Below are 72089 nucleotides of genomic sequence, written 5' to 3'. Positions count from 1 at the left end.
GCCTACTACTAAATTCTCTTTCCTTCTGAGCATGAATATTATTGTTAGGACATAGGCTCATCTCTGTAAAATGTAATTCTTAGTAAAGTATATTTCTCTAATTAATTAAACTTTATGTTGAATTTAACAAACAATTTAGTAATCATGGTTTCCAATATTTAGTGAACAGCTGAGCAAAATGCTAGGAAAACCACAGTATGTAGAATTTCTGTTTGGTGACAAATGTCTCTCCCTGAGTAGCAAAAGTAGCTAGCTGGCTCTTTAATGCTACGCTGCAGTTAAATAATAGGTTATAAACAGTCAGGCTAATGACTTCAGTATTATAACAGCTCTAGACCTCCTTGACGTAGCTAATAATTAGCATTGAATGTCATACAGAAATATGCCATGGTCTGGCCTCTTGATTTTTGTTGCAGTCTTGGCATTTCAGAACCATGAGGTACTAAAATAAGGTTGTTAAATTAAGATCCTGAAGAACAACCAATATTAGCAAGCGTGTACATTTGTAATTTACAACTGGGAAGATATTTGATACTGAATCTGTTTCTAAAAACCCTGGGTACTTTTCAATTGTTACAATCCTATCAATCAAAACCAGAAATTAATTATGTGATGAATACTAATAAAGTTATGTAAGGTATGCATGAAGTATTGACTAACATGGAACAAGAGAGCATATTTTGTCATCAAAGCATTGCACAAAAATCTGAAGTCCACTTTTAATAACATATCTTGCCTTGACAGAAAATGGCTTTAACAATAAAGTCAGAAGTGATGGAGGGACGACAACTCTTATGGAATAGAATGTCTGTGTATGTGTGTGTGTAAATTACATATAAATTACATAAATATATAAATGCCATGTGAGATGTTTTACCATCAAGTAATCTGTTATTTACATTGATTTCTTCAGAATTCTATAGTTTTAGTTATCTTTTGCTTTTTCTGCTTGAAGATCTGCCTATTTTTGTCATTTGAAAGTACATCAGTTTTGAAATTTGAAATATAAACCTTAGCTCAGGAGCAAAAATATTGCAAAAACTAACAAACATCTATTTTTTTTATTTCTAGCATATTGATTTAAATAACCATTTAGTAGTTCCAGGACCATTTATTCTTTTCAAAGAGAAGGCTGACACGCTGGTTTAGCTACAAGGCTGGTATTCAATTTCCTGCTCCCCCATAGGCCTCTTCTGTGATTTTGCCAATTCACATAGCCACTTTGTCCTTTAATTTCCCCTCACTATAACAGAGACAGTAGTACCTTCTTATATCACAATTATGTCTTGGGAAACATTAGGACTACAAGATATGAAAACAGAGGTCATATAAAATGTTTCATAGAGTATGACAGATGCATTTTTAAAGAGGACCTTGCATAAGAAGACTCTTTTTGGAGAATATAAGGAACAATTTTATTGTTCCAATGTGCTCCCCTTTTTTATGATGAACTATCCCCTCAAAGATAGAGACAAAGAAACACTGAAGAGAACAGCATAAGGCAGGAATTTTTGAGAGTGCTATAAAAACTATGATAGCAGGAAAAATAAGATGGGGTAAATCAATTCACCTTTTTTTCACCATTCAGTAAAAACATTGGCATTTCTTCACCCAGTTGCCACAAGCACATTACTCCTTCATTATTAATTTTACCACTGGATTTTTTTTTTAAAGATTAAGAAAAAGATTAAGATTTTTCTAGTGGAAAAGACTGCTACAGAAAATCCTACTTAGTTTGTACTTGCAAAGTGATTTGATGAGTGAAGATTGCAATACTACCTCTAAGTAACAGGGTCAGCTCTGAGGATTAAATTCACTCTTCTATGTAGCAGAATATTACTTACATATCCCTTGAGCTCCGCTTGCTCTCTTCCCAGTTTACAGCGTGAAGTGGGAACCATGGAAGAACAAACTGTCCATCATTTAAGCATATTGATCCAAATCAGTCTTGTACAATTAGTAGCTCAGTCAAGAGCAGTGTTGTTTCAAAAGATGCGTATTCCATCTTCTAGAATAAAGTTATAAAAGAAGTGCTACATGCACATACGCACTGACTTTCACAACAATCTTGTCTTTGATGTCACCTATAACCGCACAATCATTTGTAATTGTAGCAGTTACTGGAGAAGTTATTTCACATCAAGTCATATCTCAAATCATGTTTCCTGACTATGCTGTTCTCTTGATTTTTTTAAGTAGCAAATAAATTAATGCAGTTTCATTTACTTTCAGGAACTTTGGCGCTGGTAAAAACTTTGCATATCAGCTTTATTTTTTTGTAGCATGATTGGTCAGATGCAGGAGCTAAATTACATATCTGTAATGAGAGCTGAAAAAAATCCAGAGGACTCCTAAAACATTTTAGAAAACAGTACTGCCTTGTTCCTATGGCGCTTAAATAGCTACCTATTAAGAGGAAGAAATCTGATTTTGAAAGAAATTACTACTACTTGGTAACAGACTACAGAATGGGAAACTGTTTTCGTTCAATGACTAGATTAAAATCTGACAAAATTTAACTATCTCATAAAAAGCTGTTTATTATTTTATAACTTTAAAAAAATTTCAAAGTGATATCACGTTTATTCACTTGCATATACTTCACTAGTATCCAGATTGTTCTTCATTTAAAAGCTTTCTCTAAAACCAAATGTTAGCTGATATCTTATTTTTTCAGGTATCATTTAGTGTCATTGAGTAAAAAGATAAACATTTATGTTACAATCACACTTCAGTAAAATAACAGTGTTTGAACCAAGTAAGAACCATTTGAAATAATTTTTTCACACCACTGTAGGGTATTAATAAGAAAAACTGAGGGAGACACCAGGTACTATGGGCAAATAGCAGGAAATATAGTAGAATGATACTAGGGAATATAATTTTTAGGCAGATATTTTATTTTCTGAGCGGGATAGCTGGCAAATTGTGTGAACAGATAGTAGCACCTGCTATTTGAGATCTCCGAGAATTATTAACTGGGAAGACAGGAGATGTGGAGAGGAGGTTCATCATGACTACTAGATTTTGAGTTGGGATTCCATCAGGAAAAGCTATTGGTTCTAGGTCCTATATTTTCACTCCCTGCAGGAACAGTACAGCCATCCAGCTGGGTCACACTAAGACAAGGAAATAGACACTGGACAAAGGGATATACTGATGTACTGAAAGGCGGATTTAATTATTTGCATTCCTATTGGTTCGTTCTTGCCTAGGTTATATCAACCTGGTGTGCACCTCAGGTGTGTAACTATCTTCACACTACATGGCATAGAAGCACACAGCTTCTCTCCTGAGTAAGCAACATTAATTTAGAGTTCCTGCATTTCTCTCTGCTGGAGCTTAAATCAGTTGTGTGCAGCTGTTTTTTCATTATTTTTAAAAGAACACTTTCCCAGAGCTGCTCCCAAATGGCACAACAAAGCATTTCTAAGGTGGGCTTGTGTTCTCTCAAAGATTTTCCAGAGAGATGGTATGCAATATCCCACTTTGCAAGTAATGAGATTGGTTCTAACCTTGTGTCTGGGGTGGGATGTCATTAAAATAGCAAACATGAGTGTGGTCGGGGTTGTTTGGTTTCTGGTGTCTTTCCTATGTGATGCTCTTCAGAATTATCTGGTGTCATCGAAGTGCTTGGCAGGCCTTTTCAAGCAAATATAATGGCATTATTTGTGCTGTGGTAGTTTAGAAAAGGAGAGTGCAGCTTACAGTGCTTGGATGTAGTAGCAAGGGATAGCATCTTTTGCTAACATCGCCAATTCAGCAGTTGCTGCCTGACATGCAAAGTGACTGACTACTGGGGAATGCATCTCAAGGGAGAAGACTGACTACTGGGGAATGCATCTCAAGGGAGAAGGGCGGGAAGCAGGCAAGGGGGAAGTTTTCTCTTTGGAGATGTGGGACATGAACAGGAAAAATGTACTATTCTGCTGTCATCCTACACTGCTTCTTGAATACTTGATCCTGCTGTTTTCTGTGTTGATACTCTACTAAGCATAAAAGAAATACTGTTCAATTCAGGCTTCATTAGGTAACATGGAAATGTACAATATCATACTATGTCATGAAATTGTTGGACTCAATGTGGATATGTAAGAAGCTGCTGGCATTATAGATAACATCAGCTGGCTCTAGATAAAGCAGCCTGCCCCAAGGGAAGGGGGTGGGAGATTAGGAAGGGGAGTGGAATAACTGTTTTGAGTATCTTCACTGAAGTGACTGCCTAGCCTAATCACATCATTTTTTTAATCTCAGAATAAAGATTTCTGTGGTAGAATTAGTCCTGCAACTGCACGATAGCTTTTATTTTTAATGTGCAGAAATGTTTTAAAACTCCCTGTGCTTTCTATTGCAGAAGCTATGAAGCTTCTGCTATGACAAATTCTGTTCCCAAAATCACAAACACTGCACATAAAGCACACAACATGTTGTACGTGTCCTGAGCCACAGTGAGAACCTCTTAATTTAAACTTATTTGCCCTATTCAAGTGATTCAGCATGTAATTAAAGTCTATCACATTATAAAAATTAGCTACAGATCACCATTTGTTACAAGTGTGACTCATAGGGGCTAACCCTGCTTAATATTCTGGTTGGCAGCAAAATGTTCAAGGGCAGAATCCAGATCAATACACACAATTTTTTTCAGTCTTCCCTATGGTAGTAGTGTTGTACATTTTGGCATCTCTGTCTTGCCAACTGTAATGAAAGAAATTGTCATTCAAAGTAAGACCAATTAAAAACTGATGCCCTTAAAAAAATAGCACTGCAGACTTTTTTTTTGCTTTTGGATCCACCATGTTCAGCAGACCACCATGGCATGAATTGCCATTAATATGTCATTTCCCTTTCCTGTTATCACAATATAAAAGACCTTAGCTCTGACCTTTCTATCAAAACATCCTTTGTTTAGAATGAAAGCTATTCACTGTTAGACCCTTATCTATAGAGCTTAGCCAGCGGATCAAATCCAAAGAGCAGAATTCGTTTACTTTGTATTAAATGAGCTCAGTTAAGAAGTTTCAATTTTGGCAGAAAGGTGCATTAATCACAAGGAAAAGAACAGATCTCACTTTTCACAGCTTCTGGTTTACTTTCAATACAGTTACACAGTAAGGCTTTTGTTCCTTAAAAGTAGCACTGTATTTAAATACAGTAAATATAACAAAATTACCTTCTTAAAATTACACTAGAGTTCCTACAGTACAGGATGTCCATAATGACCTCAGTGTTGCATGACTAACTTTACAGCTTCAAAAAGGTTCTAAATTAGTTTGGACAGATGGGTTTTATCCAGAGGAAATCAATGAGTTTTTGTGAGTCTGACTTAATTTTTATGCAGCCAGTACTTTGAGATGAAATTAAAATATGTATGAAAAACATATTAAAGTTTCCCTTGGGTTCATAGTTGTTTGTACATTTACAAGGTGTTAAAGAGATGATTTAAAAACTAACTATATAAGGGATCAATGCAAGTATACTATGATTTATGGCCTTTCATGACATTTTTGACACTTCTGGCCTAATGTCTTATGTGTTTTGAACCACTAATTATCTTTTAATTCATAAGGGTTTGGTGGGATTTTATAAGTGTAATATAATATATAGAGCTGTATCACATGGAAAGTTTTAGAAAAAACACACTTTACAAGTTGTGCTGAGTACGTAACAGTTGTAAATAAAGATGTGCTGCACCAGTTAAAAAACCACTTGATCGGAGTACCTCCAAGTGGGGAGGGGTTCCCCATCTGCCAAGAAAACTGGCAGATTTTTAACTCACTGTTCAGTACCGAGGGTCAAAATCTGTGCAGGTTTTGATCACATGCCACAGCTTTAAATGTGAATCAGAAAGCAAAAGTCAGGTTTTCCCAGATTTAGTGCTTTCACTGTGTAAGATCATATCCAACCCAAAGATTTAGCTGCCTGATCAGCTATAATCTGATCATCTCCAGGACTATACAACAGTGTTGAATAGTCTTGTACTGCAGCAGTACTTGTGGTTCAGTGATGAATAACATGGGAATGTTTTCATTATTCATCAGAAGTGATAATTTCAAAACTCATAGTCATATTCCTTAAAAAAAATATAGAAAAGTACCAACAAAACCTTTGATACACTCAAATTTGATATATGTTCCAAAAATGTTTACAAAAAAAATCATATGAATTATAAACTTCCTGAGCAGTGGACAGATACTAGAATGTTCTAAAAACTCTTAAGAAGTGAATATTTCATACTTTTCTGTTGAACAGCTGCAACTTAAACCTGCAGTTGACTCAGAGCAAGTAGAAAGGTTCCCGTGACAGGATTTTCAAATAGTCCCTGAGTTATCCAAGGCTAAAAATCTCATCAATGTTCCATTCTGTTTTAGATGCTTTCTAGTATCACCAGTGGGTACAACATAGACTAGGGACTTATGCTACTGAATCCTTTTTTAAAATACTTCTCTCTCTTTTCATTTTCTCATAATTATTCTCCGAATAAATAAAAAATGTTTACTGTTAGCTTATAAATACCTAATAATGCATAGATAGATTCCCAATTCTTTGGAATTAGTGGATTTCAATCTGTAAGTCAAGTTTTTAGTGCCACGTAACAACTGGGAAAAAATTCAGGAGAAATGAAGACAAGGAGTACAGAGCATTTAGATAATTACAGTTCTCCAGGAAGAGTAAATTTTAAGAGGCCCAGTACTGAAACTTCAATTATCAAGAATCTAAGCAAAAGTATTCTTCCTCTTCTACATTTTACCTGGTTTTGTGGTAATTACTGGTGATGATGATTGGTGTTGATCACTGTACTGTATCTTACTGAAGCATCCTCTTTTCCACAATACATAATACAACAGATAGTACCCCAAAATACCAACAATGATTTGTCTTCATTGAAGTAAAATCTATCTTAGAGCCTCCTCACTGTTCTAGATCCTCTGCAGTATCTATGCTTACAGTAGAGAATAAAATAGAGAAAAACAATCCTCTGATAACATTTTCAAAAAGCAAAAAGTTGTTGGCTTTCAATAGATTGTAAATGAAGGAGGTGTCCTGGTTTCAGCTGGGATAGAGTTAATTTTCTTTCCAGTAGCTGTTATAGTGCTGTGTTTTGGATTTAGTATGAGAATAATGTTGATAACACACTGATGTTTTAGTTGTTGCTAAGTAATGCTTACACTGGTCAAGGACTTTTCAGCTTCCCGTGCTCTGCCAGGTGCACAAGAAGCTGGGAGGGGGCACAGCCAAACTGGCCAAAGGCCTACTCCATACCATATGATGTCATACTCAGTATATAAACTGGGGGGAGTTGGCTGGGGAGCAGTGATCTCTACTCGGGGACTGGCTGGGCATCGGTCGGCAGGTGGTGAGCAGTTGCATCACTTGTTTTTTTCTTGGGTTTTGTTCCTCTCCCTCTCTCTCTTGTTGTTTTCCTTTTCATTACAATTTATTATTGTTTATTATTATTATTATTATTATTATTATTATTATTATTATTATTCAATTATTAAACTGCTCTTATCTCAACCCACAAGTTTGCTTACTTTTGCTCTTCAGATTCTCTCCCCCATCCCACCAGGGGGGAAAGGTGAGCTAGGGGCTGTGTGGTGCTTAGTTGCCGACTGGGGCTAAGCCATGACAGGAGGTAATTTTGATACTTCACTCCTATCAAGCTGTACTTTCCTTTTTAAAAGTAATTCTTTACCAGTGGTCAGCTCCTTACTTTCAGCACTTCCTCTTAAGTCATTCTGACAAAGCTAACATACACATGACAATTAGCACAACGTAAGCATGAAAAATAAGACTTTAGATATTATTGCACACTGACAGACCCTAAAAATATCCAGGAAACTGAAGGTCATATGGAATTTCTGAAAACAGACATGGAATCTACAGCAGGCCAAAGCATCCCCTGTCAGCCCCAAGTAAGAATAAATAAAAGAGAAACTCATGACATTGAGAGACTCTTTTAAATGTTGCGACCTTAAATTAGCCTACGCCAAGCTTAAATAGTGGACATACAGTCAAAAAAGCTATTGTCTCTGTAAAAAGCAGGTTTTACTCTAATAACCTGGGTCTCAGTTCTGCATCATCAAGGACACTGACAGTAGAAGACTTCTCTCTAAATGTCTATGTTTCAGAAAATTCATCTTGAAATATATTTTTTCTATTAAAGGTCACTAATTCAAGGCAAACTGAAAGCAGAGAACATGAAAAATGTCCTGCAGGAGGAAAGAGGAAATACATAAAATACCAGCCAGATGTAGACACCCAGGAACAAGAGATAAAGCAATGCGCTAAAAGATAAGAGCTCATTACCTTTTCTCTTGTTTTCAGTGTCTACTGAAGAGCTCATTGTTAAGCTCTTCCTTTTATCCAGTTTGGGGTCTGTGGTCATGATTTTGTTCTGCTAACTCCTGGTCAGGGACACAGAGGAAAAAAAAAAATCCAGACCCTTTTACCAAATATGAAGAACACAGCAGTGATGTTACAGCATGGGCAAGCAACAGAGAGCTTCAGAAAACTGAGATGTTCAGTTCTTGAAAACCCTTTATCCTCAGCATTTTGCTCTGAGGACAAAGACCATCTTACTATTATATCAGGTGAATCATACAAGTTCATGAGCTGTTTTAGGTGCTTTCTGCTTCTTTTTGTTATGAAAAAGCCTGTTCATGGAACCAGGGAAGTTCTAAAGTCTTGAGCTCTGTGCACATGACTTTCAGTTCAACATCACAGCTTCCGTTCAGTTTGACCTCCTTGCTTACACAGCTTTTGATGATGTCAGTGCTTGTGTTCTTTTGTATAGCTGCTGATAAATACTTCCCTTAATTCTCCTTCCCACCTATGGACTCTGCATATAGCAGTACCTTTTTCACTCTCAAATAGATACACATAGTCAACTTCTGTCTGAGTGGATACTAGCTGAGGAAATCAAAAGGAAAAATTACCATTATTTTAATATACAAAGTCTAATCTTTAATATTCTATATGCAATTACAGTGGAAAAATCTTTCCCTGCTTTTATTAAATAGCAGAACTGGACAGCAAGCCTTGAGAAATCTGTATATTACATATTGATATTGGGTATTTTTAACAACATATACAGAAAAAAGTTTAATATCTTTAAATGAATAACATACTTGCATGTGTAATCTGGTTACCTTCTAGTAAAATCAGTCATGCTACTGTGTATGAGAAAAGCTATGTAAAGGATGGATTTGAATTTCTGTATTCCGTAAGGATAACGTAAGCAACGTAACACTGGAAAACACTGCAATTAGATTCTAAATTACTTTTACAGTGCTTAAGCACATGAATCAAGCTGAGAAATAAACTCCCCAAAACTGATTAATCAAATCAAGTATATAACATTCCTTTACTAATGCTGTCCATTCCATGAAATGTGTATACAGAAGGCTTTCTTTTTTTCTTCTTTCGTAACTGTTTACATGCACATTCAAGAAATATACCCAGCACTGCTAGCAGTAGTTCCAGTAAAAAAGTACCATGAAAACAAACCTGTAATAAAAAGACTTAGTAGTAGTAGGGATGTGTGAAGGAGCTCACAGAAGTGAAGGTGTACAAAACTTTGTGGGTCCAACTTCTTAAGCAGTTACAAAAAAAAAATCTGGGTGCAATCCACATAGTGCATTTCACTCAACCTGAGTTTCTGTGAGTTTCAGATTTTAAAAGAAAATAAAAACTGAAAGTGAAACTCAGCTTGAAAGCACTAGATTTTATCTTGTTTTACATCAAAACCTAACAAAACTGTGAATTTTTCTTGCTTTCAGTATGAAACTATAAATCACCTCAGGTTTTCTCAAACATTTAATTAACCTTCAGGTCAGTTCCTCAGGGTTAAATGCTGTTGTCACTGGAGAAAATGGGATTTTTGCCATTGACTTCAGTGCAATCAAGCTTTGGCCCATAGTGAATCATTTAAGTGAAGCCAGTTAGTATGAGCTGGGGAATACTGTAAGATAAAACTGAATAATTACTTAGTAGGATTAAAGTAACAAACCAGGAGATATTATTTAGAATTAATTATTCATCTCCCTCTATTGATCAGATTTTCTAGGTAGTGCAAAATTTGAAATCTGGCATTTTTTTCCAGATTCCTCAACATCTTAAAAATATTCCATTACAAAAGGTTCACAAACTAGGCCAATTTTCCAAATGTCTTTGCTTGATACCAGACACAGTGGTAGGAAAAGTTATTGCAATAATTCTTCAAATTCTGGGTTGCATTCAAGATAGAAATTCTAAAATAATGGTTTTGAGGTGGAAAGGAGAGAAAGTATAATTTAGGATTTGAGTATTTCAATCACTAGTGCTAGCTTTTGCTGTAGATATGTACTTGGAAATGCAGGCAGGAACTAGAAAGATTTTAGAAAATATTTTAGATCCTACTCAAAGTCCTAGTATGTATCCAACTATCTTAGATGCTTTGAAAGTATCACTTTTAGCCCCTAATAAAACCCACAAAATAAATGTTGTAAATGAACCAGGTATGTACCAACAGACAGATATGGAAATGATTAACACAATCCAGAACTTTAATGGAAGTCTTTCCAGTGATCACTATGGGAATCTCAATTGAGCCCGGAGGCCCTGATTCAACAAAGCATTTAGGCTCCTAACTTCCCATTGATTTCCCATTTAAATTAATGGGAAGTTCAGCCCTAAATACTTCATTAAACTTGGGACTAAGTGATTAGGCTTTGGTGATATTTTCAGCACATTGCATTCTTCATCACTTACAGAATTATTGGAAAGGGTTACTTTGTATTAGGGATTTCAAGTTATCTATTGGTAAAAGCAAAAACACTTGTCACACTTGTTCCATTTTTACTGTGTGTGGGTATGCCCTAGAATGTCAAAGAATATTAGCTATATATGCCCCTCCCTGCAATTATATATATGCCTTCCTCCATCTGTATTTTCCAGATCTGTCTCACAGGCAACCATATTGTAAATCAACACATTACCAGAAGGATATGAAGTTTTATAACATGAAAAAAATTATGAAAGAGGTAAAAATCTAGTCTCTATATATTGAAATTGAATCCTGCATGTATGTTATCATAGCTCTACGTGCAAAGGACACTAGAAGGGGACTCCATGGCTGTTACAACATTCTGCCTGCTTTTCTGAGAGGAGCAGGAAGGTATCACTACATATTGAAGGGCAGCTTGCACTGTGGATGTGTCCATACTAAACAGCATATAGAGAGCTAAACTTCCCTGCTTGAAGTTTCATACAACCTGTTGTAAAAAGAACATACATTGCACAGAAATTGTATGCATACATTCAAATACATATTTCATTTGGGAATATCTCATGATGGTGTCTTTAGAGATTACTATTTTCCATATACATAGTTAAAATTATTAATTATTGTATTAATTCACTCCTAGGTCAGTTTTCATATTCATCTCTACTTCTCTTCTTCATTCATGTGCATATTTTTGTCCAAATACAAATACATTGTATTTGTATTTACCTACTAAATATGCACTATACTCTGGGAAAAAAACAGCATATCTATACTGAACAAGAAAGAAATTTCTTCAAGTAAAAATTGCAGTTTCAATTTCTAGGCTATTTTATATACACAACTATGAGGCTGTAGGAGAGCTGGTAAAGCTCCCATGTCGCTTAGGTCCAAGACACTACAAATTCTGTGAAAGCTTAATTTCATTGTTATTTTTAAATTGATAGCTGAGAGACCTTTGATATATTTAACTTTATGTGGAAGTGAATACAGTTTTGCATTCTACCTCTAGTTAAAAACCTACATTAGGATTTGTGGGACTGAAATTTAAAAAAAAAAAAAAAAATCAACAGCCTCTGTGATATAACTTTTGCTAATTAAATTCCCAATCTGGACAAGTATTAGAAGCCATTGGGAAAAGGAAAGAAGTTATTACTAGATTTTTCTGTGAAAATAGAAGGCAGTGGAACTGTTAAATGTTGACATTTAGCCTGGCATATTTAGGTAATAGAGTTGCACCTCATCAGAAGGAATCATATTACCTCTTACAATACCAAAATAAACTATGCTGATATCTTTCAGTTGATATCTCCAAAAAGCTGAGGTTCTGGAATAAAGCACGAGATATTAATATAAACATCATACATAATTATAATAGTTTTAAGACATGCTTTGCTAAATTAAAGCTCTGTGATTAACTTCTGTAAGTATGTCGTGTATTCCCATAATAAGTTGTCCTGAAGAACCATTGGCTGTTTTTTTAATGACCAAAAATAGAGTAAGTTCAGGGATGTATTTCTTTTTTTCTACCACATTTTTATCTAGAATCAATAGTTTTCTTCCTCCATCACAGGTAACTACAGTTGCTGTGGGATTTAGAAGCATGATACAGTTTAAAATGGTCTGCTGATCTAAATTTTGTGGGCAAACAAATATGCACAGAATGATAGAAGCTATCTACTGATATTAAGCTCTTAAAAAGAAAATATAAATAATGATTAATTATTTTTTTTATGCAGACTGCAGTGAAAAGACAAGTAAAAGTAGTTTAAACTCATTACCCTGTGCCCCATTTCATTTTAAAAGCACTTGGGGATGGATTCTTGATTTTTTTTTTAAATGCAATGGGCAGAATCTGTTTCACTGTAAATACACTAGCAGAGCTCACTCTTGAGAAAAACATATCTGATTTTGCCAATCCTGCATTCTTAATGGGTTATAATTCAATGTGATAGCTATGATTTTTGACATTATGGGATCTGGTTCAGATCATAAAGGGTATACAAATCAACTAATATAGATTAGATGCTATGGTGGTCCATAACTGTTAAATGGGGTCATGATTTCTAACTAGCTAATAGACTCTTATGTACTAAATTATTTCATGGAATTCAGTACCATCTATTCATCATAAGATTGACATGCATAATCTTAGGCAATTAATTTTAAAATTGTTCTCTCTTCTGGCTTCTGGTTTACATGAATTGTTACTTAGACAAGTTACTTAGCTAGTCTTCACTGCTAACACTACTAATATTTTTAATTAGCAGTGGACTCTGCATGGCAAGTTACTATTCTAAGTAGGAATGAAAAGAAAATACTAGGATTTTAATTTCCTTAACCGGTTAGAAATAACAAGTGTTCATATTGTATCACAAAAACTTGTTGATACTCAGCAATGACTTCCCACATAATCAGTCTGTTCTTTTGAGGCAGTCATGTGAGAGGAATTTGACAACCTAATACACACAGTGAATTAGCGTTCTGAGTAGCACAGAATACCTTCAATGTCAGTGGATATTTTATATGAAGCTTGGAGAACAGAGTTTTGTTCTGACACATTCAAAATTAGCAATAGACTTATTTTCAAGAATAAAGCCATTATAAACTGTTATATTATTGTCAGCAGTCCAGTTTCACAGGAAGTGAAGAAAGTGTGTAATATCTTCAAATGTGTTGAGAGGCAAAGTCACTGACCATTGCCAGGTTCCTGTTCCCTTTTCCTTACACCACGTAGAAAGAGTAGATATATAGTACTGTTCAGTGGTTTGGAAGAGAGACCCTTTTAAAAAAAAAAAAAATCATATATAGGCAAATAAAGACAAATAGCCACAGAGACTTGAATTGAAAAGTCTGAATGCTTTTCTAAATGGAAATCCAAGTCATTCTGACAGATTTATTATAAAGTCAGATAATGTTCTGTATCACATCAATAGCCTGATTTCTCATGTTAAACCTGAGATTTGGTAGGTAAATGTTGGAGCCTAGTAACACTGTTGGGGAAGGGTCCACATTACGTATGTACTTAATTGCTTTTAATGAGAATAAAATAAGGTGGTTCTAAGGTGAACTGCATATGGGCAGTAACACTGAAGAAGGTCCATCCTACATGTTGGTAATACTTAGCAAGGAAATCACCACACATTGTCACTTAATAAAAGAGATGCTAATATTTTCGAATGGAGGCTGGAGTAGAAAGATGCCCCTCTCTCAACACTCAGTTGAGAAGTTCAAAGAGTTGTTCTTTAGAACTCACCCATCAATCTATGTTTCTTAATCAAAGTAGCAGAACATTTACATTTGCATTACTCCAATAATTCCTTACTTCTTAAGAAATCAAAGGTGGTTTTTATTTTTTTTAAATCAACATGATGGCAATAATGGGTAGACCAGTAAATAAATAGAATGGATGACATCCTGATAAGTATTGTGTAAATAATGATTGTTGGAGCAGTTTATAAATGCTTTAGGAGAAGTTTATAAATGCTTTACTCTACTGGCTACTTGGCTTCTATAAACAACACACAACACTGCAGAATAACTATTGTTACTGGCAAGAAGGCCCATACAGAAAATTAATGTCATAATGAAAGGAAAAGAAAAAAAAACAACAAACCAACAGAAAATAAATGAGAAAAAACAGAGAAGTGATAAAACATGATGAGGAGACAGAGCAAGCAGAGAGGAGACTAGTTATTGTTTTATACAGTGATAAACATACTCATTGCCCACGTTACTCTGCAGTTCCATCACCAGGTTTGAAAACTATTCATGAAACACTTAGGTTTCATTTTGAAAATTTATGAGCTTCATCAGGATCTCTTGATCAAATCACAGATTTGTGTATATTGTTATCTGGCACAGATAATCAATAAAAACATGAGAGTTAACTCTCTATAGAACACTTGGGAGGTCTATAATATCCCTGATAAGACTGTACAACACCTATTAATAGTGAAGAAAATTAGGAGCGTGCCTTGACAAGAAAAACAGACTCCTCTATGCTTATATGTTTGAAAACTCTATGGAAACGCCAGAAAGTTATGTTGACAGCTAAAAGCTCAGCATTATCACATTTGATCTCTTCTGAATGACCTCAGTACCAGGTTAAATATTGCTTGCTAGTACTACTGAGAAAAATATTTACGGACTTTTGTTGGAGAAATGTTTTCCTGTTTAGAAAAAAACACTTCAAAAAAAGTTCAACAAGGCCAAATGCAAGGTCCTGCACATGGGTCAGGGCAATCCCAAGCACAAATGCAGGCTGGGCGAAGAATGGATTGAGAGCAGCCCTGAGGAGAAGGACTTGGGGGTGTTGGTTGATGTGAAGCTCAACATGACCCAGCAATGTGCACTCGCAGCCCAGAAAGCCAACCGTAGCCTGGGCTGCATCAAAAGTAGCGTGACCAGCAGGTCGAGGGAGGTGATTCTCCCCCTCTGCTCCACTCTCGTGAGACCCTACCTGGAATACTGCATTCAGCTCTGGGGCCCCCAACATAAGAAGGACATGGACCTGTTGGAGCGCAGGTCCAGAGGAGGTCCACGAAAATGATCCGAGGGCTGGAGCACCTCTCCTATGAAGACAAGCTGAGAGAGTTGGGGTTGTTCAGCCTGGAGAAGAGAAGGCTCCAGGGAGACCTTATAGCAGCCTTCCAGTACCTGAAGGAGGCCTACCAGAAACCTGGAGAGGGACTTTTTACAAGGACATGTAGTGACAGGAAAAGGGGTAATGGCTTTAAACTGAAAGAGGGTAGATTTAGATTAGATATAAGGAAGAAATTCTTCACTATGAGGGTGGTGAGGCACTGGAACAGGTTGCGCAGAGAAGTTGTGGATGCCCCATCCCTGGAAGTGTTCAAGGCCAGGTTGGATGGGGCTTTGAGCAACCTGGTCTAGCGGAAGGTGTCCCTGCCCATGGCAGGGGGGTTGGAACCAGATGATCTTTAAGGTCCCTTCCAGCCCAAACCATTCTATGATTCTATGAATGTTGCAATGACCTGGTAAGAAGGCAGGGGAAGCGGGGACTGCTGGTTATAATTAGCTGCTGCAGTTGATTGCTGCTCTGAAGCAGTAACTGAGATCAGCATCGAGTGGCAGATAGTGAGCAACTTGGGAGAAACAGTAGGAAAGGTTCACTTTTTATCTACAATTTTTGTAAAGTGAGGCAAAATAAAGAATCAAGCTAGAGGGAAGATTCTAGTTTTTTGTTGTGGCTAAATTGTCTTGCTTTTTGTTACAGCTAAATTGTCTTGTTCTTGTTGTGAGTCACTGTTGGGTTTAGGGTGGACTCAGAAGGAAAATCTGTCTCTTCAAAGTGTTGCATACCTGTCACCTAAACATAAGAGGGAATACAGTGAGGGCAAATATGGTACCCATGAGATTTGGGTTAAGCTAGTAAAACCATTATAGCTTTATAATTCAAACATGCTTTATAATGAAAGTACCTCAAACTTATTTTTGTTTTGGTTTTAGTTACGGAAAAATAAAGCTTACTCACTGGATAGGTTTTTCCGGTCCCACACATCTCTTGTTAAAATATTGATATAAATGTTGTGCTTGCTCCTTCTCTCTCCTCATACACATGCGGTACAGAGGTCAACATGCAGAAGACGTGCAGAGTTATTTCAGCTGCTCTGCACTACCTTACATGCTCTGCTAAGCATATCAACAATTTGGCCAATGCAGTAGAATATGCAAGAATGGGGAGGACCTTGCCCCCACTCCTTACCCCCCCGCCCCACCCATATTTCTGAAGTTATTCTCTCTTAAACTGTAAAACTGAAATGCCCAAGATAAATAAACTTCTTTTCAGTTCCTCATCCTGGTACTTAGAGAAGTTTAAAACTGTTCCAAGATGCAGAGGCATTTCGTCCTTGGTTCCAGCACTCACCTTACTAATATATACATTAGAAAAATCAAGACTTTAATTTGAAAACAGTGCTCTGCATTTGTATGTTTGCTTTGGTGGATGAGGGGAGAAGACTGACGGAAAATGTTATTTGCTGGGTTTTGAAGCCTTTTTTGGACTCTGATTGGATGGATTCACTTGAATTTAATAAGTTTGCCAAGAAGACCTTTAGCTGTCCTGCATATGATTCCCTGCTATTTTTAATATAAATGTAGTATTTTAAATCCATCTCTTGTGTCCTAAACCAGATTTTGTCTTAAGCAGCTGTGCTTAAATTGTAAAATCTCACCCTTGTGTCTGGTTTCACATCTGGCAACACCCAGCTAGCAGTTACAACTTACTTAGAGTAATTAAATGAGGTTTTAAAAAAGCCAAAATTATAAATAAAGAATAAATTATTAAAACAGTATTTTGTTTTCCAACCAAATTTTGCAGAAACTTTATAAGTAGCTGGGCTGTCCAGTTATTTCCAAAGGTGTTGATCAAAATAAGTACATGCTGAGGAAAGTAAAAGCAGGGTTGTAAATGGGTGGGGACTGGACAACGTTAAGCTACCATAATTACTAGTCAGCAGTATGTCTCCACTTTGATGTCAACTATATGCTTTCTTTTGTGTCTCAGGGAGGAAGAAACTTCAAAAGCTTTAATTTCAAGACAATAAAGGGCCTTGCTAATATATATACAGACTTTAAATGCAAATGGAAATTTTTAGTGTTAAAGATATAAATGTAGGTGGGTTAGGATTAAACATTCATTTCATGTGTTATTTATGTAACACTGCCACAAAAGATACAAATATATTATTTATATGAGTACTATATAAGGTATAGCTTATGAAAAGAATAATGACGGAATTTTTTACTGATAAATCTACCTATTTCTCTCTATAATTTTGTATACGTCGGATATTTTAAACATGACAGAATCTTAAAGGAATTATAAGTATGAACAATTCTATTGACTTATAAAATATATAAAGCTACATCTATAAAGAAGATGGCCATGCCGCACTGTCATTCCTAGTCAGAAACCATACCAGCTAGAATAGTTTTGAACAAGTATAGATATCAAAAGACTTTGGCAAACTAATTGTTTTTAATTAAAGAATAAAGATCTGACAATGAAAACTTGCTATGAATATAGGACTAATATTAATACAATTCTTTCTAATAACTGTATTAGGCTTAGGATCTATCCTCAAATAATAAATAAAACATATATTAATCATAAGCATCTCATAGTGCTTTCTTTTTAGATCCTGAATGTGGATAGGAGGGAGAGTTAGGAAAGAGTATGAGAGAAACCATTTGTCCACACAGCTGTACAAAGAGCCTGTTTTGGTTCAGCTGAAAATTTACTGCACACACTGAGATAATTGAAGAGAAAAAGGTGTACTTCACTCAGTATGAACGAACAGTCAGTATGAGAAAGATCTGAAATAAATATTTCATTTTCAGAAAGCTGTTATAAAACCTAGCAGAACTTCCAGGGTAACATCTAGCAGAAGATGATATAGCAGAAGATGGCACTCTTTTAGGAGACAGGAAACACAAGTTCAATCCCACCCTCTGCCAGACAGGATTCAAATGTGAATTTCCCTCTTCCCAGAAGAGAAACCTAAAAACCAGATTATATGTCATTCCAAAGTGGGAATGGCTGAATAAAAGAATTAATTAGATATTGAAAGTCTCTTGAGTGGTTGGTATAGCCAATTTTCACTTTAGTTTTTCAGTCTGACTAAAACAGATTACTCTTATGGCTCTACACATAAATGATCTGGATTCCAATCCCTTTTCCAATTAGCATTCAGTTGACTTTATCTACTGTTCATACTGTGGAGTTTTTTTGTCTACATTCATTCATGCAGTAAAAAGCAATGATGTCAGCTGATGTATTTCACATAACACTACAGAGTGCCCTTGATTCTCATCTGTGCATAGTTAACAAAGCAGTGAAATGGGTCCTATCCAGGCATCCTATTAGTAAGATGACTATTTTTCTTTAAGGACTAGTTCACAATGTGCTGATTAATCCTCATCCTGGCCATTTCATAAAAGGCTTGTTGTAGTATCTAACACATCAAATAATTTGAAACATACTTTTCAGAACCACTTCTGTTTATATATCATATCTCCTCAACTGTTGTGGTCAGTTATCCTGTCTTCTATGAAAACACGGCACTTTTAAATTCCTGCTGAAGAAATCTCCTGAAGGAACATTTTCTGAGATATGAAGGCTATTATCTTTTGTGAAGCAGATTTGCTTTTACTTTCAGAGGTTCTTTCTTCATGTAACAACTCATGTCACTCTAAGGCAAATAGCAGAAACAGCAGAATTGTTTCTGAGTAGAAAACTGTCATTTGACGGTACCTAAATTTCTCACCCATTTTTATCAAGTACTTTTGTGCTCACAGAATTATGTTAGACTCTCTAATTGCACTGTACGAAAGGGACTGAGGATCAGCGCTGTTTATGCAATACTAGAATTCAGTAAGCATTACAAAGAAATAGAATTTCAAATCAAGGTGCCATTTGACAATGGTTTTGACTGGCCCAGATACTGCCCAGCTCTACACACATCTGGAAAAGCTGCACAGCAGCTGCACAGTAAAGATGTTCAATTTTTGTCAAAATGAAAATAAGCTAAAATGAAAGCTTCAGGCTCACCAGTTTTGCTTTATATGGTGTTATGGTACCACTGAACTGCCTTCTCAGTTAGTTACTTGTGAAAGTTAAGAGCTTTGGTGGAGCTTGCTTAGGTCTGATAAAGCACTTCAAGTCCTCCAAGACAAAACACTCATTGATCCCAACATGTAACTACAGAACAAATAGAGGAGTTTTGCCTGAAGGACTAGCAGAAGTCTAATACAGAGATTTAGGTTGGAAATACTTATGAGGATTTCTTCTTTCAAATTTAATGACAAATTTTTAATAGATGCCAACAGGAAAGCTGTCCTATTGCAGGAACTAAACAGATTGCAACTTTTCAGAAGCCCTTTAACTGTGGCTGACTTTTGTGCCAGCTGTTGTGTTCATACTATAAACGGAAAAAAACAACTCTGGGGTGGACATTTAATTCTGTCTCTCTCGATAGCAAACATTAACCACTGGCCTGCTATCGGACCACCTGCAATGTGTTAGTCATTACAGAGGTCACTGTTACTGAATATTTTAAACTGTGAATAGCTTCAGTTTAAATTAGGTGTAAAAAAAGTCATTTCCTTTCAGTGATAAACTAAAACACCTGCAGCACAGCTCAAGTTTACCATGAGAGATATAAACTCTCACTCTGAAGTTGGACTGTTCAAGGACATACAAAACCACGGTTTTATAAGATAAGATCTTTCTAATCTAAATTATTACTGTGTTGCCAGATTAGGTGATTACATGCACAACTATTTCCCTAGATTGCAAGTTACTCTTTGCTTTACTAGGAACAAGTGGCATCTTCTGTTGTGGATATATTACATGACTTTTCTCCTCAAGTCACTCATAATCTAGTTTTCCTTTTTGCTACAAAAAACCCCCAAAACCAAAAACCCACCCAAAACCCAACCCAACCAACCAACCAAAACAAAACGAGAGAGTATTTGTTATGTCTCTTCCTTGTTTGTGCTGTCCCTTCTCTATCATAAAATAAGAAGTATTGTATTTCAGATCCAAAGGTGACCATACTGCAGATCTAAGGGCTAGAGACACTTATTAGTATTTACCTGTAAATTTTCAAAATGTATTTAAAAGGCTTATCTCTGTTTTATTTTACATAATGTTTTCCCTGTGAACAAACATGGGCAGAGATCTGGAATGTTTATGAAAAAAAACCCCAACCTCATCAAAGTTCTATTTTTAAAGATTTTTGTTTATATAAATTCGGCTGAGGCATCTAAAATTAGCTTGAGTGCTGGGCTCTAATGGCCAGGTGTTTGCATCAGAATTCACACACACTTGAGGTGTGCATGCATGTATCCATCTTTTCCCCAGACAGAACAGGTGCTTGAAGGTGGGTATCTTCAGAAGAGAATTTAGGCATTCCTTGCATCTCTGAACCAACATATCTCTGCATAGGATTTCTCCTCTCTCTCTACTTTTGTCCACGTACTTTCTTCTAGTTATGCGAAGGAGGTAGAGAATCATGAGTCTTTGCACATATGTAAACTATGGAATAATGAAAGTCAGTTTAGTCTTCAGACTTCTCTAAAGCTATTTTCACTTTTACTAAATATATAATATTTTACTTTAGTGTAACTCATACTGGTAAAAGAAAGAAGCAAGGAGTTAATAATTCCTATTCCATGTGGTTTCTTTTTTCATCAAGTTTTAGTTTTCTGGGCCATCTGAGTGGGAATTATATTATCAGATGTTATTTGTAATAGGTTCTGTGAGCCATGTTCAGAAGTGACATACAATGGCAATAAGATAAACGATTAGGAGATCAGGTAAATATTAAATTTATTCAGCAGTATACACATTGACATAGATGATACCAGTCTATTCTCCATCTACTCCTGGAGAGATTCTATTAACTTCTAAATTTGACCATGTGACATTTTTAAAAAGAAATATGTGAAATCAAAATATTCTAATGAAAACATCCCTAAGACTAAAGATGGTGAAATATCCTGACTGAAAATCTAGCTCTTCAGACTCTGTATTCCATACCTAATCCACAAGATGTTTGTGCCTCAGTTTTACTCTCAAAAACCTATCTTTACAATTCAAAACTGTTTTATTACATTGTACATGAAAACAAGAGAGAGAAAGGCTGGTGAGGTGCTCATTTATCTTCACTTATGACTCTTTTCACACATTCAAACACTGGATTAAGTTTAATTCTCAGTCTGACATACTAATTTTCTACTTTAGCTGACTCATTTGTGGGTCCATTCTCTCAAAACTTGCTGAGATTGCAATTTACAGCATTTGTTTTCCAGCAGTCTGTACAGTATAAAGTAACTTTGAAAACTGAAAGGTTTATTTTAGCTGAGCTCCCAGCACGCCTTGCAGAACGAACAAAACTCTAAACCTGAGTGTATTTCCCGTCTCCCAATATCTTGCAAAACTCTTGAAAAGGTTGGAAAATACTGTTAAAGATATGAACAACAGAAAATAATCAGGTTTGGAAAATTTTCAGGAAGCAGTATTCTGGTCTTAGTATTGTCCCACGTACCACTGCTGCCTTAATAAATGCCACTTATGAAGAAAAGCAAGAAAATGAGCACTACAGAGGTTAGTTTTAAATATCAGAGATAAGTCACCAAGGGATGCATTTTCCTTAATGTTCCAGTATCTTTTTGCCTCCTCAGTAGTTAACTGGACTTTGGCAAATTGTAACAGCTAAGTGTTTGACCTCTAAATTTTCATGTGTGTTTCTGTTTGTATATGATGTAATTAAGACTTTTTGCTTTCCATATTCCAACCTGTTATTATCAGTCATTTCTCTAAAGACAAAATCTGCCTCCCAAGTGGCTTCTTTCAATACACCATAAAACTGAGTACTGGTGTGCTAACAGAAATGACTGCTCTAATGTGGGAACCACCTAACCTTTTCCCAGTGTCACATCAAACAGCATGCTATGTGGTCATTGACAGCTTTCCTGTGCTGAAGCAAGCCTACCATGTAGATAATAAAATGCTGAAGCCCATTAATAATATTCCCACTATTTTCTCCAGGCAATGACTGTCAAATGAATGACCACACATTTTGTAGATAATGGTCCAGGAAACATTGCACAATGCAGCTGCTTTTGGGAAGTCATATTTGTAGAACACAAGATGAACACTTAACTTATTTGACCATTTCCAGGCAACTCCTAATTCTCTAAATAGGTACTTATAATTCCATAATATATTTACATCTAAGAAAAATAATACCTCAGTAGCTCTACACTTTTTGTAGATGCAACAAGTTTTGCAAGAAAATAACGTCCTTTGATCTGTTTCAAGATTTGAGTAGCCAAAACCATCAAAAGTCATTGAAAAGGACTTTTGAAAACAATAAATAATACCAATAAAAAGCGAATAAAATATTTATATATATGAGTATTTCATCAATACAAATTCACCAAGTAAATTATTATCATTTCAAATGAGCTCAAACCAAACGCATGATGTGCAAATGCCCATGTATTGGTTAAAAAAAGGGAAAAAAATACTTATATGAACAAACTTTGAATTGAACATTATTTTTTTCTGGGGAAAATTTGAAAAAAACCCACAGAAAACATATAATGTACCAAGGAAGAAACTGGTGCTCAGCATGCTCAGAGAAACAGGCTCTGCATCTCTAAGTCACAATCAGTTTTTGGCTTGCCTCTCAAAAACATGAAAGGCTTATTGGAAAGCCATAGACTGATCATCAAATATTTAGTACCTGCAAATGCGTAAATAGAGAGAGCAATCCCAGAAGATGGTCTGGCTTTCTATCCTCTCCTTAAAGCTAAGATATTTTTCTTATCTTTGAAATGCCAATCTCTTTATCTTTGCAATACCAATTATTTTTTTCCATTTACCTTCAGAATAAAATCTCCTAATCCACTGCAGGAAAACAAATCTCTCTTCCATTACTGAAGTCGCTTCCACGGTTATGATCCTCCTACAGAGTATTTCCATAATAATTTTAAATATTACATACAAAGCATGCTAACACCTTCTGCCAATACTGCTACTAATTTTTTCCTGCCTCTAATTTACTGCTTACTTCAACACTTTCAATTGCTTGAATGAAATGGACACAATGCACAAAACTGCACCACTGCATGGAAGCTCATGAATAATCCTACACCAAGATCTTCCTGGAGGGCCTTCAGTGGAAATGTGCTCTACAGTTTGTATTATTTCTTAGTGCTCTCTCTCTTTTCTACCATATTAGGCCTTGAGGGAACTGTGGAATGAGAATATCTCTGTGCTTCTCTCTAGCCACAGAAGATACAGAACCTCAGCTAGGGCAGATTTTTATTCCAGAGGCTGGGAAACTGGGCTGGCCTCTTTGTTTGTCAAACTGGCCTGTACACCCACATTAAGTGCTAGACATAGTCTCAACCACTTAACTCAGTATGGCTATTGGAGTAAAGCAATGCTCGTTGGGGGTAAGTTTGGCCAACAACAGGCTGATAGTTGGCAGTGATCAATAGCAAATACTTTTTCCTGTTATGGACTGGAGTCTATAAACACCAATACCAAGAATTGCTCATCAAGACTGAGTACTCTTCAAACTGTGGCCTTGTGACACTAACAGGAATAAATATATACATTTTAAAACTTGACCTTATAAACATGTGCAAGACCTCAACATTTATCTCAATACATCATGAATTTTGTAAAACTATTATCCAGATTAATCTGTTGCTAATTCCAGAGAAAACCAAAAGCAGCAAAATTAAGCCAGTGAAGATGTGACCCTTAAATATATTATCTGAACTGCAGTTGGGAATCATTTGCTTACAGCTTCATTCTGTGGCCTTTGCAGCACTGATAACACTGCAATGGAGGTTTTGAAATACAGAAGTAGAGAAAGGAAGGATAGCAGCTACAAAATGATACTCCATATTTCTTAAAAAAATAGGCCTGTGTATTAGCTGTGACACAAGAACAATCTACCTCCATTCAAAATAAAATGAGCATATACAAAATATTTTAATGATATTTGAGGAATGTCAATCTATAGCTATAGTAAATTACTAAATACTGAAGTACTGCTATTGGAAACAAAACCTGTTCTCAAATACAAAAAAGTTGTAAAAAAAAAAAAAAAGAATACATCAACAACATGCTGTATGTTCTATTCAGAACAGACTGTTTCCCTAACCATGGAAATAGTTACTGTAATTGTACTCTGGAGTAAGAATGAGCCTCTGCAGGAGCTGACCCATGAAGGTCTGCAGAATACTTGAGGCCAGCAACAATGTAAACTTATGTTGTTGTAAACATGGCCCTTAATCCATCAAAAGAAAAACATATGGATTCCATCTTAATTTATTTCTACAACAAGTCAGAGTCATCATGACATCTTTAAATACTTTGAATATTATTGTGCTAACTTGTGAACTAAAAAAGGCAAAACTTCAATCCATTAGAAGAAAAAGTCAGGCTCTTTTTTTAGCTTATTGCTCAACAAAAAGCAGAGTTTTCTAAACATTGCATTAAAATTAATAAAGCTGTTTTGAAAATTTCTGTATTTCAATATTATTATAGCTGCAATAATTAAGAATTTGGCCACTACTCTGAGTCATGAAAATCCATCAGTTCACATAGATTTAGTTTACTAAAGCTGTTATATATATGCAAATTGTTTTAAAGTTTGTCTCATGGAAAAACACCCACTTGGTCAAACCCATGAAATGTATCTGCATGAAGCAGAAATGCACATATACAACAAGGAGCAAAAAAAAATCTCAGCATGTGATACTGAAGAGCTTTTATCCAATAAATATACAACATGATTATTGAAGGTAAGGATAAAAATAGATTTTAATGCAGACACTTGAATATAAAGCAAAATATATGACTGAACTGGCCACTTACCAAGACTATTATTCCTTCATTGGAATGTGATAGTGCATAGCTGTTGTTACCAGTTACTGTTAATTTTAGCAGTTTGCCTGCTATTTTAAACCAATTTAAGCCAAAGCTGATAGGGGTCTAGCTTGCCCCTATCTTTGCCAAGCCTCCCCTCCCTCTTCCTTACACCAGCACTCATATTCCTGGGACTGCACAGTGAGTCAGTTCTGGGAACTGGTCTGGATAAAATATAAGCATATTAAACCAAAAAAATATATATTTATTTTTGTCTGTCTCAGCTTCCCAAACCATATTACTGCCTTTAAAGGCAGCACACATTTAATGATAGGAGGAGGGCAGGACTGTGATAATCGAACTATATGGTCTTCAATGTCTGTAGAATTATACCCGAAAGACTGGATAGAAGTAACATCATATCTTCCTGATGGCCCCAAAACTTAGGTCTGTACCTGTTAGCAAATGTTAGCGAGAGAAGGGAGAGAATTTTAACTCAGCTCTACATGTGTTATGCAATGGAGATGGAACAGTGCGTGTGTGTAGGTTCATTTGCTCATATATTCAAGGAAAATAAATACATCTAATCCAATTTGAAGAGAGAAACCTGAGAAACAATAACACAAAGATTCTTAATGCTGTTGCCTAATAAGACATGGACATCAGTTTGCAATGAAAAGTATGTACACACAAAAAAAAGCCAAAACAATTTTACACTGTCTGTGCAGAAACATCACAGCATGGGGCAGTGAGGTAATGACCACTGTCGACATGGCTTGAAGACAATCACATCTGGAACACTGTGTCCAGCATAGGCCACCTCACTGTGAGAGAGACCTAGAAAAATGAAGGGAATTCAAAGAGCAACAAAAGAGGTTAGTGAAGGGATAGAGATTTATGAGGAAAGATTTAAAAGAGGTAACACAGACTGGCCAAATACAGTCCTGTATTAATGACTAGGGTAGGGGATATGAGGCATGGTAGCAGTCTATAAATATTTCAAGAATATAAACACACAAATAAGACAAAAGAATTATCTAGTGATGTTCAAGAGATATAACTAGGAGTTAGAAGATTAATGTAAAAAAGGAAAAATGTAGGGTAAATATCAGAAAAGCTTCTTGAAAGTGAGATGCCTTAAACTGGTGGAAGAAAGGAAGTGATGTGTAGATCCTCTCTATCATTCAGCAAATTTTGAAACAAAATAAACCAATGCACTAGCAAGTGTACTATGGAGAAAATGCCTGCATTTACATGGAGAAGATAACCTACAATTCCTTTAACATTAATAAAGTAATCTTAAATTTATTCAGTGTTAATTCACATTAAAAGCAAGTAGTCTTATTCATTTCCTAAACTCAGGTGACATTAACATTACATGACTAAAATATTTCTACAGGTTAACAATTTTCATATAATAGAAGAAATGTTTGAAAGTTTCTATTAATTGTCATTCCTGTAAATCTGGTGACTAAATAGATTTTGTGCATAAGCAGGTACTTTTTTCAGCCTAATTTGGAAAATTTTTGAAATTGTAATTCATACAAACCTTTAGAAAAGCACTTAGGTTTTTTTGGTATTTATATTCCAGCACATCAGAAAAAGGTTATGGCATTATTTAGCCTACTCTCCATAACTGCAGCTTAAATTACAGCTGCTACAATTCTTCTGCATTTTCCTCGTTATGACTATTCAATTTAAACAAACTTGATATTTATTCTCGTAGCAAATTACCTTTATAAAAATACTGATGTTTCATTTACATAGCAAATTTATAATTTTATAAATCTTTGAGTCTTCTGTTTCTCAGGAGTTATATATATTTTTATAAGATAACAATTGAGTCTGTATTATTTCAAGTAAAATCCATTCTCCGTTATATTACTATTTTTACCAGTTTTAACATTGTTATTTAAATGCTGCTTTAAACCATAAAAAAGTCCCAGTTTACTAATAGTTCCTCTAATCTTAAACTAACTTATCTGTCCTAAAATAATGATAGTTAAGATCTTCTAATATTTCTGTTTATTGAATAAGACCACCAGAAAAAAATCCCTCCATTCCATTAAAATGAGAGTTTAAAGTTTTCTAGCCTAATTTCATATACTTCTGTTAATGCTTTTATTGATCATCAGATGGAAAGTTTGTTACTTAAAACCCAGGATCCAAATGAACACTGAGCCAGCAAGATAGGAGATATGAAAATTAGCAAGTGTGACCAGTAGAACTGCAGAAAGAGCTCTTACATTCTGCAATTTCAGTCTGTCAATATCAAGATTAAAATAGTGTTTCCCTTTCTATACGTGTCTGGCTACTCAAAATCAAATTGATAAAACAGCTTAAGTTGTGTTTGTTATTAATGGAAGATGGGTGTATGTGTGTACACGAGCGTGCACGTGTAGTTACAGATTAGACACCAAAAACTAGAAAGACTTGCAAAGAGAAATTTCTGAAAATATTTGCCAGAGCATGCTTTCTTAGGGCCCTGTCCAACCCAAACGAGACTCCGTGGCTGTCGGCCATGAGAAGCTCAGTAAACTTCCTGCATGAGGAATTCCAAGCAAACTGGAGCCCGCGCTCCAGCTGAAACTTGCTCTGTGGCACAGGCCGATCTGGCCGCTTACATGTCTTTATAGGAATATCACAAGGGAATTCATTTAGCCAGTTGTATAATAAGAGCCATAGAGAGTTCTGAAAGAGGGGAATCTAGCGTGAGCTAAAAAAAGTCACAATTTTCTTTAGAAGGTCACATGTTGTTTTATTTGTTGTTCAGGCTCTGATGGCTTCACTGCAAATCCTTCTATATAGCTTGAAATTTATTTTTAAGATATTCTTGTGTGAGTTTCACTTGCAGGAACTGTTGTTTTCCAACTTGGCAGCACAAAAGAAAAGCTGCTGTCAGAAGAAAGTCTAAGAAGCTGCAGAATTCCTAGACACATAATTTCTCAGGAAATATACTGTGTGGTCTCATAAATATATGCACAGGGGTATGTGCACATAGGTACATAAATATATGACAGAGAGATCACAGATTATACTTAAAATGTTATTATGTGCTGTCATAAGCATGAAGAGGTTTTTGTGTTTTATGAGAGATGCAAGCAATCATTCTCACAATGAGAACGATTTAATATAATATCATAATGAGAATTCATTAATATAATATCTTATTGTATATTAATTTTTCTTAATTTGTGTTCATATAGCAAAGACTTTTTTGCTTAAATTATACTAGTATAATTTAGGTTATAATGTAAACATCTGGTGTAACACTGCAGACTTCACAGGAGTCATATTCACAGATTTTGTATATTTTTGTTCAAATAAGAGTATTTAATGCAAAACCTATTATTGTCTTACTAACTTTTAGAATTAATTGCCTTCCACAAGTGATTTGAAATTGAAATATAGCACAATCCACATCTAAAATATTTTACCAGTTATGTGATAATGACTTCAGTTAAAATGTAGTTAATAATTTGCCATACCCTCTGGCTTACAGTTTGATCTCCCATGTTTCAGGTTGTGTCTCATATACAGGACAAAGCACATAACCCGTCCTCAAACCCCAGATTCAAGGACACAGCTTCAGTGAATGAATGCTTTCTACCACAGTAGATGTTTGAAAGTCAGTTGCTATATCTCATAAAACCATGCAGCAGTAGTATTATATGCATATGTGATGGGCATTATCTGCTGTTGTAGAGATGAATTATAGAACCAGGGCCTAGATACCTGAAATCCAAGAAGGATCAAAACAGCAGAGTCTATGAAAACTTTACCTAACACCAAGAACATGTTACGTATACTGAAGATAAAAATTGTTGAACATAACTAATGTTTCCTTATAAAAATAATGTACTTTTTTGCATCACCATTTTTATAATATTTCTTTTTTACCTTACTGAATTGAAATATTAGTACTTTATAGTCTTTTTCATTCCACAGTTACTGCGGTTCAATTATGCTCTTGCATATGTCAGGTACACTACAGTCTAATTTAATCTTCATTACACATTGCCATATTGCAATTATACATGCTATCAGAGTGTTAACACATATTTAAACCTGTTATTCCTTTGTCACTGATTTACAAAGAGGTACCTGAAAAGAAGCAGATGTCATAATTACATGCTTATTCAGCTAATTTTACACTAAGTCTCAACGTAAATTGCAGATGAGCTAGGCATGTCCTGAAATTAATGTAGTGATAGTACGCTAATGCTGTGATTCATTATGGATTGTCAATGCGCTCCACTTCTGGAATGTGTGATAAAATTATATTAATACTGCACAGTAATGAGATTAATGAATTTGTACATGGGGAAGAATAATGATTCCCTTTGTTAGACTATTGAAAAAATAACATATAGGTAATTAAAAAGAATTAGTCAAACTCCATACAACCCCATTTATATTAAATTAATTTGTCTGGCTTCATTTCTAATAATTGATCACTCTCTGTAAATTATAAAGCACTCCTCAACCATATGAACTACTACTGTAGGAGGAGAGATTCCAGAGTATTATGAACCATCAAGGTGGTCCCTGTGGGTTCATATTAATTAAGGTTTAACAGTTTGGAAAATTGTAGCAATATTTTATGATTCATGTAATTAAACTCTGTAACAAAATGTCACAACCGCTAGTTATATCTATGCCTATGATTTATATCTTACCCTTATTTCAAAGGAAGCAGAAGTAATGAAATATTCTTAAACACACAGACAATCAAAGGAAAAATGTACTGGTTGTTTTTAGTGTTCCTAACTAATCACATTAGCATTTCATTGCCTCTACTTCAGGCACTAATGGCCACCATCAGACAGTGCAAATTAGATTAATTTAATATTCAACATAATAAGCTTTTTCAACAAAGGCTTGATTCTGATCTCCGACTCATTTTACTCCTCTGTAATTCCACTTATTTCAATTGCATTTTCTCCTGTTTTCTGTATTAACAGTGCAGAATCTAACCCCTTCCATCTCTGGTTCTCTAATACAGCTAATACTGGCTAGCAAAAGCTACTTCAGTATATTTGAAGTCACAGATCTAAACAACACAAAACTGCAGTCTAACATGCCTGATGCTGAATTTCAGAGTCTCACTGTATCATATTAAAAGACTTCCTTTGAAAATGGGTTGTCTTGTGGAAAAGGTCCTTGAATAATCTGTCATATTCAGTCATTTGGACAATTAATGTTCTTGGGGTATTGCTTTCCTTTGCTTGTTGCTGGAGTTTCTCACTTTTGGATTTTTTGTTACTAATCATTAGCACTGAAGAGGAACTTTTGAAGAGAAATTTTATTGCCAAAAAAGGCATTTAAAAAAAAAAAATTAAGTGTTTGCAAGAAAGCTTTAGTTTTGACTGATTTCTCAAGTCTAAAAAGCACATTCTAAGAGACCTGTGAGTTATGGGTACTCTCAGAACAAAAATCAACTTCAGTTTAGCTTTTTCATTTAACAATATTCTATCGTACACTGGTTCTCAGAAACCCAGAAACTACAGCATCCAGAGACATCTGCCCTGCTGCGTGTCATTTGCAATTGATGGCATACCTTGCACAGCGTGGGTCAAAGATTGATAGTAGATGGCAGATCAATCAAGCAGGGAGATGTCTAAACCCTATAAATTTATCCATAATAAAGATGGTTCTAACAAATCAGATACTAGGTTTGAGACTAAATCAAAAGCAGGGATCATGTATAAAAACCTCACACGTTTTTCAAGCTTATACTTGTTTCTATACCCAAATTTGATCTAGAAAGCAAAACTTTGGCTCTAAATAACTGTTTGGGTTTTTTTTCAGAATTCTAAAAAAAGCCAACACTGATTATTTTTTATTTTTTATTTTTTCAGACTGAGGGATATGCCACAGCTATCTCAGCTTGTGTGCTGTGGCTTGGGTAGAGAATGCACATGGCTTGCATTGTGTGGAACGTACTCTGATGTGCTTTGTGGATTAATAGGATTCTTCTGCTCCTACAACAATACAAAATTCTGTTTTCTAGTAGAAATAGTATCTGTTCTCAATGATCTTTGTTCTCAGATATCACAGTAATGGGCATCAAATAACTACCAGAGAAGAATACTGGTTAGTGCAAATGAGCAACAAATGTAAGGCTTGATGTGAGACCACAGAAGTCCATTTAATTGACCTAGCAGGCTTCAGACTAGACTCTGATTGTAAAAGGGTATATTGCACCAACCAATCTTTACCGATTCTCTGGATGAAAGAGGGCAGCACATGTGTTGGTGACATGGGGTCCACTCTGTAAGTTGACAGAAATCGTACAATTCCTCTAGGTGCATTCTGAACCAAAATGGGGAGGGGGATGCCCACAGAAATGGTGTATGGTTCTCTACTATGTTTGCCAAAGGAGGTTTCCTGCCAGGAAAATCAAAATGAGTGCCTCTCTAAACTTGTAAATTACTATCTTTAAAAGATACAGTATTCTTATTCCATCTTTGAATGCCTCATCTTAGTAGTTTTTCCTACCTATTCTAGCACTGAAGAGCGAGTTTCCAGTTCAGGTGTAAACACTTCTGAAATCTGTTTTAGGCAACTGAACAGAAATATACACTGTAATTACAGGGGAAAAAAATTACTCTCATCTGTTGGTATTCACATTCCAGCTTTACTCTTTGTTAGTTGGTTGGTTTTCCCCTCTGTATTATTATCCTGTCTTTTTCCTGGGAGTAAAATTTAGCCTAGGGCTTCTAGGTTCAGTAGATAACAATTCTATCCTAATCTAGTTATGACAGATTTAATATTAACGGGACTAAGAGGAAAATCAGTTTCCTGACAAATGATGATAAAGTGAAATCTTTAAGCAATAATAAAAATCAACACGCCATATCACGTCACCAGTCATTCAAAAGTGACAAGCAGAAACAATCTGCTGAGACAACATCCAACCACAAGCATAATCACGTTTATGATTTAATTCCCATTTAACATCAATCACATCAAATTAATAACCACTCTCAAAGAAAATTAAATCCTAAGTGTATTTTTCCTTTAAAGTGTTATGATCAGAGAACAAAGTTCTAATTAAGTCTTAAACCAACTACATGGTTTATACATGTGACACCTGTAACTTGGCCAGCATTGTGAATTGGCCCCATGTGGATTTTTGTCATAAAAGAAACTGACAATCCCTTCTAGCAGCTGCCATAAGTTTGATTAACATGTAATGTATCCTTTTGTGAAAGTTCTTGTTGTAAAGATTTTCCATTACTTTAACGACTGTGCAGCCATTTTGTTTTAGGAAAATACCATGCTATGCTGATTAGTGTTCAGCATGCAACTCAGAGACAAAGCTGCGAGCCAATGTTTATTCTGCTCTTCCTATGTTAGAGTGTTTATCAACAAAAGACATCCTGCTCATACCTTATTTCATCTTCCAAAGTTGCTTATTCAAATGGTAAGGGCACTGTAAGAATAATTTCTTTAAGTTACTTAGAGAATTCACGTGACTCTGTGTATCCTGAATCAGGGGTGGCCAGCTGATGGCTTTTAAACTTCAGGCAACTCCCAAGCACTTACATGGCTGAGAGTGGCATTATAACACAGCTGCACATCTTCATCTGTAAAAGTGAGCCTGGACACCTTAGGACATAACTTCATGCCCAAACTATCCTTCACTGGAGCAGCAGACTCTTCTGGGAGCATCCATGTACAAAGTACTCCCAGGATTCTGTCTTTCCTAGGTATGTGGTATGTTTCATGTTTCTCAGCTAACTGAGGATTTAGTTATGTGACAGAACAACTTGCCGTCACTGCTCCAGATGATTTTGCCTTATTGAGACAGGAAACATTAATGTAAATATGCTGTAATTGAAAGTATAGGAGTTTTGGAAAAATAGAGAAATATGTATTACTTCAGTACTGAAGATGCTCTTGGTCTTCATGTCAGCCCTTGTCATTTTTATTTCAAACAATGTTCAAACAATTTTAAAAATCCTAATGTAAAACTCAGGCTGGTGGTCTTGTACCTCCTACATGCCATAGCAAAACAGCTCTTTTCCTTATTTATAGATGAAATTGCAGATACAGGAGGTCTGCTCCCCTATGTTAATTCTTTTCTTCCCATTCATGAAAGCAGCCACTTGGAAAAAGAAAGTATTTGGCACAGAATGAATTAAGTTCAATAGATAAGCACGTACTTTTCTGTATTCCTTTTATAAGGTTCAGCAAGGGAATATAGTTTGTTTCAGGGTCACAGATTCTGACCTAGGTCAAGCAAAAGTCAGTCATGATAAACCAAACAATATACAACATATCCTTAAAACTACTCTTTATAAATCACAGTCCTACGTAACATCCAATTTCTTCCTGCCTCTTTAAGCTATAACGTGTTTTAGGATCTTATAACATGCAAGTCTGTTATTAAAGATTCTGCTGAATTATTCAGGGCTAAATCAAGATGTGAAGACACCTTTTTTGAGACAGAAAATTGGCAAACACTCTCTACTATGCCTTACAGCAAGAAAAACAATCTTGCTGCAGCTGTTGTGTTTATCATAAAATTGATGCTATAAAAATGTTACCTGAATACAAATGAAATTATTTTTATTTAAACCTCCCATATTGAGAGGCACATTTCCTCACATGATTATGAGATCTCCAAGGCCTGCTGTGGATATCTGGGGTAAAGTGGTTTATTCTCACTTAAAAGTTTCCTGAAATGTCAAGCCAGATTTTAATGCACTTTGTCATTGAAGGTCAGATTGTGAGCCCCTTCATTACACCAGTGAGCAGGTACTCACATGTGTAGTTCCACTGTCTTCCCAGGAATTTGAGGTGAACAGCTGCATATCACCGCAAGTCACGATCTGTCCCTTACTGACTTCACAGCAGCAAGTCACAGAGTGAAAACTACTCAGCACAAATAAGAGCTTCACAGTCTGGTCATAACCACAGTTGTATAACATATTTTTCATTTGAACTAATGACTAATAATTTGAAATAATAAGATGTTCCTATGCACAGCTGGAGTTAAAAAATATGACTTCCTATGAAAGCGTAATTTCTTATTGGGCAGAAAAGATGTTTTTTCACTCCGTGTTTCTTCACGAGAACTAATTCTCCCTGTTTTTCCATGTCTTGGATAAGTGCAATGGTTTTCTTAGAAAAATTCAGGACCACAAGTGTGAAAACCAGCTTTAGCACAATATGCACAAATGGATCCAAGACAACTGTATTTACACATGTATCTCAAACAATTCTGAAAGGTATTTCAGCATCTCGCTCCTATTTTTCCACTTGATTGCCATTTAATTCAGTTCGGTTTCTCAAATACTTTTGAGGACCTGTATCTTAGTACTTAAAGATATGATCCTAAATAGCAACCACATAGACTAAAGTCTTCTGTTTAACTTTTAGAAGTTCGTTGTCCACAAACCTCCACTCAATTCATACAATAAGCATACCTCTGCAATACCACTTGGGATTCTGCAGTCATTTCACTTAGGCAAGATGGCACCTACAGTGAGCAGTAGGTGAGCAGCAGTATCAGAGTTATTTGAACCTGTGACTTCCAGATGAAACCCTTTATGCTTTTTTTACTAGTCTCCTATGCCCTGCATCTCTGCCATTATGCATTTGTGTATAAATATATATATATATCTATATCTATGCACTCACGCACACACATACAAAAATCAAACCAGAATTAGGGAAGATTGGTGGACATCCTGATCCATGAGTTTTAAAGCATGACAGTCATAGAGAAATAGATATTACCGGAACCATATAAGTATAGAATTGCTAGCTCAGAGGAGAAACTTGTCAGGTCTCTCAAGTGAAATGTATTCTGCATTAACAGCTCAGAGTGAACAACCCTACTCTGGGTCCAGTGCAGCATATTAATTTGTTCTGTCAGTAGCTTTGTTGTGGTAAGACAATAAGCTTTGCACCTTGCAAATTCTTTTATCAGTCTTTGCTCTATACATATATTTTATCTAAATATTCATAACTAAATTTGAATAAAATGCATGAGTAATCATGCAAATAAGGATGATGAATTTGCATCCTACAGGTTGTGTAACAGCCCATACTACAAAACTCAGATTAATGAATTGCCTTCTCATACCTTTCCATTTCTCAATTACTGTTTTTCTCTTCTTTACTAACTAAAGCTCATTTATTATTGAGCTCAGCTTGTCCAGCCCGAGTACTAGCTGGCAGCAAGGAGTGTTAACCAGAGACTCAGAAGGGGTGGATCGACACTTCCTCCCAGAGTTAAATGCAGGAAACCAGTCACATAAGCAGGAGGTCTGAGAGTATTAGCAGTGGTTTTAGGGGAAATTAATCTTGTTTCAAAGAGTAAATCTTCATGGCACAAGCTGGATCGAAATAAAGCACTGTACTAACAGTGCAAGCTGGACGACTTGTACTACCAGAGCGACTTGCTCAGGGCTGTCTTGAGTTTCACACAGATATATGCTTTAAACCACCCATACTTAAATAATCTATCAGATTTCTTGTCAGCTCCATTCTCCGTTTATTCTTTTCCTAAACACCAGTGGTCTAATCTGAGATGCACACAGATTTGCCACGTTCTGTTTTATCAAAAATATGCTTACTCTGATAATATGTATAAAATGTACCCAAAGTTTGGGACCTCTTTCAGCTTGCTGTTCCTTTTGGTTAGTCAATAATATACTTTATAAAGCATTCTTTCCATTTATTTTCTTTCAGATGACTAAAGTAGTTTTGTTTATGTCTTGCTTTAGAAGTTAAAGTTTATTACAAGATTACTTTCATCAGAGATCAGAACTGTACAGATCACCTCATCAGATTTAAATTAATGTTGCATAGGCAGGCATTTAGAAATTTTCAAAAATTACCCAGTGAAGGGTAACTTAATGGGTAAAGTTAATAACTCCTCTGCAAGACAGCTTTCACTAGATGTCCCTTTGCTGGCTATACACAAAAGGCTATGGGGGTCACATGCATTCTGAGAACTGCTGTTAAAGGTTTATATTTCAGTCCTGCCATTTTTTTTAATCAAGTAAAACCTAACTTGAAGACTGTTATATCTGCCCTGGCCCATTGCATCTTGCTCCTACTTTTTTCCATTTAGTAGGATGTCACTGATACTTGCCATACGCTCTGGTCTTATGTGGGTAGTCAATGTGTTAGCCATGTCTTTAACAAGCATTTGACAAAGTAGTAGAGCAGATTTTTGAATGAGTATTTGGTAGTTAGGTGCTCAGCCCATATTGACTGTTAGTAATTTCCCTTCTAAAATTATGCTTTAAAAAAGACATTGAAAAATGCTGTCCCATTCGAGTGACCTTGCTTTAAAGACATGTGGAGACAAGACAAACCACAGTCAACTTTTAATCCTGCCTTTCATAAATACATCTAAAGGAAAATTATTGCAGTAAAATTTAGAAAATTATTCTTCTTTAAACACAAGCCTAATTACAAATGAACATCAGCTATAGGCTATCAACTAATGCTGTTTATTACATTGATTATAACAGGGAATCCCTAGGGTTAGTTGATGAAATAAAGATTTAATTTGAGGGTAAAGCACAACAACAAAAATGTAGCTAATTGTAAACAATAGTATTCCAAGTCCAGCTGAGTCCATCAATATAAAAACAGAAGTTAACCTCATCCTTCCACTACTGTAAACATATTAAATGCTATTTATTGTGATTACATGTGTGTGGCCTGTTACAGCCTAAATAGGAACATTTTCGTGACTGAAAGACATAAACATAAGATAACTAACATCATTATTCCCATTTGAAAGATATAAAACCTAAATATTAATTTTAATAGTAAGGTTAACAAATTAGGAAACTACACACACTAAAATCATTGCAATAACATCCATTGCTAGTAAAATGCTCTAGTTCCAAGAAGATTAAAAGTACAGGTGGGATTCAGCAGTAGTTTATATGCTATCCTGACACATGTCATAAACAGAGATTTTATACAAAAAAGAATACAGATTTTCCACCAAAACAGTATGAGTGAGAGTAATGGAAATGAAGTTAAAAGATTTTTTTTAAAAAAAGGCACCCTGTGGAAAACAATGCTTGTAAAGAAGAGAGGGGAGCAGGAACCCCCTGCAAGGTTACGGACAAGGCTCAGTCACCTCAGGTAGGGAGGCCATGCCGCACACTAACTGTGCCATGGGGGCACAGGCACTCACAACAGCTCCCTGTGGGGCCAGTCTGAGTTCAGCAGACCAAATTCACCCGCCACCACCCCAAGCAAACACAGCCATGCCACCAGCACAGCCAGATTGTCCTTGAAGGCAAAGCAGCTCCTTTGTATGACATAGAGCCAAACTCAGGAGCTTTCCTAGACCCCATTGTGTCGTGCCTAGAGGTCCTGACCTGAGCTGGCTCCCTTCATGGCTTAGCATTACACTCTAGCTAGTAACCTCTTTTGGCACTTGGTGCAGACCTTAGCAGGACTTAAGTTTGTTTCGGTACTATGGGCTACACAATCTGAATATTCTGCTCTTCGGCTATCACAGACACCCACTACCAAATCTAACAGAAAAGTAACTTTGGGAGTTCCCTGTTCTGTGTCTGTACAGCACCTTATGCTTTGCCAACACCTGGCACCTGAAAGGATGCAGTGTTACATTTGGGGTAATGCCAGGCACCTCTGAAGGAATATTTTTGGTAGCTTCATGACATTGCAAATGACTGTGGTTAGAGAAGACACGTGGAAAAAGGCGAAACTCTGCTAACTGCCAGGGATACCCCTTTACTTTATCCCTTTCCCTTCAAAGGTGTTACCAGAGACAGCCACTGACATGAAATGATTAGCACTTTGGAAGTCTGTTTCAAGAGGGAAAATCATGAAGGGACATTGTCTGATTTGCAATCTGAAACCATGGCAGATTTGCATTGCAGGAATAGGGTCTGCCTTCTTGGTTACAGCCTCCCTGTTTGAATCTACACTTTCACAAAGGCAGTCCTTTCATGTTTTGAAATTCATCTGGAAAAAAATTGGATTTCTTAGACAGTTTGCTCCACACTGCTCTTTTTCCCATGCTGTTCCTCATTTCCAAGTGGTCTCTATTACTATTATTTTAAACTTTTCTCAGTATTGCTTTTGCAGTAATATTTTAATATTGCATGCATTCAATATCAGCCATCCTTAAGGGACATTTTTTTTCTTCTGCACTGTTTTGCTTGACATTGTTATCGTTACTGTAAGCAGTGCTTTAAATAATCAAATGGTGGCCTGTAGACACTGGAAGAAGAAAGGTCAGATACTGTATATGACATATGATTTGCACATCCTTGAAAGGGAAATGAATCATCTACATAATACAAACAATGATAATTCAGTTGCATATGACTGAGATGCTAAGGATAAGCTATGTTTATAAATGAATAAACTTCCTGATTATAGTGATATATTATGGTAAAATAAAAAAAAAGGGATTTTTAACTTAAAAATAATGCTGGAGTACTGATACACAATGTCCATATGATTCATAGCACAATTCATTTATTCTTTGTAGACCCTTTTTAAGTAGAAAAGCATCAGTGACTTGTTGCTAACAGCTGAATCACTCAGAAGCACAAAGTATGCTTTGCAGTACGGATAAGAGCACTCTGCTTGCAAGTATTACTACATAGATATCACAACAGCTCAGCACTCCTATTTTGGCACAGGGACCATAAAAACATGACAGCATGTTTTAAAAGAGTTAGTAAAATAACAGGAATGAAAATGCGACTATCAAACCAAGATCAAGAACACATTTATTTGTGATTTCCAGCTCTTCCCATGGCATCCAGTAGTGTGAGCAGATCCTCCAAGTAAAAACTACTCTTCTAGTCAACCAGATAAGGAATTAACTGCAGAAGCTAATCTTCTCAACTCTTTAAAGCAGAGACCGAATACCTTCTCTGTCCCTCTATTCCACCTTATCAACCCTGCTGGAAGAATGTGTAGTGGTGGGGAAGAACACGTATGGGGCGGGCAGTCCCTGAGAAGGTCAAGATGACAGGGTCGGTTCTCATAGACCTCACCGTGCTGGCAACACGCTGCAAGCCCTGTGCTTGCCTGCTTGTTCTCTAGCTGCTGCTGAGGAAAACCTGTCACAGACAGCAACTATCTTCTCTGTACCATGGTTTTGTTCAGAGAGGGCATGCCTTACCAGCAGATATCCCCAATTCAGCAGCTACAGAGGAGCTTCCTAATAGAGAAAAATATTAAGAACGTCACAGCTTCCTTTCCTTTTTTGCAGTGCATTTGGTGATCACTTTGGCTCACTTCCATGCTGCACAGCAGTTGAGAGCATTTGATCTTTGGCTAGGATACCTCACAGCCTTTCCCAGATGAAAAGTTCAACTCAGCTAGGTGATTAGGAGTCCAGTTTGAAAGCACAGCAGGATAAAGAGCTCAGATTAAAATCAGAAATATTCCAAACACCACAGCTCTGAGAGGGCTGAAGTTGAAATTAAATATTGGAGTCAGCACAATGCAAGAAATTCACAACCAACTGGTGTATATCTTGCATAATAAAAGTTTAACCACACATGTTCTTAATATACAGGGTAGAGACCCAAATATGACCTGGATAAATCCACTGTAATATGAACCAAAACCTTTGTTGCGTACCTTCAGCTTCATAATCTACAAAGCTGAAGGTTTAGACTGCAGTGAGCTGAGTCTCAACAACAAATATCTCAGTTTACCTGGCTAGTAGTTATTTACAAACAGCTGATAATTATTTATGCTATCACTGGAGCTGTAATGTATTTTATCAGTTGCTGCATTTTTTTTGCATTTTGTATGGTACTTTAAACTGTCATAAACCAGTACAGCAATCTGCCAACATGAAATAATTAATAATTATTATGTGAGTGACTGATTTACTTTGGAGAACATGAAAGGCCACAAAACCTGGAGTTTCCTGGTCTACATAGTGTGCATAAAGGAAATGAGCATAAGCAATCACTGTCAGCTGTTCTTGTAAGTAAGAATTGAATCATTTATCTGTCTGCATGTATACATTATCATCATCTCCCACTCTGAGGTAAGCCCTAATAGCACTTTATGGTACAAAAATAGGTTGTTACAGATATTTCGTAAAAAATACTACTCCTTTCTTTTGAGAATGATAGCTGAACATATACATATTTAGCATAAAGTGGAAACTTTTTAAAAAATTTATAATTTGGCTCTAGAACACATTTAGTTTTTGTCTGCACCAATTCAACAGCTGAACCCCAGATCTAATTAAAATTTATACTGCATAGTACAGTAATAATAATGTTTATTTCATTGCTTAAATCTCTTCTTTTGTTTTCTATTTATGATCATTTTGTCCAGTATTAATTACCTGCAAGTACCTTCAACTGCTTTAGCACTTCAACTATTTTAGTTTTTTTATTTTCCATCAGAATGCTGAATTTATTCCATAAACTTAATTTCTAGCCATGAAACCATTTAAATCTATCATATGATAGTGTCTTGCTGCAATTAAAGTTACAGAAAAACTTCTTTTGATCTAAGTGGAGACAGAGCATATACTCAGCGCAGTCACAATTTAGTGTTTGCCACCATCTCAGCAGAAATCTAAAAATCAAGGTGAAACCTGAAAGTTTTTTTGAGCAATCACACAATTAAAAATAAAATTTCTGATTTACTTTGTGTGAGCAAGATAACATGGTAGCAGAGCGTAAAGCAGTGTAGTAAAAACATTTACAGACTGTGACTAATGTAACACGTAAGGCTGTATGAATAACCAATTGTTTTGATTAGAGGCTAAGCCACTCCCTGAGAAATTAAAAGACTTTTTTTTCTTTTTTACTTGGTGAAATAAATGATATTTAAATATACCTAACTATAAATAAAGAAAAATTATATATTAAATACAATATAATGAGGTATACGAATAGTTACATGTGGTATAATTATGTATTAAATATGTATTTTTACACTGAATAAAGTTTTGTTCATAAAAAAGTTAATTTTGATCAGGACATTTTTGCCTTGTGAAGTTCAGGCCTTTTGTTCAAATGAAGTCTCTCTGGGTGCGACACATCTATGAAAAGGTTTGTATGACATGGGAACGTGTGAAATGCCTGCGGGCTGGATGACACAGGAGGTCCTTTCTAAAATTGCATTCAATGCTCCTAAGTGACAGCACGGCTGTTTCCTCAATCTGTTGCACAGCCCAGTGCCTTACGGGCTGAACGAAGGCAAGTGCTTCTGACTCACCCTAAGCAGACTAAACACTGAGATCAACAGATAGGAAGTGGGACCATCTGAGACCACAAATGGGAGTGTCTGGAGGTAAAGTCCTTTAGAACACCAAATTCAAATGGGCTCAACAGAAATCTCTCTTTCAGCGTTCAGAGTTAAACTGGAGTGTGAACAAACCTTTCAATTATTTCCCAAATCGATCCTGCCGTATCCAGACTGCTTGTTACACAAGTACCATTTGAAGGTGTAAAAATATATGAAAAAAAGACACACTGACTGCAGAACGCAGATGGAAGATACTTGACACCAAGTATTCTTTTGCCTCAGTCTTCCCTCCTGGCTGGCAGCCTGGTACCCAGCATGACCCACTTCTGCTCTTCCCTGTCTGCGCCAGCTATGCTGCTATTGCTGCCGGTGCACCCTGCCCTGTGACAGGAGGGACAGAGCGGAGCCAAGCTTTGCCATACTCCATCTTTCTGCACAGGCAGAGTTGCACGCTAGGCCTGAGATAACACATGAACTCCTTGAAGAGCTCTGAACCTTTTACTGTGTTCCTCTCTTTACCCATTCCTCCATTCCTTGTACTGTATTTGACTTTAAAGTCTTTCTCCATCATTTCAAATGTAATTTATGGGTGTTTTATCAAGAAAAGTAACTTTAAACTCTTCCAAGTGCTGGGGAAGAAAAGGAGCATATACACAAGCAGGCTTTCTCCCAGGCTGCTTTCTGGTACTTATTCCAATAGAATGCTAATAATTATGTTAAAAAGCTAATTTAAGAAATCCAATTTTTGGAAAATGGGTTTTCAAAGGGCACATTTAACAACTAGAGAAAGTTCGATCTGATTTCCCCATTAGAAGAGGAAGGAAAATCCAATTTTAATCTATTTTTGTTCTCTTAAAAAGATGATATATAGAAGTTACTTTGAAAATCATCCTTTCAAAGCAGAACCTAGTATAAGCATGTGCTAACTTGCGAAGCACAATTAAACTGTTCCGATAATTCTGCCTGAAAAAATTAGCAGCAATATTGAGAAGGCAAGTTGTTTTCAAAATGTTCATGGCAGAAATGCTTCTGTGTTAAGCTGGTATTGATTCTGAAACAATCTTACACATGATAAATGAGAGCACATTTAGGAGAGGATTCAGTCATAAGAGCTCACAAATCAATCAGCTTGTCAACAGGCAGACCAAATTCAATTTTTATTCTTAGTAAACTCTTATTTGGTGGTAGGCCATTGTTTACTTTGAAATTGCTTTACAAAGGAATGGGGGAGGAGGGGAAACATGGGAAAGACTCTCTTTCATCAACATATTAGAAGTTGGTATTTCATTTAGGGCTGGGACAGAGAAAATCTGATTGTCTCCTGGATAATGCAAACATTTTATCTCCTTCTGGATGATCATAAACATTTGGTCATATAATGCCCTTTATCTGCAGCAGCATTTCATAATAATTATCACAGAGCGAGACATGGCATCACTAATTTGTAACAGAGCATGGTGTAATTGGCATGTCATATTCTAAAGCAATAACCTGATGTACACAAGAGCTGCTGCATCGCTTTGCCAAGCCATGCTATATTTCTGACAAGCAGTTTTCATTGTGTTCTGATAGCTCAAAATTAAAATTATAGTGAAATGACATGGTAAAAAAAAAAACCATGAAAAAACCCCACAAACCTATCCTCCCAGAATTCCCAATCTGCTGGCCCTGAGAAAATCAACAGTAACCTGGTTGGAACTTGAAAGGTTATTGGAATACCTCCAATTTAAACTAATTCATTTATATAGTCTATTAGCACTTTTGCACTGATATCACTACTTGATTTTTGAATTGTCATTATTTCAATCCAGAGAATCTAACCTAACAGCTACAGACAATCGATGCTGCTGTAGAGGAATATCCTCTATGTGAGGCTGCTCAGTCAATTCCCTCTCGCCAGCCTACAAATGATTTATTTTGAGGAAGAATGTAACCTAAACAAAAAGTGGGAGTAAGCCAGTTGCTGGGCCTTACATGGAAGACTCTCCCATTAGGAACCCGAGCCAAGTCTTATAAAATCAAGGTATCACAGAGAGCTGTACTGTGAGAACAAATACAGATATTCTGACTCAGGGGTGATGCAGACACAATCTTTTGAGATTTCTTCTTTCAGGATTGACTTTTGGAGAGCAGAAAGAATATGAACTATTCTTACTCCTTTCTCTCTCCTCATTCCAATTAAAATGAGAAATTACAGAGTTTTGGAGACAAAGGCTTTATAAACATAAAAGAAACAGACTTCATTGGTGTTTTCTTCTCTAAGCATAAGCCTGTTCTCTATCACGATTCTTCTGTTCATTACCTCCTTTGCCTTCATATATGTACAGGAATGTGACAGCCTAAACACCACCACACTTGAATTTTCCTTCTCCCTGTTGGTTAAGAAAGCTAGAAATCTAGCAGGCTGTGTCTCAAGCCCTTGTATTTCTGGAAAGTACACATTCATTTGGTTTTTTCATTTATCCAATATTAATTATGTTCCTGCAAATAGTATTTCTAAAGATGCTTATGGAAGAGGACTTTGTGTGGATTTAGCACACGCTGCCAGACAGATGTCATACAGAATTGACATTTGGAGCATATATTTATCCAATAAGGGATCTGTTCTGCAGTAAATTCATTGGTTTTGCCATAGGCACCCACCAGGAACACAAATTGTGTGGATGGGTTTTAGTTTTTTATTCAATGGGTAGACAGACTTGGGAAAATCTGTCTGAATCATTTTAGTTCCTTAATCTTATTTGTTCCCACCTATTTGTACTATAATCAAATAAACGACTAAAATAAAAACCCAAATATGAACATCTCTAAACACTGCAGTCAGAATTTGTAACAGGAAGTGAATTTCATGGCTAAGATTTTTAAAGTTGCAACCAGCTGACCCAGAACTCCAATTCTAAACATTAAAAACCTAATAGTTTCCAAAATCCTAGTCACACTTGGAAATCTAAGGATAGTAATATATATGCTTAGACACATGTGTCTTGTATGAAAGACATCAAGACTGTGCAGAATATAGAGGATAGCTCAGACAGCCTGAACTCACTCTAGAAAAAGATATGGACGAGGAAAAGCAATTTAATAGATTATGTATTTTTAGTCTGTGAAGGTCTCATATTTCAATCATTACTATGATGTCTAATTTCTGAAGGTGAGTGCATCTTAAAAGCCTCTTCTTGTCAGCCTGGGAAAACAATGTCTTGCAGACACTTCCAAGATAACAACTGTAAGATCATTAAACATCTTCCAACAAGTTCAACTCCGCCTCCTTTCTCCTGTCTCTTAAAACAATCAAACTTACAGGAAACTCCTAACAAACAAAAGCATTTGGAGGAAATATTGTGTTCTGCTTCTTGTGGTGTAAAGGAAGAAGACGGGAGTATCTCATTTCACTGTTGTGTTTTAATGAGAAAAACTACCCCTTTGCTTTTTATCCTTCAAACTCAGAGCACATGAGAGGCATACTGGAACCCAATAATACTTCCTTGAATGACCAGTAAAAACCTGTTAGTTCCATTCATTTTAAAATAATAAAAATTACCAGACTCCCATGTCAACCTGAGCAATCTGTTAAATGCAGGCACTGGTAAATGACATTACTTGAACAGTAATTAATTCTTACATGACTTGGAAGTATGTATTCAACTAACATCAGACATGAAGGTATTTGTTGAATTTTATTGGATTTTAAACACAGGTCATTTGTTTTCATTTCCTTCTTTATCATAGATATATAGCTTTTCCATTTTTACTATATAAAATTGGAGTATCATATTCTCTGTTGAAAGCAATATTAAATTACTTTTAGGAAACAAAGAATATTATATATGTTTTTTTCTGATCTGTTTTTAACCAGAATAAAGCTGCACATCTGGTATATTTTAGTTTTGGGATATGGAATATCTCTGTCTTTCCCAAACTTTGTCTACTGTAAACCAAACTGAACAACTTTCGGAAGTGTTCCTTTTTCACTGAAATTTGAACCCTATGGAGAATGCTTGGCATATGGATTAAAAATGGATGTGAAAAACCAGTCATGATTGGAACAAAGGGATTTTTTTTAGACCACAGGAATGGATATAAACTTGAAGGTGCAATCCATCCTAGCTTCAGTTATTAGGATATATAATTTAGAAATCAGGACTGGATCTAAGTCAAAGGTGATAAATGAAGACAGCGTACTTATAAATGATGGCATTCAGGAAGAAGTACATGGGGTTTTTAAAATATTCTAAGTGCATTTTTATACAGGAATCAAATTTACACTGTTAGGATACATATTTCAAATGAAACTGAAGTTGTACTATTTATTTCTGAAATGAGTCAGGATCACAGAAGAGGCAAGCAAAAAGGTGGTCCTTGCCATTGTGTTTCTGCATAGACAATAAGTTCCTAAGCGTCTGCATTTTAATGCAAGTAAAATCAGGCTTAAGGTCATGTTGATTCCTAGCTTGGTGCAAACTGAAGAACCATCCTATGCTGTACAATTACAATGTAACTGTCAGGGTTTTATTACAGAGTAACAGAGCAGTTCCTGCATAAAATTCATCAGCAAGAGTAAAATCCCTTCCCATAGGACTAAATTCAAACCAACACTGTTCACTTTTATCTCAGTTTTGTGTTTGAAGAGTGGAAAATAGCCTGGCCAGCTGTTCAGCTGCATTTTTTTTATCTGTTGCTCTCATTGACTGAAGTAGAATCAGATAATACAATACAAAGATCAAAACCTCAGATCTCTTTTTTGTAGTGTTTGAAATAACAAAAACAAACAAAAACATCTCCAACCTGCCCCATGGAACTAGAAAGCCAACATAAAGCAGCACAGGCATGAAAACAGCTTTGGTATTGAGAATCCAAAGCCCCATACAAACACAGAATGAACCTCAAAAGTCCTAGGCTAAACTGAGGTGTTAATCTACTCCCTCTGACCAATACTGAGATGAACAGAAATAGGGAAAAGCATTTGTGTTTCCTTCACGGATCCTTTTAAACTATAGCAGAAGCAACGGAGGTCAAGCACGGCCCCATTTTATGGATTGCTATTCAATGACAGGCTCAACAAAGTGGAAAAATATGCACTGATTAGAGAGTTGGCGAGAACAGGCCTTTAACTTCTATTGGACAGCATCTTCCCTTCCTCCCCATCCATTTTATGATGCATGCCTTCAATTGCAAAGTACTATAAAAAGCTTCCTGAAATTCTTGGCACTGCCACAGATCTGATTCCACAGTGGCTTCCAGTGATTAACAGAATGCTAGAAAGTGCAAGACAAACAAAGATCAGGTGAATGGGGAAAAGAAACTAGAGTGTCATAAAAAGTGCACATAAAGTGCATTCCGTTTGCCAACAGAGCCAATACCTATAAAAGGAGTGTAGTTTTTGAAAGTCAATCCCTCCCATTCTGAGCAGAAACCAGATGAATTTGTAAAGATTGTATTTGCTGTGTTTATGAATATATTAAAAAAAAAAAATCAGAACTGCAACTTAACTGGCAGAGAGATCAACAAACACTTTCAAATTCACTTGTTCACTCTCAGTCTGTGTCTGAACTCTTTCACTGACCAATAGTAAATTTGATCATCTGCAAATAAATTATTAAAATGCTAACTATAAGGTTGTACATTATAAAGCCTGACTATATTATAATTTTTGTTCCTCCAAGCAGCTCCTTAAAATGCATATTTAACTAATTTATCCTACACTTTGTGCCCCTGTGGCCCTGGAAGGTGAAGCAACATCGCTCATAAGAAATATTAACATTGGCTGTTTATCAAGGCATCTGTGGAACAGAAAAGCAATAAAAGTGCTAGTGCACGCACTCATTTACTACTGAAATATCATGAAAATTACTCAGTGTCAGAAATCTAATTTTGTATGATATTTCTATATATTTTAGCAGTTAATTTTTTCAGTATTAGTGAATTAATATGCTTTGAATACCCCTGTAGCTACAGTGGAAAAATGGACCAACACACTTATTTAGTGCTGCTACCCAAATCCATTAGACAAATTTTCTTTACAGCAAAGCATTGATGAATGAAATGTCCCATGCTAATGTAAGAATAATCAATTTAGAATGCTTATGACAATTAACAAAGCTGGAGATAAGCCTTGAAAGCACCATGCTTTGTCAGCCCTGATTTGGATTAAACTTGCACTAATAGGATCATTTTTCTTCCAAAAGGTACTCTTTTTAGGCAGACCTATCAATTAATATGAATTATGCATGTATAAAAGGACTAATGTCATTAATTAGACAAATTAATTTTTATGATGCAGTGAATAGACTAACACCAGATTATATGAGATATCATTCTCCCAATTCATATGTATTTGGAATAAATGAATAGTTTACATTTGCATGGTTATTACAGACTCAATCATTATCAATCAGTGACACCATATTGGACAGTTTAATATAATCTGTTTTAACTTTCTCATGGTGACCAGGTATATTCAGTTCACACTTTTGAAGACAAAGTTTTACTCTGACTTGCATGCTTTCACTGGGCATAAGACTATATACATCCCAGGGAAATACAAACAGAGTGTGTTATGTGCTGTGTCTTTCAGTGCATTTGTGACGATAAAAAGGGGGAAATTAAATAAATATAATCTAACTCTTCTGGCATCAATTTTAGCTGTAGAATTGAAAACATTCAAAAATTTAGAGAGGCTTGTGTTAATGCTGGCCCACACTTTGATCCCAAAACACTGTTTTATTTCAGCCACTAGTAATTTACTACTCATTGCTTCCTTTTGCCTTTAATCCTAATGCATATATGTTTCAAAGTGTACTGAAAACCTTTACATACTAAAAATGTATATTTAAAAAATCAGGCTCTCAGAATCCCCAAGTGTGTTTGAATTTTAAAAGTCTGAGTATTTATATGGTAGATATAATTCTGCAAATATTAAGTTTAAAATCATTGCCTAATAGTATCTCCTACGTGGAAAAGATAATACAACGATTTCCATTCAAATGTGTTAGGAACTATTAAACACTTATTAAAGTTATTTTAAAACCTTGCTTGCTTTGCATTTAGTGAAGTGAATGAAGGATGGAAAAACCTACACCCTTTACGCACATTCAATTCTTAAAAATTACTTCTGCCACATACCTTCTTTTATCCACTATTTATACATCAGCTGTAGCCAAATATAGGGAAAGAATTATTCCCTACTACCTTATTTGGCTTTCAGAGAAATAGGATAGCAAACCCTCAGAGAGGAAAGTATTTAAATGACCAGCCCACTTCTGATAAAGCGCTAGTCTTGGGGAATATGTCCTCTTCATGAACTACAGGGAGACAGGAAAACCAGCAGCTGCAGGCCCAACCCCCAAAGACTAATAAACCCCCCAGCCCTATCAGGATAGCTTTTCCCAAAGAAAACTAAGGGGTCACAGTCCAAGGAAAGAGCTGCTCTGTGTCATGTGACAAACCTCTTGTATTTCCAGTTTAAATTTATTCCTGGTCAGTTTATAGTAGTTCACGGCTCCACATCCACAATGCTGGCTCTGTATCTCTAGTCAGTCCCTGTTTTGTTCAGCTAACCAAGCCAAATTCAGTCAGCCCTGTCCCGTAAGAAAACTCCCTGCCCTCCCACAAATACTTGCAGACCTTCTCTGGACTTGTTCTAATCTGAGTCTCTCTTTCTTGATGCTGGCTGAGCAGATCTGGATACAGGATATTCTAAGATGCTACCAGTCCCTCAGAAATAACATGAAAACCTACACTGCCTGGAAAGGAATGGGAATCTTGCCTGTATAGATCTGAGCACCCTCTAGGATATTGCCACATTGCCACATGTGGCATTTGCAGTGTCTTATAAACGTGTCACTCTGGCTTTGCTTTATTCAAAGTTCTTGGTTTGGATTTATCCTTGGATTTTCTAATTTGAACTGAGAAGCTATGCAGGATCTACACAGGAAAATGCAGACTCAGCTGAAACACTTAACTCTGAATTTCAAGTATTCTATTTTTAATTCATTGTGCCACCTTAGCACACAGAAAGCCAAAACTGGTTTTGGAGATCATGCAAAGGCCTTATTAAAACTCTATTAAGTTATATGCCTAGAGGAGGATTTAGTAACTTTTCTAATAAAAATTAGAATAGGAGAGTAGAAGAACGTTGAAATGCCAATAAGAAGGGACATATATCAAAGAGCCAAACAGTGTAACATTTTCACATGGAAGTGGAACTGGAACTGGAAAAAAAAAAAAAAAGGCTATTTATATGGAATTTATTCTCCATAATGTTTTTGCATAAATTGACCTACAATTAAGATTTTTTAAAGCTAAGAAATATGCAGGAAAGTAAAGCAATTCTCATTAATCAGCAAAAGCATAAACAGAATGCAATTTTCTTTTTAGCAAACACCCAGTAAGTATACTATAATAGCTTTCTTATTGGGTCAAACTTCAAACATAAAGATATGTTCTAGTATATGATTAGTTATAATTAATATATGGGAAGTATGGACAGGTCGAGCAGATGTTGAAAACAAATAAGGATTCACAGAACACCACAATGTGGTATAAAAATCCAGGTTTATATGGTACAGCTGGCTGTATATAATGCCTTTTTAATTTATAAGACTGTAGCATCTGGTCTTCCAATGTCTTGCTACGAATTTTCAGAAAGTCATGGGAATATTTTTTTGTTTGATTTTCTTTTCTTTTAGATGGAAAGGAACTAATAGGGACAGAAAATAATGTATTGGAAAGAGAATTGCTAACAGAATGAATCAAAAGAAATAAGCACTTCAAGAAATTTTTAATTAAAACTATGAAAACAGAAATGTTAGGATTTTCTTCGACCTAATACTGGTTGCACAAATATCTTTGAAAGCTTCTGAAAAGTAAAATTTATCGGATTTGATTTTTTTATGGCAACAGTAGTTAAAAAAAAATCAGAGTTACACTGGAAAAGCAGGACATAATAAAGAAAAAAGCAATTCTTAGTAGGGAAACATAGTGTCTTGTGATTTGACCAGGTTTCTTATCACTCTTTCTATACAAAACCTGCAATCACCAGAAGCCTACAATTCTATCTCCTCCTCTGCCCACTTTCTTCAATTATAAGTTATAGGGTGAATATTCATACAGGTGCTTCACTTTCAGAAATAACTCGTCTGCAGTATCAAAATTATTCTACCCTCTGTTCTTCAGAAAGTGATTGTGTCTACTCTGCAATTGCTAGTAGCCTAACAAGATCTAGGTATCATATTTAATGTCCATTTTGCTCAAATATTCATTCATACATTTGAGTTATGTCAGCATATATAGAAAGCAGATGTGAGCACGCAAGTCAGAGACTGAGTTCTGAAGAAGCAATAGAAGGTATACATCAACCTGTGATGGCAAGAAAAGGGAAGGCAAACCATGCTACTACTAGGTTATGCTCAGGGCTTGACTGAGAATAACCTTGACTGGTTTATCCTTTGTCTAAATAGCTTAGAATAAATGAATTAGAAAAAAAATCTGAGATGTGTGTATTCCTGTGCTGCGCTACAGGATACAATACAGTATTTAGTACTCATCACTACTCATCACCTTTGTCTTACATGGTGAGCGCATGTGAAGTCACAGTAGGAAACGCCATTGTCAGTGTTGCATTATTCCACAACTGCAAATGCTATTCACCTTCAACAAATGACCCAAAAAGAATAAAGCTGGCCAGCATTTGAATGTGTGAAGAGATTATATCTCAAGCAACATTTTATTCATGCAATATCTGACCATGTGAAGGTAGCCAACATGTGAGTTTCATTCCTCAATGTTCCTATTGAGCAGCAGAACTGCAAGATAACTTTTTTAAATTGTCTTTCTAAGCTGTACAGATCTTTTTTCTAGTTTTCACTCAGACATGGAAAATAAACAGGTATAATATGCTTAAACAAGTATGCTAAATGATTGTGTTTTGACATTGTGAAAAATCTCTTTTGCCCTGACCCTTGTGTCTTGTGTTGTGTCCCCTCTAAATAATAATGCTTTTATTTAGCAAATTTTTCATGAACTATTTACTTGTTCAGTAGCTTCAGAAGGGTGTTACTGCATTTCTCCAAAACTTGGCCATGCTTTCCTATTAAATCTCTACTGCTGATAAGCAGTATATTGTAGCTAGAATTCTGTAATCCAGCTAGACCTGAATTGATATGAGTGTGCTTTCTTAATGGGAATAGCTGGAAGGAAAATAGCTGGAAGCTTTCTTTTGCCATGTACATATACTTTACATGCATTTGCCTAGGATCACTCAAAGTCACCCTATATGCATCTTTCTCTTTATAGGAGAACTTCATGTCTTCAATCACTTGATATATTAATGCTCCTACCTTCCTAGCACTTTGCCATTGGCATTATGATAGAGAGTGATTCTGTTTCCCACAGCACAGAACTTTGCCCAAGGCTGAACCCTTTTATTTTTGTCCTTCATATCATTTCTACAGCATGTACGCTGGGTATGATGGATGCCTTCTTGGTCACTTTGCCTCCTGAGTGACTTTTAGCTTCCATCTGTGCTCAAAACTAATTGTTGTTATTATTTTGGCCTTTTCTCCTGGATAGTTCTGCTGCCCTTCCTCTTTAGAAGAGGATCTCAAGGATTTAGAAGGAGATCTCAAGGACTGCTTTATCAAGCTATCCGCTTACCAGAATCCATTAGGCATTCTCGAAGGCTTTTCAAGTTATAGCTGGACATCAGTTTTTAGTTACAAAGAATAAATATTTTTCTCTCATTACATGATTTGAGAAAAAAAAAAACCTGCCTCTGTGGAGTTTTTGTAAGTTTATTTGCATAAAATCATTGTACTTATCAACTTCCTTTATCATGTATTCTGGCCATTATTCTTCACAATAGAGTTCACTGACTCCTTGCCTCTTTCCACGAATGAGAAAATGAAAAAGAAAATGAAGGAAAAGAGTTGGGGGAGGGGTTTTGTTATTATTGTTGGCTTTTTTAACTAAGTATCAGTTTATATAGAATTCTGCGCTGCTTTTACACATACAAAATATGTTGTCTAGAAAGCCAGCATTCAGTCCAACTCTATCCATGCTTTTATGCTTTCTTCTTGAGAATCTCATTAGACTGGTCATTTCTACTATATTTTTTATTTTCTGCTGAAACAACAGAAGAATAAATGTTTCTAAAACTAACTAAAATTTGCTGTAAGAAAACACTCACAAGGATGCTGAATCTACAGTTAGTGTTTGAGCCACTTGCGGAAAGAAAATGCTGGGTATTTCTTCCAAACTCACCTACTTTGTGAATTCTGCTCCTCCCTGCAAATTCTGTCATGGCTGTGTTAATGAAAGTAGAAGAGGAAAGTAAAGGAAAGGGGAATTAAGAAAGAAAAGTGTCATGTAAATATTCCCCATAAGCAGTCCAGATAGCCACACAAATACATAGGTCATGTTTGATTTTTTTAAAAAAATCTACAGATATGAAGTCATGTTTCAAATATAAAGACAACTGAAAGAGGCAAATCCAAAGACTGGCTAGGTTCCAGATCTGTTTGTGATGCATCAAGCCTTTTTATTAATTTAATTTGAAGTATTCCAGATCTTTAGGTATTTATATGATATTTCATAAATATATATTTACAGGACTTGGGTGAATTGCAAGCTGAGACTATTTTTGAAACAGCATATTCTATTTTAAAATATAAGGACATTGTTCAAAACTGGAATCTTTTTCAAAATTTATTAGATGAGTTAAAACAGCACCTTTACTGAAACTGCACATCCAAAATTGCATACTACATGCCATGTTCAAGATTATGAATATTATTTAAACTTCCTCTACACATGCAGAAAAATAAACCATCAGCTATTCAAAGAAAGTTTCTAAGAACTGGGAATGAACTCCTTAGAGTATTTACGTGAATAAGTGATTTGTCATTGCCTTTATTAGAGCAAGATATCGAAATTTTGGTTCGTTCATCTGAGAACAGAACTTTCCCCATTAGCAACTTTTTAACAACATTTACACACCTCCTCTATTCTTGGGGGTGAGGTGAACCTGAAAGTGAGAGGACTAATCACATGAAATTAATCTAATTGAATACGATCAGCAGCCACTAGTGAACTAAAATGAATCTGCTGATATTTTTATTCTAGTATTGCTTTAAGGATAATTGGGAGAATAATTCTGAGTCACTAAAAAGGTTTATTTTCAGTAAACTTAAGCACTACCTCTTACAAGACTTTACAGGAAAATGCGAGGTTTTCTTATGAACTTCCACACAACATTCGCTGATTGGTAATATATTCCTGATAAATAATTAACTAGTCACATAGGTTCCATTATGGAAGATAGTTATAAATAAAAGTTAGTATAAGGATACTGGCATGCATTTTTCCTGCATCTTTTCTCATGATACCAAGCCTAAAGTTACTATAAATGTGTAATCTTATTAACTGATATTGCAGATACTTTATATATTTTTATGTTGACTCATATCTTTCAAGTATTTAAATAAATTTATATAAATACATATAAATCTCATGTGACTTTAACTATCAAGAATATTTCTACTGCACATTTTTTCAGTGTATTTAATTGTTATGTTATAAAAAATACCAGACAATACAATATAATAGAACATGAGGACTTTTCAAATGCTTTTTTCATGGTCTAGTCTTATTATTACTAACTGAAAGAAAACTAACAAAACATGATGTGCTGACCATTTTACCCCATTTTATATCTATCACTCAGAAAAACAGTAAAAATAATTTAACATACTTTAGTATTATCTGATACAAGTAAAACTTTTAAGGATCCCTGTCAGTGAACTTTGAAAAGCAATCTGTAAGCTTCATAAATAATGTCCATGTGGCTTCTAAGTAATTTATATAGCCTTTTCAATGGAAATAAGCAAACCACTTAATCACTGAACATGCATTTAGTTTATTTTAAGGGTTAGCCTTTTCATTATACAACATTTGCTAGGGCTTATAAAATAAAACACTAATCCATTTATAATGAAAAGAGTAACCTTTAAAATAAAAAACATTTGTAGTAGTTTTGATGAAGAATAATAGCACAACTAATTGTTTGCTATAAACATATAACATACATATGTTGATGCAAGACATATAATAAAATCAAAATCTCACAAAACAAAGTTATTCCACTTGAAAGAGCTACCTTTATGATTGCACCATTCACACATTTTGGATAGAGAATATTCAGAGGATAAATATTTAGAATAGCTCATTCTCCTGTCATACTCAGAGCCCCCAGGCAAAATTACCAACTCCCTTTGGAATCACCAGTGGAGAGAGGAGTCCAAACCCTTTGCCTAAACAAACTGCAGCCTTCCTCCACACCAGCTTTTGGAAATTCTGGCTTTCACCTCTCACATGCAAAATGGGAACAGACTGTCATACTGTCATGCTGGGTAGTATTTTTTCCCCACTGGATTTTTTCCCCACACTGGATTTGTTCAAACTCCTCAGAAATCAGATTCTACTCTCTTTGATACAGAAGCTCATAATCTAATCTTAAAGATATTTAGTATCTTTTATCAAGTAAATGAAATTATTTTGCATATAAAATTTACATCAAATCATAAGTTGCACTTTAAATTTCACTATCATATTTTCCAATAACTGTTTAGCTAGAGACATGCCAAGTTGCTCCTTCATTTGTAAAAATGTCTGTGTTACCTTTTTAAGTAAGGGAATACAAGGTTACTTCAGTCTTTTAAAACAAACATAGTAAAAAGGGAAATTACTTTCAACTCTTAATAGGCAGCTCCTATTTTGCTCTAAGGATAGCAAAGGTGGAAAAGTAAGGTAGAAAGACTCAGCCTATTATGATACATTCTCTGATCTATAAGCATAGCCCTACACATTCAGCAGCAGGAGAAACTCAGATTTTGAAGCACACGATATATTTTATTTCCATATTTAGACACACAGTTGTCTATGGCAACCTTCAGGTTTTTAAGTCATTTCATTTAGTATTACTTAAAATCTTATTCTATGCCATGTTGTCACCTTCCATAGGAAGACAAAGGCACTCAGCACCACACAAGCTCCTGTGCTTAGCAAGGAAAAAATTACTAAAAGGAGTAAAAAAGCAACCAACAACCCCAAACCCACATTACTTAGATTGATTTAATGACTCACTGGTGAGCAGACAGGGGAATGTTTAACAAAGATCCCTTTGAGAAATTCAAACTAAAACTTCACACATGGAAACCTAATAAATATCAGAGCTGGATAAAAACTTTCAGATGTGATCTTGTCCTTTAGAAATCTGTGTTTGAAAGCACAGAGCACCTGAGTGCTCACTAATTCCATTGAGAGTTCAGTATCATATAAAAGTTGATCAACATGTGGAGAAGTGAATTAGGGCTTGTACCTGCATCACTACAACAAGTGGAAATTTGGTGGTGAAATAGCTGCAAATGTTTCTGGAAACAGATCCTTCTCTTTATCTGTGCCTCCTTCCCTTGACATGAATAGAATATCAAAAACTGTAGAGTTGATACGTATAAGTGTGAGTCTGGCATATTATTTGGTGAGAACTATGATAAAGGAAAGTAGAAATCAATAATTCTAGGGAAATAAATACTTTGATTTTGTGATATCTAACTGCTAGTTTTAGAATAATACATGATGATTTTTTTCCCAAAATGTTCTCAAAAAGACCCTTTTGTCACTAAGTGATGAAAATAAGGAAGTTGTTACAACAGGCAACAATATCAGAAAAAAAAAAAATCACTTTCCCAGTTTTTCTTGTGCAGTTTCATGCAGTGCTCAAAGAGGTATGACTGCCTGGTGTATAAGTGTGCCCAAGCACGCCGAAGCACCTGAAACTGCTCATGCCCCTTGTTTCTATTTCCTTGTCATTGCTTGCCACTGCCATGGCCCAGCACAGATCTTGCTCACATTTCTAAGCAAGTACCAGTTATGACACTGTGTGTCCTCTGGGCGCAAAGGACATTGCGCCCAAGAACAGGCTATATTCAACAAGACACAGCTGATCTTGCTATGTCTCACTTATACTATTCTAATGTGTTAAGTTAGGACACGCTGAATGGTGCTCCAGAGTATTCTTTTTTCAAAACAGTACTGGAAAGAGGTAATTTGCTGGAAAACACCTTTCATTAAAGCATTCGGCAACCTTATTGCATTGAGTAAGAAAACAAGAGCAATATGTAGTCATGATGGAAACTTATGATCTATTGTCATTGCCTTCTATAAACATGCATCACTGCAGTATGTTGGTATTTACCTACTCTATTCCCTTCTGTACGTACTGCCGAAGGTGTATCTTTATTCATAGTGAGAAAGCATTTTTTTCTCTTTCACAATTAAAGTGGGATTTTCACACTTGCACTTTACAGCATTGGTTTTAGTCAAGTTGTTTATTTTAGTAAAAATGTCTTTCTGCTTGCTTTATTCCCTGAACACCGAGAATGGCATTTTACAGTTTCTCTGTGTACCGTCTTAGGAAATTAAGGATTTGTTACACCATGAATTTGAGACCAGTAAAAAGGCACAAAAAGTTCACTGTTTCTCAATTAAAATGAGTTTGTTTCAAGTCAATATTTCTTCAGTTGCAGATTTACTGTATACTACCTGCTAGTATTTACATAATATACAGTAATTGCTAAGAGACATGTTGAAAATATACCATTAGTATTATTTACTCCAGGAATCCAAGCGCAGAAACCAAAACATATCATGAATTTTTAATATTTTTCATAAAACAATGACCTTCTTTTTGCTTCAGTTTCAAATATGGCAAAGAGAAGGTCATCAAGCTGAAATATTTCTTGTATACAGTAAGAGCCTGATCCAACAGCCTTTGCAAAAGTAAAAGTCCCATTCACTTATGTTAAATGTAGCACTTTTCTTACAAGAGAACTGCAAATTCAAGCACTAATTAGGTCCCTGGACAGAGTCTCAAAAGCACTGGTAAGTGAACCTAGGAAGCACTGATACTATGCAATCTAAACACTATAAATATGGTAGTAACGAAGCTGAATACAGCAAACTTCACAGCCCCATCCTGTGAATCCATATTAATATAAATGGCTTTACTCATACTCTGTTATAAATAAGGGAGTGGTTAAAGGGATTGCAGATTAGGTCTTTATTCTGAATGAACTTTTCAGTTTCCCTAAATTTAACATATCGATGTATTCTTCTCAACTGAATTTTAAAAGGATCTGAAAACAGCTCCTTTGCAAATTATATTTGACTTATGGGTAGCAGTCTGCCACTTCCTCCTGCAGACAAACAAATATACATATATATGCTGTCATATTTTTTATTTTTTCCCCACAGGTTGGGTTTTTTGGTTGCTTCCTGTCCTTTATTTGTACTTCGTGTTTGATAATATATTAATTAGTATAGCTGTATTTTAATCCTATGCATATTAGATATGACACATTTACAAATATTATTTATTATACCATTTCTGCTCATTGCATGCCACTTTTGCATTCATATCTACAACTGAATGACACAAACAAAATGTTACTTTCACATAAATATGCTAAGCAGCATTTTGCACTCTCTTATTTCTTAACCCAAAACATTACAAAAATATTCAGAAATCTAAACTGCAGTAAGATATCAGCTGCTTTTCCTAACGGGGGAACCAAAAAGCACTATCATACCTCAGGCCCTCAAAAAGGATTAAGGGATTGAATATTTTACATTCTACATTTTATATTGTTCACTTTCTTAGTGGAGTGTCTATCAGTTTTTAGCTATCACAGATGCACAAAAAGTATTTTATCTTATCTATGAATAAATTTGCTTTTCAGCACACTACTCATGTTTACTTGCCTAATCGACATCACATGAAAAAGGACTTAATCTGAAATGATTGGTTTTGATTTTAAAAAATTAAGATGCTACTTTCCATAATACGGATACAAGGTCCAAATTTTCAAAGGTGTTCTAAAATGAGTCTCTAATAATTACAGTTGTCTCCAGTTCTTCAAAGGTGAAGACTAACGGCAAGAAAACGAAATGCAAGAAAAAAAATATTTACAGAACAATTCTCATTTTGATTACTTATGGTCTCCCTTAGTCTCTTTATGTTTTACCAACTTGAGAGAAAAGATAGCAAGAGGGCTCAGGAGCGGCTACAGGGGCTTTGGCAGAAAAGCAGCCCTGACTTGGGAAATCAGTAGGTGGAAATGTGTGACAGGTTGGTGACAGCACCAAGGGACCCCCAGTCCTACCACCCTGCCAGAGGCTGTAGTAGACAGTAGGTCAGTGTAGGCATGGTTGGCTATAACAAGCCCAAAGGGCCTTTGTAAGGGATGAGAAGCAGAAGATCCACTCGTAAGCCCAGCACCTCCAAGGCCACTACACTAGACTTCTGCAGAGTAAACAGGTCCAGTATGGCAAACACTGATGACAAGTCTCTGGGTCAGCCTGTGGCCTCTATGGGTCCTACAGGGGATGAACAGGAACAGCAGAAGCTAGTGGTCTCTGCACCATTTTGCTTTGCCAGGGTAAATCCTGCTCAGGCAAGGGAAAATTCTCAATGTGTTTGAATTAGATATTTGCATTTTCTTGCACGTACTATGACGCAATTAAGTGCATAGAGTGCTTATTAAAAATATTTAGGATATGGTGAACACCTTTTTGCCTTTGGTAACTGTGTATTATTTGAACATATTGGAAGGCTAACGATGTGTTAATAAAATCCTGTTCAGCTTTCTTGTCAGCATCTGATAAACATTCCACATGATGTGAATTTCTGAGCATCTGAGAAAAGGTGCAAGTACTGCACTGAACAGTGGCAGTGTTCCATCACCTGTTACAAATATTTAGCATACAATGCGGATATTGTACTAACCATAATAAAATTATTCACAAGGTTTTGGTAAATTAAGTTGCTGCTTTTATCATATAGTTAACTGGCATATTTATGGCAATTGTATACTGGAATGGTTTTAAAATCCTGCTTTTAAATGGTACAAACAAAAGGGAAAAATCACGTGACTAGTTTCAAACACTGGGGTGGTGACCCTTCTAGATGTGCTAAGCTAAATTATGGTAGCAAGATGACACAATATTCAAGACAGGGTATTTTCTGCTTTTCTTTTTTTCTCTGCATAATTTTCCTAGAAACTTACACATGTTGCTTTGAAGGAAAATACATTTTATCCTTTTTTCCTCAGCCTGAATAACAAACTGAAGATGGCATGAAAGCAGTCCAATCAATACCCTTGGTACAAAAGCATTATTGTATTTTAGTGGTAGAAATACATGAAGGCATATGGAGAAATTATTATTTTTCTTTTCCACAGACAGATGACTTCTGTCATTCAGTTTCAGTGTACAAACGGAATACCACCCATTTTCAGCCTTCCTGTAAAACACCAGCTTCCAGATGATACAGTAGCTGGTCTTATTATCATTGTCAATAGTTTCATTTGGCAGTAGACAGCTAATTCTTTTCATGTGCTAATGATTAATCAGACAAGTCTATTTACTAATGTATCAGAATGCATTAGAAATATAGGTAATGAGGGACAGAATATCAATTTATTTATAAATGAACTGCACTTACATTGGATACGTATTGACTCAAGTCAAAGAATAAAGTAGAAAATGTAATATACATGTAAACCATTACAATGAATTAAAAGATAATTTTAAAATGTCTTGAAACATGATTCTATTGACTCCTCCGCAAGCCAAAAGGGATGTCACAGACACCACAAAATGCCCCCCACAACCACATTACCTGTAGCTGTACTTCTTAGCAAATGTTCTAATGCAACAGTACAAATATTGTATTTGCATTTCAGAGCTCTAAGGCCCAGCACCAGGTTTGTGCAGGGAGATAAATATGTGTATATCGTCAATATTAAAGATATTAAAATGAGATACATGCTTCAGCGGAATATCCCACCACTAGCAAATTAGCAGTGCTCTGGGAACCATCTTCAGAGTGATGAAACCTGATTTGCCTAAATTTTTTAGCAGTTGTAGGAAATACAGAAGAGACATCTACGTATGATATTTATGAGACAAATGCCAAACTTGGAGCAGCTGATCAGAATTTTTGTGTTACCGATGCATTGTTTCTGGACAGATTTTAATGCAGAGTGTCTGTATTCTAGCAGAATTACACTGGTATGAGACACTGCTATCATCTACTAACTGCCAGTTTAAGAAAACAAATCTTATTTACTCTGATTAATCTGTAGTCATTATTTACATCAACTTATCATATTTCCCAGAGGACACGTTAAACAGGTATTTTTTGAGGTCTGGCACAGTGAGTACACAATACTACCCATTCTTAGCTCTACACAAAATATTTCTGCTTAATTTACTGCATCTATTACTACTACTTTCCTTTTGCTCATAAATGTTGTGTCTCTCAACACTGATATTTCTCAGTGAGAACAGACAGGCACTAGAAAGTAGGGAGGAGTCCAACATGGGACCAGTTTAAAATGTTAAAAGTTTGAGACAGAACCCAAATGTCCAAATGTATTTTCCAGACAAACTCCTCTTATTTCTTAGAGGTAAATATTAGAAATCCAGAGAGGTTAAGATTCAAGAAGCCTTTTGCTATTGCATATTTGAAAACCACAACTGTTTTAACAATCCCGGCAACGTATCTGCAGTATTGTGGTATTTGAATACCGCTACATCCATTATTAATGCACATAGAAATGTTAGTTTGTATAAAGAGTTACGCAGTTTGATCATATGGACACATGAATGCATTTGCTCAGGCTATGTCTGCATCCGGACCTCCATTTAAGAATTTAGAGCTTTATATTAAATATTGTAAGACTCTCTGAAAGCCCAATATTCAAAAGCTCTATTACAATCCTTCATTAGCTATATACAAACTCTATGTTTCGATCTTTTAATGCTTTATTCAGTGAATGCACCAACTCAAAGTCCAAAATAAATTTTGCCAAAATTAGTTTGTAGACTTAAGGCAGAGAAACACATCTTTGGAAAACAAAAGAAAGAAAAGCAACAAAATCATATGAAACACACCATTTAAAAAACAAACAATCCAACCACTCCCCCCCCCCAAAAAAAAAAATCATCAAACTGATTTTGTCACCACTCAAAAGTGGAATAAAGCTAGACATTAGAAACTTTCATTGAATCTTCACATGAAAGTCTTTAAAATTTTCAATGAATTAACAGATTAAGAAAATTTAATTTGAGTTTCCATGCAAACAGGTACACAGGGGTACTGGTTCAAATGTATGGCTGAATTACAGTGCCCTATTACGCTGTGACTGACAGCGTGAGAATTTTTCCTGTTGGGAGCAAAGTAAAACATGCTCCTGAAGTGCGTTCCCCTGAGGTATTCTGGAATAACTCCACACCATGGCTGGCATATTGGGTTAAACAGCCCAATTTAAACTTATAGCACCAGTTCCTTTTTAGTTCTGTTTTTGTTGCAGAGCAGGTATAAAGATCTTTAATGCTTAGATCCACTTATAACGCTATGAAAAATACACTGTGAAATATCAGCATGGCAGACTAAATGTGACTGGCCTGAGTATGTATGAAAATACAGACACAAGGATAATGAGAACACCAATACATTACAAATCCTACGTAACCTTTTTCAGACAGTTTCACTGTATTTAAAACTGCCTTGAAATTTTATCTAAATGTATGTGGACCAAAAGCACAACTGAAACCAGAACCCAAGACTACTTGAAAGGATATTTGACATGATAGCACGGTGATTAGAGACAAGAGAATTAATGCCAGCTCTGTTCACGCGCACAGATAAACATGAAAGCTGCTCAACTTTATTCCCAATAAATAATTTGCTGGATACTCTCAAGGGAGCTCTATGGAGGATAAGCTGACCTTTGTTAAAAATGTAACCATTTTCATAGTACCGCTTTAATCATGGGTAAAATTTTCAGAATTTGACAACCTTTTCGATTCCCCCGATAAAAGCTCTTCTTCAAGAATGTCTAATGCTGCTTCTTGCTGTTCAATAGAAACCAGTCTATAACGCAATGCACTCCCTTTATGTGATGTTTAGATATGAGATTGATCTCAGAGGACACCCTGGAGTTCTGAAAGTAGGATTATTGGATTTTGTGGCTTTCTCAGATGTCAGAGATCTTTAAACAGTGTCTTGCAAAGTTGCTACATCCCAACTGTCTGTGAACAGCTTATGAACTCATCAGAGAAGATAAGTCTCCATCTTAATTAGACTTTAAGGGGGAGAGGCAGCTTCCCATCCCATCAAATTAAATACAAGGACTTTCACATGCTACAAAATTATTTACTTAATCAGTAGACTTTTAGAAAGATAGGCTATTGACATGAGAGAGAATTCAGAGTTCAGAGCAATTGAAATACAAAAGGCACAATTAATGCAGTTAGCACAGATTTAGAAACTGTACCTTTCACTTCTACTCTTACCCTGAAAATACACTGGACACTTGTTGAACTGAAAGAAAATTATTTATTAGTGTCTTTAAATGGCTGTATACAGCCTTTTCTAGATATGCAAGTTTGGATGGACAGGACCTGACAATATCCACAGCTTCTGCCATTTGCTGTATCAAAACCTATTAGAAAAATATGCATTCTTTGAATTAATTTCTGTTCATGTTAAAAAAAAAAATGGAGGGAGACAGTAAGCTTAAGTGAAAACAAACCCTTTACTCCTTGAGCCGTGATAGGTAGACAAAGTTATTTCCTTTTTATGGAAGATGCGAGAATTTGACATTTTGTTACATTCCAGTTAAAACCAAAAGCATTTCAGAGTTGCCTTGGAAAGGGATTTACAGCTCTCTGCCAAGTTTATAATGAGCTAGAACCCTAAAAGCACTCGATGAATGTAGGAAGGCCAATGCTCTAAGACCTCCAACTTGAGTCGCACGTCTGGTACCATCCGCCACACCCAAGGACCGAGACATCCTATTCAGGTGGTCTGCCAAGGGGTCTGGTGTCCATGGGGAGCCTGGCTCTCTCTTTGCTAGCCAGACAGGTCCCCAGGTTGTCAGAAATTGAATTAATTAATTGTAATCAACCACAGAATATGTTTATATTGACATTTGTCAGTTTGGACTTTGCTAAGTTCCATCTTTATGGACTTAAAACCATTCCCCTCCCTGCTTTTCTGGTGCTTCAGCACTGGTTTGCAAGGGGCTAGTTCTGGCAAAAAGCAAGAACCTGACTTCTGAGGTCAAAGGTTTCAAGCTTGATGCCAGAAGTGAACTTAGAGCATTTGGATTTAGGCAACTTCCTATCATTGAGGGTTAGCAGCGTGAAGAGGCCTGGGATAGCTTTTTCCTTAAAAGCCTTATTTTTTACTGAGCTTTATTAAGGCAGTTTTGAAGCCTTTCTTAGGGACCTTCTTATTACTGCTACTTATAGCATACACAGAGACATTATACAGACAGAGACATTATACAATATTTGCAGCATTTGAACCTCCATCCTGGGCTTAGACAGCGAGAGACAGAATTTGCCTTCCATAATTTACAAAACATCTTACAATTTATTACTTAGACAAAACACCTGTTTTAAGATTATCTGATTAAGAACCTGAACAAAGCATCTCATCAAAAGCTCTTTAAAGAGATGGCAAATTCTTTCTTTTGTCTTCAGTGAGTTTTTAGCTAAGTTACAGATTCATAACTTGCATTGTTCTTTATAATGCAAGTGTAAACAATATGCACATTCATTTATTACCCCCTCCCTGTCCAAAAGATATACAATTTCTGAGGGACAATCTTTCAAAACACAAGCATTGCTGCTGAAAAATGAAATATAATATACGTAACTTAGTTATTTTACCATAGTAATGTAAATCCTTGTTCAAAGCTATTATAATCATTTCACAGAAATAATTACCCACTGAGCTAGTAACTCTAGTTTTATGGACCACATATGTAAACGAGATAACTAATGTTTTTTCACATAGTTATCTGCTGTACATAAACATGCAAATTGAAAGCCTACTTCACAGAACTGGTAGAAAAAGAGTTTATTTTAAAGTGATGACTAAGAAAGTAAACATTTTCTTAGTGATTTCACAAATATTCTTATTGATGGCTTATTGTAAGCTATATCCAGAATGTGAAATGTGTTTAATTTACTTTAGACTTTTTGGCTGCTCTTTTCTATTTACAGGTTTCTCACTCTTATCATTGCTCCTCTGGAAAAATCCAACATTTTTAAGTCAGCTTGCTACAAAGGTGCTGCAAGATGCTGGTTAGTTATAGAATTCAGACAGTACATGGCACTACAGAGCTCTTCTGATTTCCCTTGTCCCCCATCAAAAGGGAAGAAAATAAATACTGAGCTTTCATAGCAACAAAGCAGCAAAAAAGGATTGTTCAATAATAACAGTGTAAGTCTGGCACCTGAGACAATTTCAATTAATTTTCAGACATTTTCATTTAAAACCAAAACTTTTCCATCACAGTTATTTTATATGGTTTGGACAAGTCTTGTAGGTCGACGTTTTCAAAACACGTATTATCTTTAACAGCATCACATCCAAGTATCTCAGACACTTGTGAATAACACAATTTAGTCTTCTATGTAGGCCAGCATGAACAAGTGACCAGATGCAGACAAGCACACAGAAACTCTCAGGTTAGCATAAAGTTAGCATAAACACACAGAATAAAGTCCTGAAGATTGGGAGAGTCTCGTTTCACAAGAATTTTAAAGCTCTTACAACAGCTGTACTAATGGACCCAAAGTTTGCTACTTTAGTCTGGGCTTTGTGAACAATAGTGGAGGGAATGTCTGGCCTCTCCAAGGGCATATTCAGTAACAGTAGGCTGATAAAGAGAGAATTTCCTACACATCCATGCCAAGGATAACAACATTGCTAGAGCAGGCAGGCTCAAGACAGATACCAACGTATCCTGTTACAAACATATTGATAAATTCTACTTCAATGAGGAAATAAGGCAACTTTGCCTGTATCTTGGGATCCTGAGTAGGGCTCTGTCTTTCGTTATCCAAGAACAATTCTCATATCCCCCTTATGAATGATAAATCACTTTGCAATAGAGAGTAATATTATCATTTTAACACGTGTGGAGAGGAACATGTGTGAAGCCAGCAAGAACCATGTTCGCCCCCTTGGAAAAGTGGGCTTGTCAACATAACCCTCAAAGGGCAAATTCAGGGAGAAGAAGCCACAGCATAATGAGGCAGGTACAAAAACACACAACTGCAAGAAACAACAAAAAAAGGAAAGGACAGTCCTCGGAGGACTCAGGGAAGAGAACCCGGGAGCAAAATAGTTTTGCTAGAGTTTCTAGACTGAAGGTAACAAAACCCCATCACTTCAGAGAGGGTGGAATGGCCTCCAGGAAATCCTATAGAGTAAGAGACAGGAGGTAGAGCCTGCAATACACTCTCCTCAGATAGCACTACTGCTAATGCCAAATGCTCCCAATAAGCAAAGGCAAAATAAGTAAAATATATGTGATTGTAAGAATATGAGAATATAGCCTATTTATAGAAAGATAGCCCATCTTTCCTTTCTGGAACTCCCAAAGCTCACCCACAACAGTCCTCTGCTGGAATTTCAGGAAGAGAAAGCACCTTTAAATTGCTTATTATAACAGGTAGTCATAATGCAGATAAATCCCTTTTTTCAGCTCCTCTTTGCTGCATGCTATGTGCTACTTTGTGTTCAAGCTTTTCTTTCTGGTCTTTTCAGAGTCTTTTTTTTTTCCTGTTAACTTCTGTCTTGTGCAGTATTCTAATAACCTGTACTGATCAGACAGTGTTGGCAAGAGGCTATTAACACATATGTAATCAATTTTATTATTTTGTAGCACTTGCTAAAGGCTTTTTTTAATGAGAGAGCTAATGATATTGAAAATGCAAGGAGTAGTGTTAGAAACTATGAGAAAGGCACAATGTTCAAAGTTTGGAGTGTTTGCCTTGGAGCATCCCTTGGTTAACTGGCTAGTGCAATTGATGAATGCGCCAGGCTTCCAATTGCAGTCAGGGCAAAAGGAAAGTTGTTAAGTAGTGTTCATATGTCAGCTTCGATGGCCAGAATACCATACCACAAAACCAAAATGCAATTCAGCACGACTGGCAACCATCCATCAAACAGGTCGAAAATTGAATGAACTTACAACAAAATTATCCCCGGTCAAAAGGGAGTAGCATTCCTATGGGTTGCAGTAAGACACTTCAACAGAGCACTTGCTTGCAGCACACGGCAACTGTGGCCCTCAATTCCAGCTTCTACCACTCCCAGAGCTTTCATAAGCACTTAACATTTCATAAAAGTTACAGTTTTACACGTGATTTCTAAGCTACAAAAAATGTACAGGGTGTGTTGCCCCTCCTGCTCTAGCATGCTTTATAAACACTGGCTAGAGCAGCTGACCCAGATGTACTCAGAACTTATTTTTTCCAAAATTTAAAATCTGCTCTACCTGATGCTTTGTGCTCCATTCAGGATTCAACCATAAAACAGGGAACTGGAACATTTTGTGCCTGGTGCTATACTGTTAGACCTGATTTCTTCTCTATTTTACACTAAGCAGAGATGTCTCCGAAGTTTTAGAAAAAGGCATCAAAGAAAGCGAGGAAAAATGTCAAGAACTTGTAAACAAACAGCTGGCTTGCAACATATGTATTTTCTTCTATATTTTTCAGGTGCCACAATCTACAATCCATATCTGCCAGCCTTGCAGCATGCAGCATAATTTAACTGTAATTGATAATGTAAGGGCAGATGGAGAGAAGTGTCAGCTCCTGCTCACATCCTCTGGGGATGCTACAGAAATCAAAGCAGATGGTCCAATTGCTTCTTATTTATGTGTTGCTGCTAGCTCCTCTGCTTGCAGGATAATGGATCATTATTGCCTGCTGTGCACAAACACCAATATGCTTTTAAATCTGGTTCTCAAACCTTATGAAAAAGCACTATATTTCATATTAATTTGTGAAGCTGCACTTAACAGGGTCCACTGATTTTAATTTATAACTTTCAAAAGAAAAAGGTTCAGCCATGGATTATTTTTTCATAAAATAACTGATCAACTGAGATTTCTAGCAAAAGCATAGACTAGTTAACTGATCATACATGCTTAGAGAATACAGACCAGTTAATTATTATTTGAATGATACAGTATAATGTGTTTTTATTTATTGACCAGCCTTTGGGCAATGAAGGCAAATCTCCTTAAAATGATAACTTCAAATATATATCAGATAAGGTATAGTGATGTCACTTGAATCCTTTGTTTACCCAAAGACACTCATGAATTCTCTCAGAGATACCACTTAGGAAACCTGCTTCTCCTAGGAGCTCAGACAGGCTACGGGACTTCCTGCACATCCAGTACATTATACAGATCTCCAGCAATTAAAACCTCCGTGGCTTTACCCTTGGCAGTACATATATTCCATGGAAATTGGTCGGTATACCTTCTGGAACTCACTGTAGAACGTTTCAATTACTTTAAACCCTAATGTTTCACAGCATGACCAATATTTATTTGCTTTGGCTACTATAGCAAATGACAAAGTTAAGTCACTGTTTTGTAAAATGAGATAAGATAGCCAGCTGCGGCACTCTGCTAACTCTGCTGAACAGGTTCATGGAAACTACCTTCAAAGATGCTGATGTTGTACTTTCTCTTTTAGCTGAGACAATACATCACCAGAAAGATTTTGCAAATACTTACTCCCAAACTTCAGCTAGTAGTGTGTAGTTTTGTTAGTTTTAAGAAGTCTGACATCAAAGGGCAAACTATAAAGTGAGTTTACTATCACAAAATAGTTAGACATGTTGACACCTCCAGCCTATAGAGGTCTATATAACACAGCAGATATTTTTATAAATTCTGAAAAGCTTCAGTCCTTTGAAAGGATAAGGTGTCAGTCAGTGCAGCCAGTGAGTACATCGCTGAGTGAATACAGTAAGGCTCTTTCCAAGTACGGGGCCTAAAAAGGAACAAATTAAGTTTAGGTTAATCCACCACTTATCCTACCCTCAAGGTGAATCAGCGAATGATTAACAGAAGAAAATGTTCAGTGTTTTATGCAGTGTTCAATTAATCCATTCATCTGCTAAGGTAATTAGATACTCTGATGGCTGGAGTTGATATTGAACCCTTGTTTTATTTACTGCCCTACCAGTTTAACCAGACTCTGTTCTGATTTGACTTTAAATATGAAGTTTTGAGCAAAAAGTATGGATTTTTATCATTTTTTCTCTGCCTAGAACCTAAACACATCAGGCAGTACTGTTTTCCAATGTCAGGGGAGGAAATTACTGCTATATAACAAACGTGCTGGTACCAGGGAATGTTATTTCACTCTCTGATCAGGCAAACTACCACTGACTGATGAAAGTTTTGGATAAATTTAGCAATCGCCTTCGTGATCAAGACCAGTTCAAGATACTCATTAGCCAAACTGAATTAAGTCTTGCATGCTAAAAAGCAACTTAAAATCAGTGGTGTCTGGCAAATATTGTGGGTTGGTTCAGGGACCTTCTGAAACTACCAGAAACTAGTTTAGAATATATATACAATATATATTTATTGTAAAGGGTCTCAAAGCAATTTGGGTCTGTCCCCTTGAAGACAGTGGGAATTGTTACTGAGTACAATGTCTGAGCTTTGTAATATTATTCAGAAGTCCCCGTGACTGTGGATTTGAATGAAATTTGCCCCTTTCCCTCTACTGTAAGAGAAAAGAAGTAAGATGATCTTGCTGATGTGGTACAGATTAAAGTCTAGGATCCTAGATGCACAAGGAGGCATACGTTCCAATTGTATTTTTAATTAATATCTTCCTACAGCTGATCTGAGAAATTTACTTGCAAGTTAAAACTCTAGTTTGAAATAGTTCAAAGGAGTTTATCCATTCCATCTTCTGCACTTCAATTTTTTCTTAACGATGCTACCCCCGTATCTCAGTAAAAATTTGACAGAGGTCATAGGAGTGTTCTTATTTCCAATCCATTGCTGCAAAATAAAATTGGGGGGGTTTTGTCAGCCTGCAAGGCATCTCCTTTTGCAGTCTATTATTCTTCTGAGCATTTATTTGCTATCTACAGAATCAACACACTCTGAAGTCTTCCAGGGAGGTTCTGAGGATGTTAGCACTAATTTTTCATCTATGGTCTCATATATAGATTATGTAAAACCAGACTACCATCTTTCAACAGCTCTACACACTGCAGTGACCATGTTGATAGTGTATCCCTCTTGTAAGCAGCAATGTGTACCTTGACCAAATATTTGCATTTGTACATTTCAGATCTAAGCTGAATTTTAATTTTTTTTTTTGTTAACAGTTCTAGTTTACTTACATTGATATTGAACTTTTCAAAGAGAGAGGTGGCCAAATTAGGTTCAAACACTCAACACACTAAAATGCATCTCTCAATATTGTGCAAATATAATGCAGTTTATGCCAGATGTGTAATTATGTAGTAACAGTCCTAGAAAAATATAATTACACTTGCTGGAATGTTGTTGACAGCAGCTGAGCAGCATTCTAATAAACTTTCTCTGGAGGACTTCATTATGATAATTTCATAACAGGTGAACACTTTTGAAACACTATTGTACGTAAGTGCCTTTCAACCCCAGGTAGTCAGCACTTTTCAGCCACATACAAGGCACGGGACCTTCCTGGCCTCTAGCATTACTCATGGGATCCACCGTATATCGGAGGGCCCTCTAAAGAGGTTCTTAAGAAGGTCGAAGCTGTGCTTATGAGAACATACAGACTTTGCCTGCTCCCCCAGGTCCTTTCCATCCTGCCGAACCGGGTACAGCTGGGGATCCAGTTCCAGATCCCTCTGGCTCCTTTTCCAACTCTTCATTGACAAGATTTCACAGGTGCTAACAGGTTATGGTTTGATTATAATATTGCCATCAGTGCAGCAGATTCCATTTAAATACATACTAGTGCATCTTCTGGCATGGTGGCCAGATGGTAGAACTCAAGTGGAGAGTGAGAAAAGTCCCCTTCACCCTGCTCAGCACCCTGCATTCCTCCTGAACCATTTTATTTCTGCAGCTGAAAACTAAGCTTAGGCTGTACTGATTTCTAGGCACTGGGACAGATTTCTAGACTCTCTTCTGGCAAAATAAGACCTGCTGTAACAAGCCCCTGGAGCTACTGCAGTGGGCAGGGGGTTTACGCATGGGCTGTATGTTAGCACAAGGACTGGGGATCACCTAAGCCTTCAAAGCAGCACTTAAGTGGGAATTAAGGGGTGACTAAGTTGTGCTGACCCTTGGCACACAGTGGATTTCCCTCGGTGCAAATGTTCATTACACTGCTGGAAGAGTACAATACACTTAAATTTGTTGAACAAAGATACTGCTCCTAACTCACAGTTTCTACATAGTGGGCAGTGCAACTGCACATTAGAATAGTCATTACTAATGCATATGCTTTGACCCTTACATATTTACTTAGCTTATTTCCAGCTCTTCGCTTTTTTGACATATCTTAAAGAAACCTCAGCTAGAAGATGGCCTTTAAAACCTCTATTATCTTCAACTTTATCACACTGTAAATTATTAAAACAATTTTAAAGAGCTTCTATCCTTGACTTTCACCAAAATAAGAGATGCAGCTCTGCTCTCCCTGATACCAGTTTGAATCAGAAATACTTCATAGTCTGCAGAGGAGTCATTCCTAAATTAATCAGAGTTGCAGAGTAGAGTTAGTCTCAAAGAGATTAAATCCTAACAGAGAAGTACTAAAACTTTTTTTTTTCTTTTTTTTCTTTCTCCCTTGTAAGTCTCATTAACTGCCAGGACATTACAGTTCTTGAGTTGGAACAGTATTCCACTGGGAAAATGAAATTAAATTCTATGCTGGACACCCGAGGAACAAAATAAAAGTTTTCTAAGCACAGTAAACTGCAGAGTCAGAATTATGTGACAGAGTTTGAATATATTTAGTTCTTGTCTGTAATCTCAGAAATACTCAGACATCAAAAATAAACAGTTTGATTTGATAATCATATTTTTAGCTTTTTATATGGTCTTGGTATTGCCAGATAGTACTATTTGCAATTTGTTACGCTTTGAGAGGAAAATGTGGCTAATATTTCAGTCTTAAACCAAAGGTAGGATTCTTCTTTGAACTGAAGTTACAATTACAACAGGACTTTTGTGTTTCAATACCATTTGATCTATATTGATGATAAAAATACATTAGCACTGTGAGAGTGAGTGTACTCTGAGGGTGCAGTACCACTGTAGCTCAGAATACAGTATGACTCCATGATAATAGAAAATAGCTTTTTGTTAATTATGAAAAGAAAATCTTAAATTATGGTTAGTGAAGCTATAGGAAGACCAGCAACATATCTCACTTTAGACAGGAATACCAAATAGCCAAGAAGGAATTATCATGGGAGGCCAAACTAGCAAGCATCAAAATGCTTTTTCAGGTCCTTCGGAGCAAACAGGAGCCTCCCAGGGCAGGGGATATCCCAGCTCCACTGCAGAGGGACACTGGTAATACAAGTGGGCAGAACGCAGCCTGCTCAGAGGAAAAACTAGCCCTTAGGTGTCAGAGGTGAGAGAGAGGAAGGTTGCTTGGTGGCCTTAAACTGCAATCAAAGGTGATCCTACAGCAAAACTTGGGCACGTGGGCTTTGGGAAAAGCCTTCCTGTGCTGCAGGCCAAA

The sequence above is a fragment of the Ciconia boyciana genome, chromosome 9 (assembly GCF_034638445.1).
Source record: "Ciconia boyciana chromosome 9, ASM3463844v1, whole genome shotgun sequence".
Classification (NCBI taxonomy): Eukaryota; Metazoa; Chordata; class Aves; order Ciconiiformes; family Ciconiidae; genus Ciconia; species Ciconia boyciana.
This window is presented reverse-complemented; position numbering follows the sequence as displayed.